At 38.2% G+C, this 62,125-nt stretch overlaps 1 protein-coding gene across 1 annotated transcript; it reads right to left on the reverse strand.

Moving 5' to 3' along the window:
* Positions 1-7,816: 7,816 nt before the first annotated feature.
* trpa1b (transient receptor potential cation channel, subfamily A, member 1b) lies at positions 7,817-56,076 on the reverse strand. The gene is made up of 28 exons (XM_067434626.1): positions 56,020-56,076; positions 51,922-52,040; positions 51,562-51,724; positions 46,588-46,763; positions 43,132-43,239; positions 42,924-43,032; positions 41,959-42,104; positions 40,285-40,421; positions 29,883-29,931; positions 29,573-29,672; positions 29,376-29,476; positions 29,036-29,205; positions 28,684-28,848; positions 27,256-27,370; positions 26,553-26,719; positions 24,747-24,870; positions 24,599-24,658; positions 24,400-24,498; positions 24,116-24,186; positions 20,395-20,548; positions 15,765-15,854; positions 15,297-15,466; positions 13,087-13,216; positions 12,797-12,979; positions 12,625-12,693; positions 11,637-11,732; positions 11,422-11,540; positions 7,817-8,375 (listed from the first exon to the last, which is right to left on the reverse strand). The coding sequence occupies exons 2-28, from the start codon at positions 52,015-52,017 to the stop codon at positions 8,180-8,182; spliced, it is 3,363 nt and encodes a 1,120-aa protein (XP_067290727.1). The 5' UTR covers positions 52,018-52,040; positions 56,020-56,076; the 3' UTR covers positions 7,817-8,179.
* Positions 56,077-62,125: the final 6,049 nt, after the last annotated feature.

Raw genomic sequence — 62,125 nt, forward strand, 5'->3', positions numbered from 1 at the left:
ATTTTATATTGAATTCTTGTTTTATTTATTTAAACTAAACGTTATTTCATACATTTTGATTACAGACGTATATATATATATATATATATATATATATATATATATATATATATATATATATATATATATATATATATATATATATATATATATATATATATATATATAATTATGATTATTAGTTATTTACATTATTTAATATTTAGTACATATTAATAAAATAAATTGACTATATATATTTAAAGTAAATGAAAATAATACACTAATTTTGATAATACTGATCAAGTGAACCCATCAAATAAAATCATTGTTGTTGTTATTATCTATCTATCTATCTATCTATCTATCTATCTATCTATCTATCTATCTATCTATCTATCTATCTATCTATCTATCTATCTATCTATCTATCTATCTATCTATCTATCTATCTATCTATCTATCTATCTATCTATCTATCTATCTATCTATCTATCTATCTATCTATCTATCTATCTATCTCTCTCTGTCTGTCTGTCTGTCTGTCTATCTATCTACAGATTTATTAAAGAATAATAAATATTTGAATCCAATAAAAACCTGCCCCAATGTAACCCAAAGCAGCCTAGCGATTCCTCAAATAAATATTTCAGTGAAAATATTGTGCAAAACTTTAGTTTCTTATTTCTTCAGTTCAGTGGTCACCCACTGTCCACTTTAATGCTTTTTCCCACATGCTCTTAAGCAAATAGAAATGTCTGAAAGGCTTATCAAACGTTCTTAATCCACTGGCCATTTCACAGAGATATTGGGTTTCTGCTTGGTTAGAACGCTCTCACACACGCTCGATGCACATTGGCCACAGCTGTCAGCACTTTGCATTACATCTGCAGGACGGGGGGCAATCACTGGGACCCTGTGGGTAAAGGAAAAACACACATGTTGACATTCTTCACATGATCACACTGTGCTCTCATTTGTCTCTCCTATCATACAGAAACATGTAACCATGAGGTGCGTGGCAGAGGATCCAAATACACATGCCTGGCAAATTATAAATGATTTTTATTTAATTTTTCTTGGCAGATGTCTGTTCAGCTGTTAAGGAAACATTGTATGACTGCCTCTTCAGTGTAACTGTTTTTATGGCCTGTCCATTCATATAGAACTGGCGGTTAAATAACACATCAAAGGAGGACATATTTTGTAATATGGCTGTTTATAAATTAATCTATTTTAATTATAGAAGGTATGATTAAGAACATGTAGGATATACATGAATATGATGACTTTTAGTTTGGCCATTTTGAACACAATATGCCCTTATATAAGTGATAACATCTTTAGCCACAATAGATTATACATTATCTGTATTAATTACACAATACATGCAAAAATGTGTCCGTATATCTCTGCATCTTTTATATGACCATACATGAAGAGCGAAGTCTCCTGAACCATAAAACTAAATTTCCCACAGCTGAAAATTTCTCAGCATCTCACAATATCTCTCAGTAAACTCGATATATGAGTTTTCATTCCAGCCTAATGAGTGTGAAATTAAGATTTTATATTACAGTGGTCACCCTCAGCCAACAATTATCCAAAAGCATAGCTGACTTGCATGCTCCATTTTTGCAAAGGGTTGTTGCCAAGTGTAGACAGCTTCGGAATAACCTACAATAAACAGTTTGTGCTTCTTGCTCTGTGGAATTTTAAATATTCATTCTTTCTGTAAGGACCTGTACACAAAACGCCTTTTGTGCAATTTCAATTGTTTTTCAAATGGTAGACTTGCTGTTAGACGGACGTCTTTAACCACTGTGCCGTGTCTCAGTGCTTTTTTAGCCTCTTGCGCATCAGCACTGTGTTTTTAAGATGCTCAAGTAAAAAAAAAAAAGTGTGGCCCATCTTTCTTACATTTGAAATTTTATTTGAATTTCCACATGTGAATTTCCACTTGAACATTGTTCAACAAACCGTTCCAGCCTATTACTGGAAAGTGATTTTGGAAAGGCCCGATATTGTCTGGCTATCACCAGACCAAGCTCAATTTAAGATTGAACATTGGTCTGGGGAGTCTGCTCTGTATTTTCTACTGCACAAGAGGCGGGATCGACGAGCATTATTCAAATGACTCTTTACGCAATTGGATAGTCCTTCAACCAATCAGACCACAAGAGGCGTGTTCACAGACAACGACCCGTCGTTGAAAAGTGTAACAGAAACAGTAGAAATTAATGTGCAGGTTTCCAGACTGAGTTGCAGGGTGAAGTGAAATTGCCGGCATATCTGCCTGGTAGACTTCGATAGACAAAATCGAAGAATGAGCAACATAATTTTGAACAAAATACGGCAGAACTATATAGGTCTGTTTGGAGTTCGTTTGGACTTTATCGTTAGTGGGCATTCCCATTAAGGGCCATTCACACTGAGCACAATTAAGAGATCCGATAATGCTCTTAAATCGCAATCAGTGTGTCATTTTTTTTCCCCCTAGCACCCTGCGATGAAACGGGCTGTCCAATTAGATCACACCTAGAGCGATTGCTGTTGCACAAAAGGGTTAAAGGGTTAGTTTACCCAAAAATGAAATTCTGTCATTAATTACTTACCCTAATTTCGTCCGACACCCGTAAGACCTTTGTTTATCTTTGGAACACAAATGAAGATATTTTTGTTGAAATCCGATGGCTCAGACAGGCCTTCATTGACTCCAATGTCATTTCCTCTCTCAAGACCCATAAACAGCACTAAAGACGTCGTTACAAAGTCCATCTCACTACAGTGGTTCTACAATAATTTTACGAAGCGACAGGAATAGTTGTTGTGCGCAAAAAAACTAAATAACGACTTACAGTTTGGGCTGTTTCCACTAAATTCCAGAAATTAGTGGAAAAAAGAAGTTTGTCTGTGTCATGTTGTATGCAGGATTTATTCAAATGGGTCTGAAGGGATGACCCCCCTTTTTTCCGCTTCCCCCCTGATAAAAATCAAAAAGCGCCACATTTTTTTTTTGGGGGGGGGGGGGGGGGGGTTATAACAGCTTAACCAACATATACTTACATGTTTATAACTTTTAGCAGTGTTTTATGTAACTTTAAAGGGTTTCCTGTAAAATGACACCAACATTTTGAACCTAGACCACTGTATGTGTGTATGGGAGGCTTTTCAATTTGGGTAGGCCAAATCCAGGCGGAAATGGCACCAGAGTAATCTAGTGTAAATACATTACTTTGTGTAAAACAAATGCCAAAGTGATGCATATCTCCAGAAAGTAGAGACTCTAAGCTTTCAAATGATACCACATACGACATCATAGCTCCTCCACAGACATTTAACATGGAAAGTATATAACATCAAGTATATGACGTCCCTGTACAGGGTCCTCGGAGTTTAAGTAGATATCCTACAATATACTACAGTTGAGTATGTTTCAAAAACACGGGCAATATAATCATGACAAATTATCACAGTTAGAAAAAGGCAAGCTTTGTTTCTGAATCGACAATCCAGGCTCAAATCCTACAATTCACAGCGTGAGCATGAAGCTCAACTTACATGTGAATGAATTGGAAATGCTTGCTGTGCTCCGTGCCATTGGATAGAATTGACACACCATTTTTCAAATAGCAATTCGCATGAGAGCAAAAAAGTTCCCCATGCATGTACATTTCGCTCATGTCAAAGATGTGTTGACTAACGGAAACCTGCTTGGTTTAAAAGTGATATTTGTGAGTGCAGTGCTTCATACATTGCTACACTATTGATGGACAACCCAATTTTGTACACCCAATTTCGGTGTGGTCACACAAACATTTTCAATAGTGTAGAGATGTATGAAACGCAGATCACACAGCAGTCACTTTCACGTGACTAACCCATTGTGAAATTTGCATGAATGCCTTTTTCAGCGTCACTCAAAATTCACAGTTGCATGAATTCAAACTTGGGAAATTTAGCCCTTGGAAATTTTCAGAACAATGGTAAATGTGGTCGCATTTTTGGCCTAATCCTGATTTCGTAGCAATTAAAAAAAATCTGTGAAGGTTTCACTATGAGAAACGTTCAGCCCAATGGTGGAAAAAAAGCACATGATTTTTTTTTTTTTAAACGATAAGAATGTCTATAAATCTAGATGCATATTGCATAAGGTAGCAAAGTTCTATTTTCTTCCAGGATGAGCAGGATTTCTCACGTATCATAGCACAGGAATGTTCTTTATCCAAGCACACATTCTCATGATTTTTTTCGGTCTAGACTCTAGCATGTCTAAACTGTTTTACATGAAAACATTAGTTCATCCGATGTTATCCTGTTGCTCTGCTTGCTTTGATTTCAACTAAATAATAACTGTCTCTTTGAGGGAAACTGCAGGATCAAGATGCATAGTAGTCTAAACAAACAAATGTCAGTATGTAAATCAGCAACAAAGGCACCTTTCATTGCATTTTAACACTAAGCTCTACTTTAAACAACTGTGTAAGCACATCTTTCCCAAGCTTCCACATAGGGACTAATTACATGGGAACAATGCGGCCCACGTTGTTTTGGGTCAAAGCTAACATGAGAAATGTGCAGTTGTCTGTCGGTAAGCGTGTTAAGGGTCGTATTGTGGGCAGTGGGTATTTTCCTTCTTTCTCTCCCTCTGTTGTGTGTGAATGAGTAAGCGGGACAGGTGCAGGACTATGACATCAGCTATGCGCTCTCCTCCCCTGGTTCCCATGGTCACCACGCTCTCACAGCTGCAGTGTAAAACAAATGGCATGTAACAGCATCAAAACGGCCATTAGGAAAATCAATACGCCCCCATTTTAGTGAAGCCTCCCCCTGCATTGAATCAAGCACATTTAATTGAATGATAGAAGTGGCTGAAAAGTGAACTATCCATTTGCTCTCATGGCCAGCCAGACTTTGATGGGGTGAGTCTCGTGAAACCTGTCCAAGAAAATGCAGATACTATAATATTCCCTTTATCTGTTTTTATTATACATTTAAAATGCAATGCGCAACAATCTTTGCTTTATTAAGGTAATGCTAAAATAGTTTACTTAAAGGGTTAGCTCACCCAAAAAGGAAATTTATATAATTAATGACTCAGCCTAATGTCGTTCAATACCCATAAGACCTCCGTTCATCTTCAGAACACAGTTTAAGATATTTTATATTTATTCAGAGAGCGTATGCAAGTGTATGCACACTATACTGTCCATATCCAGAAAGGGAATAAAAACATCATCAAAGTAGTCCATATGTGACATCAGTTAGTTAATTAGAATCTCTTGAAGCATCGGAGATACATTTTGGTCCAAAAATAGCAAAAACTACGACTTTATTCAGCATTGTCTTCTCTTCCAGGTTTGTTCTCAATCCTCAAATAAACCACTATCATTCCAATATACTCCAGGGTTTCTACTGATACAAAGCCATATGCTAATCGCTGAAGCCACACAATGGCATGGTGTTAGGGGGAGAAGTTGATGGGCTGAAGGGAACTGAAGGCCACCAGCAGAGGCAGTGCTGAATAATGCAGTGGAGTTGGGAGCGGGAGATAGGGGAGTTAAATTCATCTAAAAAAAGGGCGCAGAATGGCAGGACTAGTGATGACAATGAAAGTTCAGAAGGTACAGGGAAGGGCAGGGCACGGTGGGAAGCAATACCTATATTTCCCAGTCTATCAAGCACTTGTCAGTGTCCGGCTCCACCAATGTCCCATCTGTCATGGATGTTGCAAGCTCACACACCTGGTCACTCACTTCGGGGCACAGTCTCTGGCGGAAGTGACTGCAGCCACAGGCTCAGGGTCTGTGATGGGTGTAAACTCCCTGTCTGCGGTGGGCTCTGGCTGCGTGGAGGGCTCTGACTCTGCAGTGGCTGTACCAGATGTTATCAGCTCGGGGTAGTCTTTCCATGCTACCTCCTTCATATCAGGTATGTCACAAGGGTAGTGTAAATTTAGCACATTTATTTCAACATCTCATCATGAAAGTCCATTCATTTCAGCAGTTCGAAGTGAATATTCTAATAATGGAAGTCCAGCACAGGTTAGGGCAAGAACCTGTTCGGCTTGAGCCATAATAATTTTTGGTCCGGTATTCTGTAGTGGTTTAAGTCCAGGGTTAGGGTTAGTATTAAACATAAGCCAACTACTCAAAACAGTGTGCCATGCACAAACAGACAAAGAATGAGAAAAGGCAAGGAACTTAATTACACACAGGCTGAGTCAGAAATTTCCCCCTATTCTCTTAAATAGCAATTACGAGTGTACAACTGTTGTACGCTCAAAGGCTAGATAATACCCACAATGCACTGCGAGAGTCACGTGCCGAATGAATTCCAGCAGACAGTCACTACCAGAAGATTGTGAATCATCCATCCATTTTCCAATGTCCGATGTGGCTACAGCGTAACAGCATACAGGTATAATTTCCTTTTTAATTGATTATTAAATTGTTTAATTATGGTTTATACATAGTTTCAATGACAGAGTGCAATATACATATTTCAATCTTACTACCGTAGGTGCCAGTTTGGCAAGTTTCAAATGATTATTAATTGGCAAGCACAAACTATGCAAACGCAGCAGCCCTTCAGGCGCACTCAGTGTCCGAATCCTCTCCCTCGCTCCCTCAAGTGAACTATATCAGTGGACTAATGTAGGGAAGAGTGAATGAGGGTATAGGGGCAATTTTGGACACAGCCATGGTGATTATGAACAGCTGTGACTAATAAATGAATATCCAGGGTAACTGATTATGGTGGGAAAATGTCTTGATGTTTCTGCACATCAAGAGCGATGAATCTGCTGATCAAATCTGCGATATGGAACGGCACGAATGCTCCGTCACTGAAATCTTTTTATATCTGTCTAGCTGAGATCTGGGTGGTGGGTGTGAGAAATACTGCTAACCCTTTGGATGAGGAAGTGTTGTATCTGGGCTCTGTAGACTCCTAACGCTGTGAAGCACTGACCAGATGACAGATGAGAATATTATTGCTTTTCTCTCATTTGTCTCCAAAGCCTAAACACAGCTGATTGGGCTTCATGTCAGAGAAATGAAGACTCGAAAGACTCAGGTTGGCTTGAACACAGTATATTGTATCATTTAATTTATTATCTTTAAAATGTTCTATTGTGGGTTTTTTTCATGCTTCAAGGAAATGCACTCAACAGCAGTAACGATATATTACTTCAAGTAACCAAATCTAAAGCAAATCCATTCCATCTGGATATTACGATCCTTGTCATCAAATTTACTACAACTCACAATGTGATTTTTACAGTGTTCTGGCCATGCAGGTGCACGTCTTAATCTACTTCCAACATGAGTGACTTTTGCTTAAGTCTGTGAAATCTCCATTGACAATCTGATCAACAAGATGGCTTGATGTAATGCAGCTTTCATGGGAATATCATCATGATATAGTGGTAGATACACAAAAAAAGAGCTAAAACAGATCCAAAAAATGAGGGCTACACACTTGTGCTCTCCTTTAACAGAACTACCTTGAAATCAATGTTATGACAGCATCCAGGCACAAGGCCAGACAGAATTTGCATGCAAATTCTTCTATAAATGTTGACCAATCAGTGTGATACATTTTTACACTCTAAAAAAGAAGTAAAAAGTAAAAAAAAAAAAAGTAAAAAACAACCAAATGTTGGGTCAAATATGGACTAACCCACCAGTTGGGTTGTTTTAACCCAGCGATTGGGTTGTCTTAAACAAATATTTAACCCAACCGCAGGATTCAAACAACCCAATTGCTGGGTTAGTCCATATTTGACCCAACATTGGGTTAAAACAACCCAGCATTTTTTAGAGTGTATGTGATGCATCAGAGTTTTGAAGTCTTTAAGGTTGCATTAGGAGCTTGTCAGTGCATTAATTTCAAATGCTTTTCTCAAACCACATCATCTTCAGTACTGTAGTTATAAGAGCTTCATTATGCATTGAAGCATTGGATATCATTTAAACACTTCTGTTCTGAGTTCAGTATAAACTTTAAGTGGGTTTAATAGACTGACTCATAATATATGCATGAGTGTAACCTTCCAAATACATTAAAATCCAATGATTACACATTTACATTTAATCAGATGGGAGGGCAACTAAAACTAATACCAAAACAGTCGATATATGTAATGATGGCTGAGTATTTGGCTAATGTTTACATTATGGCATCATTGTCTCCAATATTATTTCTTTGCCCTTATAGCTTGCATCAGTGGGACCCACTTTGACTTCTGAGATGAGGAGGCAGAGGGCTGTTTCAGAGCTCTAGGGTTCTGTGGGCCGTCATATTCATCAACCTCAGAAGTGATTTCCATCTTCTGGATGATCAGCTTGAGAAGATTATGCTGTTTCTCCATCATAGAGGACATTTCTTTCAATCTGAAGGGAAAAGCAGATCAAATATAATTCATACCACTCCATATTGTACGTCTGATAAACTCAATTTAAAGTATACAGTAGTTTACTCAAAAATAAAGATTCTGTCATTCCGTTCTTCTTCAGAACACAAATTAAGATATTTTTAATGCCATCTAAGAGATTTCTGTGCCTCTATTGAAAGTCAGTTCACTCAAAACGTTGACACTTTCATAAAGAGAATCTAGCGGTTTAATCCAAACCGTCTAAAGAGACACAATCAGTTTTATATGATGAATAGATTTAATTTGGGTTTATATCCACATAACACAGACGTAAAACATAAACAGATGCTGTACTTGGTTGACACACAAGAAAAAACTTCATTGGTTCTTGCTGAAGCTCAAATGTGCTGGCATAGCAGACAAAAATGAACCTCATTGTTTCTGCCGCGTCATGCAAATATGCTTCAGCTTCTGTTTACTAAAAGAAAAAGAAAAAAAAGCATATATGAAATCTAATCATCTTATAAAGTGATCAAGTGAAGGGAAGTCACCTTTATTTATATAATGCTTTATAATAATAATAATAATAATAATAATAATAATAATAATAATAATAATAATAATAATAATAATAATAATAATAATAATTCGTTATATTTATATAGCACTTTTCTAGGCACTCAAAGCACTTAACATAGAAGGGGGAATCTCCTCAACCACCACCAATGTGCAGCATCCACCTGGATGATGCGACAGCAGCCATATTGCGCCAGAACACTCACCAGACACCAGCTGATTGGTGGAAAGGAGACCGAGTGATGAAGCCAATCATTATATGGGGATTATCAGGAGGCCATGAATGACAGGGGCCAGTGGGCAAATTTGGCCAGGATGCCGGGGTTACACCCCTTCTCTTTATCGAAGGACATCCTGGGATTTTTAACGACCACAGAGAGTCAGGACCTCGGTTTAACGTCTCATCCGAAAGACGCCTTTATACAATACATACTGTATCAAAGCACCTTTATAGGGATAAACAGGAAAATAATGATACAATAATGCAAACAAGAGTTGACTTCTGCTGTAAACCATGGTGTAAGGTAATTGAATACATGTACTGAATTGAAGTATCTTAAGGCAACTTTTTATTGAGTATCCTAGATATTAGCAACTTTTACTCTCTACTTGACTAAATATTTTATACACTCTCAGAAAAAAAGGTACAGTGCTGTCACTGGGGCGGTACCCTAAGGTACAAAAGTGAAAAGGTACATCTTTGTACCTTTCTCACCCCTAAATGGTACATATTAGTACCTTAAAAGGTACATATCAGTACTTTAGGAGTGCGTATTAGTACCTTAAAGGTACATAGTCATACCTTAAAAGTACATATTAGTACCTTTTCAGGTTTGTACCTTAGGGTACCGCCCCTGTGATAGAAATGTACCTTTTTTTCTGACAGTGTAAGTATATGTCTAACCCCTTTAGGTCCTACTTGCCCTGTGCAGACTTGAACCCAAGTTGCTGGCATCAGAGGTGGGCGCGCTAACAAGGACTGTAAAGGCCGCAGCCGCTAGTGCACCTCTAGAAATCAGGGGAGTGAGGTTTACCTGCACAGCTCTAACTAGCTGGCCTCCATTACACTCACCCCCTAATACTCACTCCTATCTGTCATGGCACCAATGTAACCCCTTAGGTCCTACTCACCCCCCTCTGTGCTGACCTCAGATCCAGGTCGCCAGCATGGGAGGTGTGTGCGTTAACAAGGAGACATTCAAGAGAAAATCTTGACCAGGACTACAACCCTGTATGCATTGAAGCAACTACCATGTGATTGGTTGATTAGATAATTGCATTAATGAGAAATTGAACAGAACAAAGAACAAAGAACGGCACTGAAGTCATTCTTAAAAAGGGAAGATGTGTTCGGAGTTTTGCCGACCGGATACATCGAAAGTTTAATCTGTCAACGAGCTCTGCTTCACCTTCGTTGCTCTGGTTGGTTGTAGAGCTATCCTATCGCGTGCAGAGGGAGTTTGAAAGACAACCGTTTATCCCGCCCCTCGGATTGAGCTGTCTATGGTGAGTTTCCAGACCAAACATCTTGATGTGGGTCTGGCTTGTCAGGCTAGAAAACAAGTGATGTCATCGTCCAACACTCCTGTTATCATCCAATAGTATCAGTGCAGACTAGTATCAGTAATATTATGTGTCCCCTAAGCAAGCCAGAGGCAACAGTGGCAAGGGACCCAACACCAACTGTTATATAAATGGAGAAAGAAAAAAAAACCTTGGGAGAAACCAGGCTCATGTCTTTTCAGAAGACTTAGATAATACCGCTCCCTTTAGATTTAGTTTACAATCTCTATAAGATATTTCTGAAGTGTCAGTTTCATGTGTGTTCCGGAGATGAACAAATAAGTCGCATGGGTTTGGCAAATGTTAAAAGCTATATATTTAAATATTACTTTGAAAATTATATAAAATCACATTATCTGAAACTGAATTAAAAGTGGGATAGGTGGGGTATGAGAATCAGAGCTAACTCCAATCAAACTCCAAATGATGTCAGGTTGATGGTGTAATAGCTGATGAACACTAGGGGCTGCTCTCCTACAAGTCTAAAAGGGATGTGATACTCAGATTTCAAAACTGAAGTATATAAGCTTTATTCTTACTTATGCATCCACCTGATTAAATATTAGAGGTGCATTATTTTCTAGCACATTACTAAAACGTGTATATCGTATTCTCCAAATATTGAGTAGAAGTTTCATCTTAACCATAAATAATAATAATAAAAGAAAACTTATATAATACCCTAAACAAATACAGAATTTTTATTTTTATTTTTATTAATTAATACATCTTAAAATACTAATATGCATACTTCAATGGTAGTTAAGTTACTTCCTAAAGTACAGTTTTTTTTTTCTGAAAGATTGTTTTATAGGCTCAATATTATAAAGTCCCACTTCCATTGTGATGTTCAATAAATAGAAAACTAGAAGTTCAAGCGTTCCTGAGTAAACCAAAAAGAGGGGTGTTGGAAAAAAAAAGATCACCTGTTCTTCTGTTTGTGCAGCTCTCTCTCTAGATGCCCTCCCTGCCGTGAGCAGAGGTTCAGACGGGTGCGAACTGTGTTTTGGATCTCACCATAAATGAAGACTTGCATCAGCATTTTCTGTATAACAAGTCATTGTCATTGTGATATGTTAATATTCACTCAAATGTTATTTATTGAAAGCATTAGCTCACAGTAATGTTTTAATAGACAAACCTTGCATCTATTGGGATAAATGGTGATAGATGATTTGTCCACTCGCTTCAGGAACCAGTAAGGTAGTTTCTCCTCAAGGACAGTGTGAAGATCTATCTGTAATGATTAATGTTATGTATCATGCTATTTATACTTCAATTAATAAGTGTTTCCTGTGTTGACATATTCCCTATTGAAACATGTTTTATTAAGTTTTTTTAAACAGCTCATAGTTTGTATCAAAGTTATGAATGCTGATTTTACTTGAATTATTTCTCATTCTAGTAAAGATTTGATTGGACAAAAATTTAACACACCTCTGAGTACAAGATGAGTCATGTTTATATTACAATATTTTAATGTGAATAATAAAATAATACAATTAATAATACTAATAATGTTATCTTTTTTTTTATTTGAATATACTTTAAATGTGATTTATTCCTGTAATGGCAAAGCTGAATTATCATATATATCATATACATAATTATCATATTATAAGTAAAATTATATAAGATATTTTTTCTTGTTTTATGGAAAATACAATCAAAATGAAGTGAGTTACTTAAAACAAGCAAAATTATCTGCCAATGGGGTGAGAAAAATAATCTTGTTTCTGATTGAAAACTTGTTTCCGTCCCAATCAGAAATAAGATTTTTTTTTCTCACCCCATTGGCAGATAATTCTAACACAAATAAGATTATTTTTCTCACCCTTTTGGAAAAAATTACAGGGGGAAAAAAAACTTATGTAATTTTACTTATCTAGTAAATGCATCTTGAAGAATATTTAGATATTTGGACTTCTAAATAAGAAGAGCATTTTTTTGCAGTGTAAACAGTTTATCTGAGATACACTTAAAATCTTATAGACATAAAAATAAACACCATGCAAATCTCCAATAGTGAGTTAATGATGCGTCTTTAAATCTTACTAGGTTTTGTGAAACAATTTAGAAAAATATTGTTGAAAATATACATCAATTTATATTCAACCCAGTCTCCTCACCTGCATGGCTATCCGTTTCATCTCTGCATTTCTCTGTACCTCTGCGATGTCTCCAACTGCCAAACCAATCTGCAACATGATTTAGACAAATAAGACTAATACATCCTGACAAATTGCAGCTGTCATTAACAACAATAGCTGGCTTCCAGCAAGCAAGTGTTGAGTGTCCTACCATTAGGTTCATGAGAAGAATAGGCATAAGAAGCACAAAAAGCACAAACACAAAATAGGTGACCCCGGGGAACGCCATGTGGCCTTCTTCATAAGTGTTCAGAAATGTGCCCTGGTAGTTCAGCTCTCCCACTGTCATCACAAATGTCTGGGCTAGCGCGAGGCTGATGGAGTTGAACTCAGCCTGTTGTAAGCAGCAAACAGTAAACATCATTAGCAAACTGCAACAATTTGCCAAGACTTGACGGGTCTGTCATGCCGAGCTGATATGATCTCTCTTTTTGGACGTACCCGGTGGAGCATCAAAGCGTAGAAGGCCAATCCGAATGCCAGCAAAAGGAAAATAAAAAGAACCATGATGCACACCAGGGTCCTAACGATTCCACCAAACATCACCACGTAAATTCCGATTCGCTCAAACCTGTCGTGAAAACGGCATAAGAGTTTAAATGTTCAATACATACTTCTGTCAATCATAGTAAATGCTAAAAATACATTTGTCTTCACAACACTAATGTTTAGTATGAAAATGGATATTCCTTTTTAGATTTGCTGGAGTACATATAACACTGTAATTAAATAATTAACATTTCTAAAGATTAACTTCAAAGGGAACAATTATGTAATTTTCGCCACTGGTCGCTTTTCAAAACAAATTCGTAGCTTGATGGAGCCTTGATTTCGGGGAATCATGGGGGTTGATGTCATCACCTCTGGATATTGGAAAAGAATCAGACAGGCTGGGGGCAGAAATCATATTTATGGATGAGCTAATGCATTAAAGATTTATTAACGTTTCTGTTGTATGAAGCAGGGTGGGGCTGAAAGCAGTTGGAGCGGAACAAGGCCGCTGGAGCGATTGCTAATGATAGACAAGTGTGACACACGACTTGAGAGCAGTGGAGATTTTTTTAAGCAGCAGACGACCGCTTCCGTGTTATGTTATAATGCTACTCTGTGCATTCGCTCTGTGGCTACTATGAGACACTTCTTGCACACTGCAGCGAGCTAGATCCATATTAGGCATGGCAAAACATGGTAATTAAAGGGATACTTCACCGCTTTTTCATATTAAACTATGTTATTACCTTAACTAAAATGAGTTGATACTTAACTCTCTCGTATGAGTGCATGCACTTAATCTCTCTGACAGGCGCTGACGATCTGATAGCATTTAGCTACACCCACTAAGCCCAGTTCATTCACTATGGTACCAAACAGAGATCTAGCTAGAAGCGACCAAACACCTCCACATTTTCCCTATTTAAATACAGTGCCACGAGTAGTTGAACAATCAAGTATGATGACATAAAATAAAATGTGGCGCTATTCTATGGCGGAATAACACTAGTGAGCTTCGACTCGGCGCAGTAAAAAGTCCTGGCTTAAAAATCCTCCCTCGCATCTCCCCCTCCCTCCTATTGACAGAAATGAGAGACTGAGGGAGAGATGCGAGGGAGGATTTTTGTGAGCTGAGTTCTTACAATATCCCAGATGTTTCCAACTATTTGTTAATTGTGAGAAAATTGCTTTTTTAGGAACCAGGATGCCTGTCAATGGTGTCATATCTGCTTTACAGTCGGTTTCCGATTTTATTTAGCAGAAACGCTTTGCTCTTACTGTAGTGTGCAACAAGTGTCACAGCAGCTGCTGAGCGAACGCATAGAGTAACGTCATAACATAATTTTAAACACACTTAAATGTATCTAATATGATAAACATGGCTCCAGCAACTGTGTCCCGTCATAATAAAAGTCCCGCTGCTCGCGAGCTGTGTGTTGCGAAACAATCGCTCCAGCGGCCTTGCTCAGCTCCTCAACACTCAGTCCTGCTCTGCTTCATACTTCAGTAACGTTAATAATCACAGTCATAAACATGATTTCTGCCCGAGTCCTATCCTGTTTTTTTCCACTGGCTGTGAGGTGAAGACCACATGTCCCAAGATTTTGCGCTCAAACTTTGCGTCGTCAAACCACACCTTTCTTTTGAATAGGCACCCTCTAGCAGATGGAAAAGTTACATAGTGTAACTTCAAAATAGACAATGGTTATTAAAAAAAACTGTAATAATAGTTCACATTTACTGCATTTTTTTAATAAAAAAAATTCAGCATTAATGAGCACACTTTTTCAAAAAGATAAAAATGAAAAGACTCCAACTTTTGAATGGTAGTGTATTCTCTGAGTGTAAAAAAATAGGGAGAATGAACACTGAATGTACAATTAAATATTAAATATTGACCGATACTGATAAATTATAAAAAATCTTGAATATTGACGGATAACTTTTTTTCAATATATATTTAGCATTTCTTTGAGTATATACAGTACATTCAATTCATAGTGATTAATCAGCATATCATGCACTGCAATTCATTTGATCAGAAATGAACTGATTGGAACCCACAGTTAAGATCTTTGATATATAAATTTGTGCAAGCATAAAATGTGATTATTCATATTAAACTGCAATAGAGGAACACTGCCAGCCATTAAATCTACCTCTGGAAGTAGAGCAGGAAGCCGATCCATGAAGTCAAAATGGCGAAAGCGCCAGCCTGCCATTGCCACGTGTTGTCTACACTGAAGCACATGGGAATGACAAAGACTAAAGAGCTAATAGCTGCACTCCAGTCAGCAGGGTTAGAGAAGTCCGTAAAGTAATTTATTCGCTACAACGTGAAAGACATAAGGGGTTAAACAAAATCACCTTTAGGTTCCAAACATAGTGCAATTTGAATACTCTCACCAGTGGCAAAGACCTTAGAACAATGCATGCAAATTATGAGCTGTGTTTTATAGGTAAATCACTTGGCTGCAAGGTGGGAATCCCCATAGCAAAGGCATGTGTATTTAATGTGTATCGTGACATTTATGATTAGTGGCGGTTTGATTGCCCTCTGCTGAGAGTCTCTGTATGAGAGGAATTTATAGTGGATGCATCATGGGAAGTGATAACATGACTATTACCTGCTGAGCCAACTGCACCAGCTCTTTGCAAATGGAATACACGTTCATGACAAGAACCATGATTATGCAGACTGAGATTAAACATTTTTGCTGGATGGAGGGAAGAGAGAGAGAGAGAGAGAGAGAGAGAGAGAGAGAGAGAGAGAGAGAGAGAGAGAGAGAGAGAGAGAGAGAGAGAGAGAGAGAACATCATTACAACATTATCGCCAAATTAAATCACATTTACATAATCGGTGTATCACTTTTCATTCATAACCCAACTAGCATATTATGCTAAATAAGATTAAAAAAATCAGATATGGTGTGTGCATGTTCCTCAAACTCAAAAATGTATAATATTAATGCCAACTTGAGTTTTATGCTCAATTTCTCAAAAGATAAATAGTAATGTGTGTACACGATTAGACATACTTCATTTCATGGAGATAATAACCTTGGAACTGATGAATAAGTGTTAAGTTGATAGATGCCATTTAGTTCATAATGACACTCACTAAATGAAGTAGTAAAACATGTACAAGGTTATAAGGAAGTGAATGCAAATGTGAGAATGGAGATGCATGTGCTTGTAAATGATGGCTTAGAAAATTGGCTAATTGGCTAAATAAGGCATGGGATGATAATATTGGTGAGCCATTTCAAAGGACAAGTTCACCCCCTGTCACTAAAGTCCACCCTTAACGCTGCCCATTAAATACTTGAATCCCACTATTCTATACAGTTAGGTTGCCTGGCTATCACCAGACCAAGCTCAATTTAAGATTGAACATTGGTCTGGGGAGTCTGCTCTGTATTTACTACTGCACAAGAGGCGTGATCAACGAGCATTATACAAATGACTCTGTACGCAATTGGATAGTCCTTCAACCAATCAGACCACAAGAGGCGTGAGAAACAGACACCAACCTACTGTTCTCTATCCATCATCGTGTTAAACCCGCCAATAGTGTGCCAGGTGGATAAGCCAGTCTGTGATTGATTACCGCAAAAGTGTAACAGAAGCAGTAGAAATTAATGTACAGGACTGAGTTAACGGGCGAAATTAAATGGCCAGCAGATCAGGCTGGGTTTACCCAGTCTACCCACTTTATTTCCACTTTTTTCCTGTTTAAAATAAGCGCTTCTCTAAGCTTATATGCGATGGGGAAAAGGGAGAAGAATGAGTTCAGGAAAAAGGCGGAATTGAACTTGGTGCAGTCGCAACAAAAGTTAACGCCACCATATTACTCTCTACACCACTAGCCCAATCAGACAATAGTGGGCAGTTAGTATAAATAGACTCTGACAACAAGACCATTCGTTTTTATTCACTCCTTCAAAAGTACTATACAGGTCCTTCTAAAAAAAATAGCATATGTGATAAAAGTTCATTATTTTCCATAATGTAATGATACAAATTTAACTTTCATATATTTTAGATTCATTGCACACCAACTGAAATATTTCAAGTCTTTTATTGTTTTAATACTGATGATTTTGGCATACAGCTCATAAAAACCCAAAATTCAAAAAATTGGCATATCATGAAAAGGTTCTCTAAACGAGCTATTAAGCTAATCATCTGAATCAACTAATTAACTCTAAACACCTGCAAAGGATTCCTGAGGCTTTTAAAAAGTCCCTGGTTCATTACTCAAAACCGCAATCATGGGTAAGACTGCCGACCTGACTGCTGTCCAGAAGGCCATCATTGACACCCTCAAGCGAGAGGGTAAGACACAGAAAGAAATTTCTGAACGAATAGGCTGTTCCCAGAGTGCTGTATCAAGGCACCTCTGTGGGAAGTCTGTGGGAAGGAAAAAGTGTGGCAAAAAACGCTGCACAACGAGAAGAGGTGACCAGACCCTGAGGAAGATTGTGGAGAAGGACCGATTCCAGACCTTGGGGGACCTGCGGAAGCAGTGGACTGAGTCTGGAGTAGAAACATCCAGAGCCACCGTGCACAGGTGTGTGCAGGAAATGGGCTACAGGTGCCGCATTTTCCAGGTCAAGACACTTTTGGCTACAGAGAAGCAGCACTGGACTGTTGCTCAGTGGTCCAAAGTACTTTTTTCGGATGAAAGCAAATTTTGCATGTCATTCGGAAATCAAGGTGCCAGAGTCTGGAGGAAGACTGGGGAGAAGGAAATGCCAAAATGCCTGAAGTTCAGTGTCAAGTACCCACAGTCAGAGATGGTCTGGGGTGCCATGTCAGCTGCTGGTGTTGGTCCACTGTGTTTTATCAAGGGCAGGGTCAATGCAGCTAGCTATCAGGAGATTTTGGAGCACTTCATGCTTCCATCTGCTGAAAAGCTTTATGGAGATGAAGATTTCGTTTTTCAGCACGACCTGGCACCTGCTCACAGTGCCAAAACCACTGGTAAATGGTTTACTGACCATGGTATTACTGTGCTCAATTGGCCTGCCAACTCTCCTGACCTGAACCCCATAGAGAATCTGTGGGATATTGTGAAGAGAAAGTTGAGAGACGCAAGACCCAACACTCTGGATGAGCTTAAGGCCGCTATCGAAGCATCCTGGGCCTCCATAACACCTCAGCAGTGCCACAGGCTGATCGCCTCCATGCCACGCCACATTGAAGCAGTCATTTCTGCAAAAGGATTCCCCACCAAGTATTAAGTCCATAACTGAACATAATTATTTGAATGTTGACTTTTTTTTTTGTATTAAAAACACTTTTCTTTTATTGGTTGGATGAAATATGCACATTTTTTGGGTTTTCATGAGCTGTATGCCAAAATCATCAGTATTAAAACAATAAAAGACCTGAAATATTTCAGTTGGTGTGCAATGAATCTAAACTATATGAACATTTTATTTTTATCATTACATTATGGAAAATAATTAACTTTTATAACATATGCAAATTTTTTGAGAAGGACCTGTATTAGTGGATTAACATTTATAGGGACAAGTGAATAAGGGTTTTGGGGCAATTTTGGAATCAGGCAAAACCTGTCAAAATGCTGCTTGTCAAAAATATAGAAAGGCATCAAGGCACGTCCGAACCTAATGTTGGCTTCACTTCCTGTCTCCTGAGATACCTTTTTGAGAAACCCCTGAGATCAAGTTATGAAGGCAAAGATGTATGCTTTGCTGCCTTTGATATCCAACAATCCTGTGTTCCATTCTGTGACAGTTGAGCTAGGAAATAAAGATGGCGTCCGAAAGTTGCGCTTACTGGTCAGTTTGTGTGTAAATGTACGATTTTGACCAACATTTTCCACTTCTGATTTTTTATTTTTTATTTTTTTTTTTGCGAGAAATGTTTGTTTAGTTCTCAGCAAATCTCTCTCTCTATTTTGCTGTTGATTATTTAACTGTTATGCTGCCTTAAAAGTCTGCCCATTTTGTGAGGTGCCTTCATGCACAGTCACTGCCTTACAAGTCATTGGGTGCGTTTACATGTACGCTCTTAAACCGATTATACCTAATAAAAAACTGATTATTTAAATAAGCTGATTTTTTGAGTTATCAGTTTACTGGTGTGCATGTAAACGCACCCATTGTCTGATAAGGCAGCAAGGGGACAAGTCAGCTTCCTAGGTTTTCGGACTCAGCAATTCACTAGCAATTGACAAATGACAACCTGGTTCAGATGTGGTTGATTAAGGTTGGAGCTAAACTCTAGATAGTAACTCATCAGGACAAAAGTCGCCTACCCCTGATCTAGACCTTAGCGTTACAACTTATTTTACATTGTGACTTTAAAACCAGATTTTCATGTAGCAAACTTTAAAGAAATATTAACTCTTTCCCCGCCAGTGATTTTTTTTCATCCACCGCCAGAATTTTAGATAACTTTCACAAAACTTTTGTTGTATGTATATCTGAACATGCATTATGTCAGAAAGAACAGAGCCTCTGCTTTCAAACAAACAAACAAAAATGTTTCTAAGTTCATGCATTGTTTTAATCAAAACTTGAACGTGGGTAAGTTTAATAAAAAAGCAACATTTTGAAAATAGTTTTTTCGTCAAAGAGCACATCATGCATTAGCAACGCTTTTTATCACTTGTTTCTGCTTCTGTTTTACTGTGTTTTAATCTGGAGATTTTGTAGACTTTCAGAAGATGCGTAATAGTGCCCCTACCATATAAAAGTGAAAACATGGAAAGCCAGAAAATTGTTGATTGCTGATTGAAATAAAACAAATTTGACCTCATATTCTGTTAAAGAACAGTATTTGTACAATCATTTTTCTTACAATAAAATAAATGGTTGTACTTTATTGCCTTTGATTTGTATACTTATTTATATAAATGGAAAGTGCCCTCTAAATGGTCTCATAACAGACAGACCCTCCCATGTGTGTTCACACTGTTGATGTGTAGCACCACATTTAGAAGATGGCTGTGAAAAGACAAAATACTATATTACCAATTCTGTAAAGGATTTATAATAATTTTACTCTCTCTTAGCATTTATAACATTTGTGACTTTGAAAAGTAATTCACAATCAATATGATTCCCATTTAAATTCAACTACCATTATTCTCTTTCACATTCACCTTCTCTGGTTGTCTAAGACAAGTATCTCTAACTGTTATTTGTCTCACAAATTACAAAACTCTTTGAGCTCATCTATTCCCTGAAAGAAACGAGAGAGCTCTGAATAGAGGCTGTCTACCTCACTAAAAGATACGGGCACCATGTTGACAGATGTGCCATTGGTGGAAATGTCCTGGCTCGGTCTCAGATTGAGGATGAGATATGTGAGGGGCAACAAGCCAAGCAGGTAGACTGCCAGGTTGAGCAAATGAACCTTGCTTCCATAGGCCTTCCTGTCCGAATAAAACACAATATTAGAATATTCAATATTGTGCTTATGTAAACAAGTCTATGTGTTTGAAGTGATGTTAAGACTCCAATGCTATTGTTAACCATACACACAAAAGAGAAAAAGAAGAAGAAAAAAAACAGTCACTATGTTGTATAGGATATAAAAACAAGCGAGTACTTTCTGTTCATTGTTCGGATTCATCAATGAGTTTTTACCCCTTTTCCACCAACATTAACCGGGTGTTAGTTCAGAGCTAGTGCTATTGCCGTTTCGGAGACTGACAAGACTTCTAAGAACCGATTTGTTTTTCCACAGGTTAGAGACCCAACACAGATCCAGGTGTCGATTAAGACACACAAGCCCTAGGAAAACACTAGCAGTTTTGGAGAAGGGTCCAGCTCTGGCTTGGGTGTTCCCGTCATGAAGCAAGAACGCTTATTGGGGGTTCCTGGTAGCTTCTCATCAACCAATTGTGATGAGTTTCTCAAGGCACATTGGGTATGATGTAATTTCACCTTCCATATGCGTGATTTTTTCCCTAAGCAGAATCGCCCTGCAACCGATTCTAAACATTTCATTGACCATGTTAATCACAATAACGATTGCCTACACCCAACCCTGATCCCTAAACCTACCCATCACAAGAAACATTTTGCATTTTTATATTTTCAAAAATACATAATTTAGTAAGTTTATAAATCCATTTACATTGTGGACACACAGACACATAATGTTTCGTTATAGACATACACGGCGAATCACATGTAGGGATGATGGTTCGTTTAGGCGTAGAGATTCACGTGGAATCACAAGGCGTAGACATACTCGCGGAGAGCTCAAAATGCGTACAGATAACATGCCACTTGGCTTTAGAAGGTGCCGTGTATGTTTACGTAAATTCATGATGTCATGTTGCAAGATGCTAGATCTTATTTTGAAGCTTCTGTTTGAGAAAAACTAACTAGTGAATGTTGAACATATTAATCCGGATGTTGACAGCTAGCAGTTCAGCAGAAGAGGTGAAGAAGAAAACGGAAACCAGTCTGCAAAAACGGTAACCCCCACCAGCACGATAACGCCAATTTGTGGCCGCATTTAGATGATATTATAATTTTGCCTAAGCACAGAAAAGATTCTCACCATGTGTGTGAGCTGGCAACAGTGCACAGCACTAAAAGTATTTTAGTGGAGTTTGTTGGCATGGGTTGGAGCCCTGCACACACTCCCATTGCTGAGGTACATGTCATGAGCGGGGTCCCTGCTGAATAATTATTTTTGATAAGATGGATGATGAAATGTTGCAAGATCTCCAATTTCCATTGATTCTGTCTAGTTCCAAGTCAATTTTCTCATCGCTGGTTAACTCAAGAACCAAGTCGTCTTTGTCACCACTAGTTCTAGTCTCCTTTGTCGCCATTGGCACTGCTAGTTCAGCCCAGTCCCAAGTTGTCTTCCCTGCCACTGGTTCAGCCCAGTTTCAAGTCGTCTTTATCTCTGCTAGTTCAGCCCTGTCCCAAGTTGTTTTTGTGACTGCTGGTTCTGCCAAGCGCCAAGTCTTCTTCATTGCAGCTGGTTCAGCCTCCCTCTACCTCTTCCTCCACTGCCAAAGCCTTCCAGTTCCTCTGCCTCGGCCCAGCTGTCTCCCTTCAGTTCCTCTCTTCTCCTTGCTCTGCTTCAGGCTTCTTAGACCTGTACTCCGCTTCAGCCCCGCTCCTTCAGCTCCACCATAGTCTGTCATTCCTCAGGCTTTGCTTTGGACTTGTGAATCTCCTGCTGCATCTCGATCCTCCACACCACCATCATCCTCAGTCTCACTGACTCCTCCCAGGTCTGCCAAGCCCACACCTTCACCTCAGTCAAGACAGCCTGTAGCTCCACCTTTTCCCTCCAGGTCTTCAGGGGCACCCTGGCTATTCATCATTTTCATTCTTCCTGGCTCTCCTCCTATCACGACGTTACCTCCGTCAGTCTGGCTCCATCTTGGCTACTCCCTCCATCAGTGCTGCTGTGGACTTTCCAAAGCAAAGCTTCCGCGAAGAAAAACAGTTTCAAACTGCTTTAAGCCTTTATCTATTGCTGCTAAATGTTGAAAATGAATGCTGAAAGGGTTAGTTCACCCAAAAATGAAACCGAGCCTAAGATTTACTCACCCTCAAGTCATTATAGGTGTATATGACATTCTTCTTTCAGACAAATACAATCGGAGTTATATTTAAAAAGTCCAGGCTAGCGTTAATCCCAGTAGTAGTTGTAGCTGTTTTTGAAGTCCATAAAAAAATGCAGCTGTCCATCAAATAACGTGTTCCACGCGGCTCCGAGGCCTTCTGATTCGAATCGATGCGTTTGTGTAAGAAAAATATCCATATTTAAAACTTTATAAAGGAAACCTGCCTTGAAGTCTTCCATTGTAGCCATGGCTGCTTAAGTATTTAACAGCCACAAGATGGCGCCAGCGTTATGGGTCCTGCACACTGTGCGATTTTTCAAAATCCTTTGCGAATGTCCCTTGTCAGACTGTACGAACATGATCCCTGTGTCACACTGTAAGATCTCAGTGGTCATTAATGTCAGACTGCACGATAGTTTAGGCACGCTAAAAACGGACGCGCGCAAGAAATCTCACCCGGAGCTTTATATCATCAATGAATGACGCGTTCAGTGACAGTGAGCTGCATTACACACGGGACTGAAATGCTGGCTACAAATAAATTTCTAGCTCTCGTTTTGGTCATAGTTTGTCTTGAAAAACCGAGATATTTGACTGTTGTCGCAGGAGAAGTCACTCTGCAGGATTCTGTGCCAAATCTTCTGACACTGCCAGAATTTCATCTGAGGTAAAATTTGATCGCAGAGCTCATTAATCGGCGGCCGGTGAACATGTCAAACTAACGACCAAAGACGTCAGATTTTAGCCTAGGATCTGAGGAATCTTTTAGGATTTCCTAAATTTGTCTCAGACGGCCAAATCGTGGCCAAAATCGCACAGTGTGCATCCGGCTTTAGGCATAGAAGTAGTACGGTCAAGATAACTCGTAGTACCCGGATGAGCGGTTGTTATCTGGAAATAACATACCGCTGGAATGCGCAATTGACCAATCAGAATCAAGTATTTCTTAGAGCCATGTAATAAAAATAAATAAAATCTCCTTCTTAGAGAGAAATGTATTTTGACTTGACTATTCTTGTTCCTACCACAAAAAAGTGCTCTTATTTAAAATGCATGCACATTACTGCAAAGTGAACAGTTACTGTACTGTGCTTGGTAGTGGTCAAAAACAATTTACACATTGACTTCTGAATTGATCTCTTCTTGTAAAGTCAGAGATGTAAATTCAGACAGCAATTACATTTTTGAAATGAATTGACCAGCAATTGTTTACCTGTGTTGCCGTGGAGAAAAACAATGACATTCTGGATTCAAACAACAGTAAAAACACTAGCATTTGTAAATGTTGCAATTACCTTACACACCCATGAGAAACAATTACCATCTGACTAGGGCTATAGTGAATTAAAACATAGAACTGTAGGGACTTTCTGAGAGGTTTACAATATATCTTTAACATACCACTTCATCTCGAGGTATTTTCGGCTCACGGGATGAGTGAGGAGCTCCAGACGGTTGTACCGCACCATTGCCTAGTGAGGTACAAGGGTTATGATTTATTCTCAAACCAAGATGCAAAATAAATCAGAAGTTTGTATTTAATAATGTGTACTGCACAATACAAGTCAAATGTCACTAGATAAAATGCTCATATTTTCTCCTTTAATACTCTATTTTACATTGTTAGAAATAATGAGTACCTTGATGGAATGTAACCTATTTTAACATGATTTAAAGAGACTTACATTCATAGCTGCCAATGGTTGGAAATGTATTGTTTTGTCTGTTTTAGCATACTTCATCAATTGTATAGGAGCCTGAAGCCACTGAAAATCGTACTTAATCTGCCAATATAATAAAACATTTTTTTATAGCATTAATAAAAATATATTTATAGCATTATTAGTTCCCGTGAAACTTTTTGCACATTTGTGGTAATCTTACATGATAATCTGGACTGTTGGCGTCATGATCAGACTCTTTAATACACCGGTCCAGAAGGTGCTGTTCAGAAGAAAGAGGGGTTTCATGTCAAAGAATTCATCAACAATACCTCAAAGATTTTCTTGAGTTGGGAAATTAATAGACAGACCATGAAAGACTCTGGGAGGAACTCTATGATGTCCATCACGGCACAGCGGGATTTTGCTTTAAATGTCTTTAATGCCTCAGCAAACCTGCAGTGAATTAATATGTCTTTGTCAACCGTTGGCACACTAAGAGGAGAAAAATATAATAGGTTTTAAAAAATACATTTTTGTAAATATAAACCCTCAACTTATTCTTTAATAGTGTTCCATTAAAAATCCTACAGAGAAATCGTTTTTAAGCTATTTTTGGGTTGTATTAAAAGGGAACAGGAAACTTAAGGGGGGGGGGGGGGGGGGGGATTCTGTTTCATGCATACTGAGCTTTTTACACTGTTAAAGACTTGGATTCCCATCCTAAACATAGACAAAGTTTCAAAAACTAATGTTGGATGTTTGATGGAGTATTTCTGTGTCAAAAATACTCCTTCCGGTTTCTCACAAGTTTCGCAGAGTTTTTTTCGAGCATGGCTCGGCTTGACGTTAATAGAGCGGAAGGTCCTTGTATGGGCCGTACGGGCTCTTCTCCTGGTAGGGTGCGCGAGCGCGCGTGAATAGAGCAAGAGAGGAAATGCACGCCCATAAACACTCCGAGCCACGCTCCATTTTATTCCTATGAGTGACATCAAGCGACTTTAAAGCTTCAGCACAGCATTCCGGGAAGGCAGCGCTGCATTTGAACCGATTTGAACGCAGAAATGACGGGAAGCTTGACAACATCGCTTCAGTCGCGTCGCAAAGTGGATCTCCACCGTTCACAGCTGTCAGGACTTCAACAAATCATACCAAAGAAGTGTGTTTTTGACAGACCGGTCCCAGCGATAAAGGTTCGGTCCTGCTTTGGAAGCAGCCGGTGAGTAAAACTGCTTCAAATGTCTATGCTGTTGGCTATCGTCGCGTGAGTAAACATCAGTAAACAACACGATCGCGTGCTTCGGTTACTCGGTTACTCCATTGTTGTTCTATGTATAACGTTACACTAGTCTGACATGCAAAACCGTTTTGCTTGCTACTGCTAAGGTTTAGTCGCATACAATAGTCCATAAACCAAATCATGTCCTCATAAACTGTGAGTAAAGACACACAAATGTTGACAGGCCACTAAATACAGTACATACCACAGAGACGGACGTCCTGCTGTTGCTGTTTTTCCTGTTCAATTTATTTCAGCCTCCGAATGATTCTGGATCATATATCTATTAGCTGAGATCGATAGCCATGAGTTTCTCCACGCTTGAGGATGTCACCCATTTGCGCGCTCGTCATTCTTTAGCTCCGCCCACACGATACGCCTCCAGGCGCTCGTTTTTTTCCGGAAAGACTTGATCCAGCCCATATTTCTTTTATAAATATAATAAAACTAAAGACTTTTCGGAGATATGATGGATGAAATACTACTCTATAGGTACTCAAGATTGACATGAGATTGACTGAAACTGAGTGTTTCACCCCCCCTTCAAGTGTTTATTGCTGTCTCATTTTAGGAAAAAGTGACATAATGGCTTTTTTTCTTTCTTGTTTTATATATAATGGCTATTATCAAGTAAATACATTGACAAATTGATTAAAATACTGATTTGGTATTAAAGAATTTTAATTATCTTAAAGCTGAAAACAAAATGAACACTTCAACAACGTTATTAATTCAATATTAATTCATATATTATTATTAATCAATATTAATTTATATTAAAATGAATACTGTCCTCCAAGGCTTTTTTGTTTTGTTTTTACTACAAGCATTAACTTTGGGGTGTCCCAGTAATGCAAGGCTTTTAGCACGGCCATCTTGAATGTGGTGGTCTCCTTACCTCTCACTTTCGATGGTGGCATTCACTACATCTTTTTTTTCATTTCGTACTGCTTCATGCAAAAAAGAGTTGTCAGCATTGTTGAGGGTGATTTCAGCTCCTCTGTCCAATAACAGCAAAACAGCACCTACATGTCCCGCTTGTGCAGCAACGTGAAGGGCTGTGTTCTATTAAAGCATACATGTATAATTAAAAGACAGTTTCATTCAAACTTATCATAAACGACAATTACTTTCATTAATAAATACTGTATAGTAAAAGTACACAAATACAATTTTGGAAAAAGCATCTAATGCTCAACAAGTGTATTTATAATAAGCATTTATTTGACAACATACAGTAAAAGCAGTAATATTATTAAATATTATTACAATTAAACATTTCTGTATTCTAAAATGTAATTTATTCTTGTGATGGCAACACTGAATTTTCAGCATTATTACGCCAGTCTTCAGTGTCTCATGATCCTCCAGAAATCATTCTACTATGATGATTTGGGATTCAAGAAAAATGTATATTCTTTGATAAATAGAAACATTATCAGATTGTAAACGCCTAATTAATGAACCTTGCTGAATAAAGGTATTAATGTCTTTCTTCACAATCTTGCTACCAAATGTACTTTCAAAGTTTAGTTTCCCATAGCTTGATAATAGTATTTTTCAAACTGACTGTGCTCCACGGGTATTGTTATGCCACTCACCCCATCTTCATTTATTAAATCTAGTAGTTTGACATTGGCTGCGAGGAGGATTTTCATTGTCTGTGTGTATCCTTCAGCCGCAGCATGATGTAAACAGGACCAGCCTTTGTAATCACTAGAGATTACAAATGAGATCACAAAATTACAAATTAAAAAAAAGATTACTTATGAAAGAACATCCAGCTGAAATAAACTCACAACAAAAGTGCATTTTGTGTAGTTGGCACTAACCTAGCTAAAAAGTAGGAATTAATTTTTTTATTTTAAAATATGTTTACTCATTCGTGACCTGATAACAGGGTTGCTAACAATATATAAACTATAAAAAATTATAGTTACTTGAAATAAAATATAAAATAAAAAAATAGGGCCCTATCATCCCCTCCATTAACTGTCACATTATCGTGGTAGAGGGGTTTGAGTACCTGAATGATCCTAGGAGCTATGTTATCCGGGGCTATACGCCCCTGGTAGGGTCTCCCAAGGCAAACAGGTCCTTGGTGATGGGCCAGGCGAAGAGCAGTTCAAACCCCATTATGAAGAAAAGAAAAAAAATCAGGACCGAGAAGTCGCCCAGATTGTCGCAGCCCCATCCTGGAGCCAGGCCTGGGGTTGGGCTTTGCATGCGAGCAACTGGTGGTCAGGCCTTCCCCCATGGGGCCCAGCTGGGCTCAGCCTGAATTAGCGACACTGGGCCACCCTCCCATGGGCTTACGATCGTAAGGGGCCTGTGCATAGTGGGTCAGGCGGTAGTCGAGGGCGAGTGCCCAGGTGACCCGATCTTTGGACATGAAAAGTGGCTTCAGGGACATGGAACGTCACCTTGCTGGCAGGATAGAAGCCTTTTGCGAGAGCTTTTGCAGGAGGTTGAGAGGTACCGATTAGTGATAGCCATTAACCAACTGAAACATGGTCTCAAGTCAATGGCAATTATTTTGATGTTTTATTGTTATTTAAAGAGTGCATTGGTAATATGTGCCTATAAGCAGGGGCACAATGTGCATACACTTTGCTCATTAGACACAGAGGGATGCAGAGTAGCACACAAACATTTTTAAATATTAAAAATAAAAGGATCTCTATCTGGAGAAATGTTCTGTTTTTTTGCTCACAAATTCTGCCATGTAAATAGTGAATCCGCCATGGTGTAAGCACAACTGGCTTTGAAGTGATGGGGAGATGAGAGTCTGATTGGCTTATTGTATGTTATGCACAAAACACACTCATGACTCATTAAGAGAATAGGGACAACCCTTTTAGATCATGCTCTAGCAAACTAGCAAAAGTGGATTTGGACACACCCTGTGCACGCCGTGCATTTTAGACCATGCGCTTAGATCGTTAAAATAATGCCCTTAAACATAAACATGTAAGTTGACATACTAAAATAAACTAACATAAGAAAATTGCTGAAACTTTAATTCAAACCTTTGAGACAGCGCTCCTCTTCGAAGCAGCAGGTCCACTACTTGTGTGTGTCCCGCCCTTGAAGCAAGATGGAGGGGTGTCAGACCCTTTTCATCCCAATCATTCAGCATTTTGGAGTCTGTGAGGGTCTCCAGCAGCCTGTGGCATGTGTTTAAACGCCCATATCTGACAGATATCAGAGAAAAAAATATATTAACAGGTCTGGGATTATGTGAAATGTGAAAGTTTGAAGTCATTCTGCATTCATTTGTATAAATTCCCATAAATGGTCAGGAATGATGTTATTGTAGGTCAAAATAAGAACAAAGATCTGGCTTTGCTATAGTTCTGACTACATTACAAACGCTCTCACTCTGCAGCGAAGTGAAGTGCTGATTTCTTCTCCCGTGACTTTTGACCCAAGAAGATATTGAGACCGAGCATATTTTTGACCGAATCGTGAATGCCAAGTTTGCAGGCGTAGTGCAGAGGAGTGCAGCCTTCAACATCCTCATCAGACAACATCTCCTTCACAGCATTACTCTGGAGGAGGCAATGGGTTCTTATAACTATATACAGAACATACGCATGTTCAAAACAATGCATTATGTAATAATCCATAGCACAGGGTCAGTTGGACTCAGGCTTTCTTTCGAAATGAAAGTGTAATGCATTTGACAAACTGAACTTGACGTTTAGAAAGATTTTCACACCTGTAAGACTGTCTCAGGAAGATTTTTCAGCCCTTTTGGTTGAAGAATGACAAAGTGGAGGAAGCTGCGACCTGCTTTGTCTTTGATTTTGAAATCGGCACCTTTTTCAAAAGGACAAAATGTTAAAAAATGCAGAAACATGCGTGCAAATCGTATTGAAGAAAAAAAATTGTTTTAAATTCATGAAAATGTTTTACCAATTGACAGTAAAAATGCAACGGTGTGCCAAGCACCGCAGTTGGAGGCCAGCAGCAGTGGAGAAAACCCCTTACAGTCAATGCAGTCAATTTCTGCTCCCTTTCCAAGACAAATGAGATCCGAATAACAGTAAATTACCGGCTTTATCAAAGGACATATGATAAGATAAAGAAATATTGGGTGGTTGACATTTGTCTTATCAAAAGATCCAAGCAATGTGGTTTGCTTGTTCACAAAGTGCACATACAGGTGTGAGTTAGGATGTTTTAACCACTCACAATCTCACAAAGCAGCCATTCAAACATTTACCTTTGAAATAAGATATTCAACCAACTCGACATGATCAAACAATGTGGCTCTATTAGGAAAAGAAAGTCATTGTTAATCATTGAAGCATGGGAATTAAACAAACAATTACAGATACAAATTCCAAAAGGACAAGTACCCCAATGGTATCACCATTATAAATACATTTGTTCAGTCATAGCAAAAAAGTGCTTTAAAATTCATAATAAACAAGTTGTACCAATATACTACACCCGCGCACGCACGCACGCGCACACACACACACACACACACACACACACACACACACACACACACACACACACACACACACACTTAAGATATTGGGTAACACTTTACTTGAAGGGGTGTGCATAAGACTGACATGACACCTTCATAATCATGTCATGACACGTGTCATGAATATGAAGGAGTTTTTATGCACGTTTATAACAACTGTCATTAAGTGTCATTCGCTTAATTATGTCATTTTTAATGCAATGATGACATTTCGGAGATGTCTTTGTTATGACAACTTGACATAAACCAATACATCATAACCTGTCAGTGTCTTTGTCATGACAACTTGACATTACCAAGACAACATAACCTGTCATAAACAGACATGAAATGACATAGCAGATTAATTATCAAATTTAAGAAACTACTTAGCTTTTTGGGTTTACATTACATTAGTTGCTAGGCAACGTGGGGGAGAGAACGCTGGCGTTGTCTGTTCGCCGCTTCTCCACCCACAAATCATGTTAACTTTACTATTAAATTTAGATTTTATTTTCTTATTTTTGTGAGTAGTCTAACAGAGCTACAATTGGGACTGTTGCTGGCAGCCACTCAGAGGACGTTATTTGCCGTTTTTTCACCGCTTCTCTTCTGTTTTTGTTTGAATTTGTGGTTGGTTTTGGTGTGAAGGACATTTGATGTTGCTCGCTGCGGCTGCTCTCTCTTCTGGGTGTCGCCTGCTCACTGGTGGTCTCCCTCGGGCTTGAACTGCATGGTGGCTGAAGTTTGCACCAGGCTAGCGTCATCAGCATCCGGCATGATGTTGAGATGTAATTTTTACTTGTTATTCATGTATTGCTATTTTTTCCCTTTGTTGCACTTTGAGATTCTTCGGAATGAAAAGTGCGTTATAAATAAAATCTATTATTATTATTATTATTATTAAACTGTCATGTGGTTGGTTTTGACGTTGGCTGTCATTAGGCTATCATGTCATGATTTTTTTATAAATTTAATTTGTCAATTACATGTCATTAAGTGTCAATACTCTGTCAAATTATTTTATAACATTGTCATGAATATATTTCCTGACCTAAACTACAGTGGTACAAGTTGAATTTGTCATTAACATGTCATTAAGTGTCAATAATGTGTCAAATTATTTCATAACATTGTCATGAATATATTTCCTGACCTAAACTACAGTGGTACAAGTTGAATTTGTCATTAACATGTCATTAAGTGTCAATACTCTGTCAAATTATTTTATAACAGTGTCATGAATATTTAGCTTGACCTGAAATAAGGCATCATGGAGGAAATCGTACAGAGTCATTAAAAACTATTAATATAACTCAAAATGATAGAGTGGCATAGACATACACCTATATGATGATGTCTATGGTGGCACCACTGGTTATGTGTACGCTGTAACAGATGTTGGCAGAGCCTCAGTCAGGTTAGTTTGTTTAGGTGTTTAATGTCAATTCAGTTTGCAGTAAGTAAAAACAATTCACAACAACGTTATTTTGGGTTTAATATACTTTATTTAAACTTTCGCTCACTCTTTAACGAATAGTTTGAGTTTATTCTTACCATTTCTTTGTTTGTCTGTTTGTTATGTCGGAGTCCCGTGTGCTGGTGCACCGTCAAAAGGGGCTCGGGCGGAAACGTTGGCCCTAGATATAATGTTCCGCCTAGGCTGTAGCGGCAACCATTCCTTGTTCAGCCCGGGGTGGGGCTCTAAAGACTATTCCTCTTATTTTTATACATCGGAAGATAATTTATAAAGTGAAGTAATTTGACAAAGTGTTATTTTTCTGTGTTTGTTTATGTGTGCATATGATGTTGATATATATATGTTTATTTTCAGTGATGCCAGTAACGCGTTACATAGTAACGCGTTACTCTAATCTGACTACTTTTTTCCAGTAACGAGTAATCTAACGCGTTACTATTTCCAAACCAGTAATCAGATTAAAGTTACTTATCCAAGTCACTGTGAGTTACTATTTTAGTCATTTTCCTTTGTAAAAACCGACAGCTTATCAAAGTTCTCAGCCCGAGGGCTGGAGCCGTGTTTTTTATTTATTTATTTTATTTTTTACATTGTTGCAGCCATTAAAATAGTTCAGTTTTGTTTTTAATGTCAAAGTAGTTATTTTTCGTTTCGTTTTTTATTATCCTAATTTTGTTTGTTAAATTAAAGTTTATATAGGCAAGACAATTCAAGAGTTGGTTTGAGAGACTAGGCTATTAAACATGCGGTTAACTCACTGGGTCGTCACATAAAAAAATTAAAACTTTAATTTAACAAACAAAAATTGCTCCAAACATTTTTCTAAATGAACTTAAAAAATAAACGAAACGAAATATAACTACTTTGACATTAAAAACAAAGTAGGCTAGTTATTATACCACCACAAAGGCATTTCTGACGAGCTGAGGCAGCTGATAGATTAGCCTACTGCTCACAACATGCTCGCAACGGTGCTCAAAAAACCCGAAACGGGCTACACAATCTAAACAAACAAAAAAAAAAGTACAGGCAGGTTGTCTTATAGCCTACCTTACACTTCAGCAAAATTAATATAAATCCGATCTTCAATTCCCGCGGTATTTGCTCATTTAACGGAGTTCACATCAAAGCAAAAGATTCCAGCATTTTATTCAGCAGCTCATTTTAAATTCAATGATCGCAATATGAGAGAGAGAGCGACCTAAGCACTGGTAAGATCATTAGTCTCATTATTTTATATTAAAGATGATTGTGTTTTGTGTGACTTATTTTAAAGTTTCATTTACGGCCATATGCGTTGGCTTGCTTTACTCATCTGCAGCGATGTTGCATTTGCACCGTCATATCTATCTGACTACAACATAACACGCTCTCACACATTTATTTTTTAATTATTTGCCAGGAGTAAAATTTACACATGTGGTTTAAACAACCAGATATATTTACATTTGTCCGGTTTAGTTTGAAATGCTTTCATGCACCTTCTGAATTGGTTTGTTTGAGTGATCGGAATTAAATACGTCTGGAAAGACTCTCGGAAGGCATTTAGGCCCACTCCTGGTCATTTCGCAATCAGATAGATACCTGGTCAGAGAAAACGAATGAAGGAACCAGTTGTAAAAAGGCCATAACTCTAGCAGCTGTGCTGAAGATACGGACTCTTTAACCCTGCGCGAGCCATATCTTGACAGTGGCGCAAGCTATCATGGTCTCATGTTGTTTCCACCAGCACATCTCATTGTTCATTTTAATTATTAAAATAAATATAAAACGAAGGAGAAGCCTAAAAAAGGGGGCGTAAAAAAGTCAGGACCGTCAGTCTCGGGCATAAATACAATAAAGTGTGTTGCCAAAAACGGTTGTCATTTCTATTTTGAGGCGGCAGCGGTGTTGTCGGCAACTGCTGAATGTAACTAATAAAGTAACTTGTAATCTAACTTAGTTACTTTTAAAATCAAGTAATCTGTAAAGTAACTAAGTTACTTTTTAAAGGAGTAATCAGTAATCAGTAATCAGATTACTTTTTCAAAGTAACTGTGGCAACACTGTTTATTTTGTGTAATGGCCATTATTTGTGTACGTGTTTTCCCCTTTTTGCGTTAATTGGTGCTGGTCACCTATAAATTCATGCTTTGTGTTTTTAAGAGTCAGTTCTGTGAGAGGGCAGGTCTTAAAAATTAAATGATTGATTTTATTTCTCGAACTCCTTTTCATATTTTTAAGACATTTGAAATTGTCTATTATCTAACCTTCTGTTGAAGCTGGTGGTTTTATTTTTAAACTTAAAAAATAAAATAAAACATTATGAACTGAAAAATATTAATGATGCTGTTATTAAAAAATTATTTGACAGCGTATTAACACCTAATTACATTTTAATGACAAATTAAACTTGTGCCACTGAAAAAAATTTATGACATTATAATGGCCTCAGTCAACATCATTACCAACCACATGGCAGTTTAAGGTTAACCCTATAAGATAAGTAGTTTCTTAAATTTGATAATCTGTTATGTCATGTTTATGACAGGTTATGTTGTCTTGGTAATGTCAAGTTGTCATGACAAAGACACTGACAGGTTATGATGTATTGGTTTATGTCAAGTTGTCATAACAAAGACAACTCCAAAATGTCATCATTGCATTAAAAATGACATAATTAAGCGAATGACACTTAATGACAGTTGTCATAAACATGCACAAAAACTCCTTCATATTCATGACACGTGTCATGTCATGATTATGAAGGTGTCATGTCAGTCTTATGCACACCCCTTCAAGTAAAGTGTTACCAGATAGTCTTAAAAATTAAATGATTGATTTTATTTCTCGAACTCCTTTTCATATTTTTAAGACATTTGAAATTGTCTATTATCTAACCTTCTGTTGAAGCTGGTGGTTTTATTTTTAAACTTAAAAAATAAAATAAAACATTATGAACTGAAAAATATTAATGATGCTGTTATTAAAAAATTATTTGACAGCGTATTAACACCTAATTACATTTTAATGACAAATTAAACTTGTGCCACTGAAAAAAATTTATGACATTATAATGGCCTCAGTCAACATCATTACCAACCACATGGCAGTTTAAGGTTAACCCTATAAGATAAGTAGTTTCTTAAATTTGATAATCTGTTATGTCATGTTTATGACAGGTTATGTTGTCTTGGTAATGTCAAGTTGTCATGACAAAGACACTGACAGGTTATGATGTATTGGTTTATGTCAAGTTGTCATAACAAAGACAACTCCAAAATGTCATCATTGCATTAAAAATGACATAATTAAGCGAATGACACTTAATGACAGTTGTCATAAACATGCACAAAAACTCCTTCATATTCATGACACGTGTCATGTCATGATTATGAAGGTGTCATGTCAGTCTTATGCACACCCCTTCAAGTAAAGTGTTACCAGATATTGTTTTCAAATACATTTGTCAATAATGCCAATTTAATAATAATATATGTTATATATGTTAACGTTAAATAATTATTAAAAGTTTAATAATTTAAATATTTTAACCATAAAGTTGAATGAAAAAAACTCTACTCAACATCACGTCGTTCCACCAAGTCTGTTCACGTAAAACCCTTGACACTTTAAGACATTGATAAAGAAATTAGATAAATTGTGTTGGTTATGTATGTAACCCTTGTTCCCTGAATGAGGGAACGGAGACATACGTCGAAACTGACCAACAAATTGGGCATTGTTTTCAGAGACCAAACTACTTTTGAGTGTTTTAAAATAAGCCAATGAATATTGGCATGTGATTCACGCATCCTCCCCGCAGGACGGGTATGAATAAGGAAGCGGAATCACTGGATCTTTGCTTTACCGCTGAGGAGCCGTTCAGCGGATGCACAGTACCTGTGGTGACGGGAAGTACACTTTCAGTTGGTCATGTTTGACATATGTGGGAACTGACAGACGAATTGGGAATCCTACCAACATGCCACAGATGCTGGCCCTTCCAGCACCCTACTTGTGCTCCCTGGACTGCCCTATGTTGGAGCGGGAAGTCAGGGCTCTAAACAGAAAAGGTCAGATACTGCTGTTCTGCGAGACACACTCAGTGTGACTATTAATTAACACTAGGAAAACATCAGTGATGCGCGGTATAAACAATCCGCACCCGATCAACGTTTTCATCTAACCAGCCCGCAAAAACTCACTACATTGTTTAAAAGTAGTAAATGCTTGTAACCACAGGCACCCGCTCATTTTGGATCAACCCGCGCATCACTGGAAAGAGTGCCTGTCTCGGGAGATGAAATGCTGCTGAGCCACATCCATCTAAGGAAGGAGATGTGGCAGTTACACGAAAGGACTAACCAAGTAGAGGAGTATAACATACGTCAGTTTCTGAGGTGGTTCCAATCTAGTTCTTGGGGGGAAAAAACACCGGCAATGGGTCGAGTATGGAGAGGCAAACAGGTTGCTCCTCTGTGAGGTACACAGTCTGGTTGACCGAATCCAGCTCCATACTGACATAAGATATCCTCTGACTGAGCACCATGTCCATGTGTTCTCACAACTGATCCCGAGACTGAGCTTATATGAGCAGTCATTGAGATAGTTGATGAATGCGAACACTGTGTTCTCTGAGTGGAATAATGGCTACCTCTGCAGCTTTCGTGAAAACACAAGGCGAGAATGGGAGGACTTTAGTCCATCAAGTTGATCACTGCAAACCAATCTTGAGGACGGATGTATTCAAAAAATTTGACCGGGAGCTTGTGCAGGGCCTGATTCAGGGCCTGATTCTCACGCAAGTCCAAGATTGGTTGTAACCCACCGCCTTTCTTGTGAACAATGAAGTAGGGGCTGTAGAACCCCGTCCTCATATTGGCTGGAGAAACCGGATTGGTCGTTTCCTTCGCCAGTAGGACATAGATTTCTGCCCACAAGACATGAGCATCTCTGCTTCACACTGAGCTGAAGTGGATGCCATTGTACTTGGTAGGGCATCGGGTAAACTGAATCATATAGCTGAGTCTGATGGTACAAATGAGTCAGCAAGATGGAGCTTGACTAGACCAGCCACCAGAAACCGATCAAGCAGGACCAACGGGACCAGGCAACACACTCCTACCCCCTTGTGAATGGATAGGAGGAAGGGAGATGCAAGGCATTGAAGCGTTGCACGCTGCCAAGCTCACCCTCATGGGGCCTAGCTGCTCTTTTATTGAGAATGTGGGTACCGCTGGAAGAACAGAAACCATAAATATTTCCCCCCCAGACAACATGTCAGGGCCGCTTGCACTTGTCAGTGGACTTCGTGGGACCCTTGGCAGGTTGGGAGCCTTCCTTACGTCTGGCCACCTGCTGGGCCTCTCTTGGGCTTAGCAGGGGCAGAGACAGACACAGGGGGATGCCCTTGGCGAGGAGAAGTATGCAACGCTGTGGGCAATGACTGGGTGGAGACAGCAACTGGTCATCGGGGCAGGATGTCTTTAAACTGCCTCCATCTGCTATTGGGCCACTGAGAACTGCTGGCTGAAGTTCTCGATGCCATCCCTGAAGAGTCCAGTCTGACAGACAGGGGTGTTGAGGAACCAAACTTTGTCAGGCTCACGCATGTCTGCCAAATTTAGCCATAGGCATTCCTGAGCCACTAGTTTGGACATCGCCCGACCCAGGGAGTGTACGGTGAATTTCATCGCACGGAGAGCGAAGTCCGTCGTCGTACACAGTTCTTGCATAACCCCTTGGTCGGAACTACCCTCATGAATTAAGAGTACAGGACAGAGGTGACCTGCCAGTAGCACTGCCACCCCACCTCCGAGGGTAGTAAGAGAAGGGAAAATGTATTTAACGATTCATAATATAATTATAATTAATTCCCTTTTTATAAAGACAAGCAAATCTCATCTGTAAGCTGCCTGCAGGCATGTGAGACAGTGAGCATGGCCGTCAGACTTGATGGCACATGGCACGCTGAATGCTCAAACACTTATGAAAAAGGCAAGACGAACAAAGTTCCAACGTGGCCAGAACGTGAACCACCCATGAACACAGTCTCAACATGCTTTGGGGGAGCCCAAAACGTACTCGGCAGGGAACGTACTCGGCAGGGAAAGCCCCACTGTAATTCTCAGGTCAACAAGGCTTATTAGCCTAAGTAGCCCTTTTCTGGTAGCCTGACAAGCCAGACCCACATCAAGATGTTTGGTCTGGAAACTCACCATTGAAGGGGCTCAATCTGAGGGGCGGGATAAACGGTTGTCTTTCAAACTCCCTCTGCAAGGTGTGCACGCAATTGGATAGCGCTACAACCAACCAGAGCAAGTTGAAAGATTAAACTTATCTGGTTGGCAAAACTCAGAACACATCTTCCCTTTTTAAGAATGACTTCAGTGCCGTTCTTTGTTCTTTTCTCAGAGAAAAGCTTAACACCAAGTCTTCCAGAGTCGCGGTCAGAGCCGATTCGAAAAACCGCAGTTTGCCAGTTTCTGTGTTTACTAGAAGCATGCAAGCGCAACTCAGGCGTCATTATGTTAAGCCCCGCCAACCGACTCTATACACGATGTGATTGGCCCGACCAGAGTTTGGCGTTTACAGCTCAGAAGTGTATTGAGAGTTGAGAGCGGGCAGATTAGATTTGCTGCCGCTAGGGTGCGTCTAGATTTCTAGGCTACTTTACTGGTGCGCCTGAAAAGAAACTTGATCGGGGAATAGGCCAAAGGGCTCAACAATGCTTGAGGTTTCATTGTCTCGACCACTCATCTAGAGTGCAGAGTGATACGCTAGGTTGCCGTGACAACCCGTGCTGTCAGCCAGCCGTTCACACAGCGCACCGAACGTGATTACACCTCCCTGAGAGAGCATAGATCACCCACAAATGCAATCTCACATGTTTATATATGAAATACATTTTAATGAGGCCATCAAATGAGGACAGGAAACAACCACATCCAGAAACACACTGGTTTGAATGACATCTTGAAAAATACGCAGGGTCAAACCGTTTAAGCTCTTTTAGAGGAAACGCTCTGACAATGCTGAATCATACAAAGGAATGGCCGCGGCTCACAGCAGTTTGAAAGTGCAAGCCTGCTGTGAGTACTCAATCTCATTGAAGATGCCCAGCTCTGAGCTGTGAAAACAGCTGTTTGTTCGTCAAACGTGACACGACCACCGCTGACCTTACTATCACCCACACCAGATTCAGAGACATCAACTCCAAAGGCAAACTCGTAGTAACACTACTTGTAAAAAACAACACTGGAAACCACTGAAATTGTTCGGTTCCGAAGCAGAAATCAAAGATGCGGTGCTCCCGCTTCTTTATTTATACCCGCCCTGCGGGGAGGAGCGTGGAACATGTGAACCGCATGTCAATGTTCATTGGCTAATATTATAACACTCAAAGTAGATTGGTCTCTGATAACATTCCCCAATTTGTGAACTGAAATGGAATTATATGAATCAAGCAGTTCAATCCAAGTTTACGAGACACAATAGCTTTATATGATGAACAAATTTAATTCACATATAAACACTGATCAGTTAAAGGGTTAGTTCACCCAAAAATGAAAATTATCAATATCATTAATTACTCACCCTCATGTCGTTGGACACCCGTAACACCTTTGTTCATCTTTGGAACAAAAATTAAGATATTTTTGTTGAAAGCTGATGGCTGAGAAAGGCTTCAGAAAGGCCTCCATTGGCATTCAGTACATTCCCACTGACCCACTCACAAGACCCATAAAGGCACTAAAGACTTCATTACAAAGTCCATCTCACTACAGTGGCTGTACAATTATTTTACAATGCGACGAAAATAGTTATTGTGCACACAAAAATCAAAATAATGACTTTATCCACCAAGTTATTGATGTGAACTCGACGCATGCACGAGAATATGACGCAGCTCCATCGTTCGAATACATGACCCGGAAGAGGAGGAGCGCCGCTATCGCGTGAGTTCCAGGTGAGTTCACGTCAGAGACCTACACAGAAGACAATAACTTGGCGGATAAAGTCATTATTTTGATTTTTTTGCGCACAATAACTATTTTCGTCGCATTGTAAAATTATTGTACAGCCACTGTAGTGAGATGGACTTTGTAACGTCTTTAGTGTCTTTAGTGCCTTTTATGGGTCTTGTGAGTGGGTCAGTGGAAATGTACTGAATGCCAATGGAGGCCTTTCTGAAGCCTTTCTCAGCCATCGGCTTTCAACAAAAATATCTTCATTTGTGTTCCAAAGATGAACGAAGGTGTTACGGGTGTCCAACGACATGAGGGTGAGTAATTAATGAAATATTTTTCATTTTTGGGTGAACTAACCCTTTAAGATACATTCAGAGATCAGAGAACACTCATATTAGGTCAGTGGAATCTCAAGTATGCTTGATTCATATGAATTTATCTATCTCTTTATGAAAGTTTGGGGTGAATAGATTTTCAAGGGAGGAACAGAAATCACTCAATCATGCAGTTTTATTAAAAAAATATCTTCATTTGTGTTTTGGCTATTAATGAAAGTCTTATGGATTTGGAACCACATGAGAGTGAGCAATTGATGACAGCATTTTAATTTTTGGGTGAACTGTCCCTTTAACCTTAACTTATTTCAGCTAAGATAAACCAGAAGGCTAGTTCACTTCAAAATGACTACTGGAGAGCAGTATGACATCACACTGACCTATGTAAGGGGGTCTGATTGGCTCCATCCCTGACGTTGATGATGTCTTCCACTCTGTTGTAAGAGGAAAGCATGATTTTAACGGCATCCAGAGCACCCTGAGTGCAGGCAAAGTGGAGGGCCGTGGATTTGTCACACTGCAAAACAATCAAGCCACACATACACAGACATTGAGATGGAAGTCAGCTATTAGCCTGACATAAGTAGGCGAGGCAGGGCCAGGTAATGCAAGAGGGGGACAATCTCTCAGCTGCTGCCCTAATAACACAAACCATTAATGAGAGAGAACCCTGAATTGCTGTGGCAATGGATAGAACGGCCAAGCTCGGTTATAGACGTAAGTGGCTGCAATTTGTATCAATTTAACTATCTGAAGCAATTACTGAATGCATCAACCCTGCTCCTACAGACTGAAGACGACGACTGGAGGAGTGTGTGCGTGTGTGTGTGTGTGTGTGTGTGTGTGTGTGTGTGTGTGTGTGTGTGTGTGTGTGTGTGTGTGTGTGTGTGTGTGTGTGTGTGTGTGTGTGTGGGTGTGTGTGTGTGTGTGTGTGTGTGTGTGGGTGTGTGTGTGTGTGTGTGTGTGTGTGTGTGTGTGTGTGTGTGTGTGTGTGTGCGAAATCGAGAGTCAGGAAATCAGACTGCTTTTGTATTCATTGCAAACCACATTCTTCTATGGCTGCATTTCATGAAAGGACTTTTTTTCAGAATCGTGACATTATAGCCTGACATAAGGCATATTTAACAATTTTGTTATTTTTGTCCCCAAACTTTTTACTGAGAATGGTGTGGTTTAATGTATCGCAAAGCTTTTACAGAAATAAGTATTGATGATAATGGGCTCGTGATCATATTATATCAAATTGCAGAGTATTTCATTCCAGCTGTAAAAGAAGTATGATAAAATATGTTTATGACTTAATTCAAATGGCTAGATAATCAAGTCAGCAGAACGGTGAAGTGATGGTTTCAACCTGCCATGATTTTGGTTTATAGGCCTATTGAAGACCATTTTTACTCCACATAAGAGTAAAACATGCTCTGGTAAATCATAATTATATGTCAAATTTGATCAAATGTAATAACTATTTTTTGTCACAATTTTGACTGTTTATGTTTATTTATGTTATGTTATTATTTTGAATATTTTCATAATTATGTTTTTAATGTCATCATTTTAAGTCTTTTTGTTAAATAATTATATTATATGAGGTTTGTGATGCTGCAGACTAATGCTCTCTGCACACTGTCTGGACATGGAATTTACACCAGGTTTCCTGGTGCTAAAGCTTTGTGCATCACTCAACTATTAGCAGGCATTTTTTTCAGTATGGCCATAGTGGGTATGAATGTTCCCATAGATTCAACATTCTGGTGCAGCGTTAAGGTTCATCTCACTTGTGACCCTGAGATAGAAATGAGATGCTGGGTTGCTTTGCCATAATTTCTGCATGCCTGAGAGCGACTTCAGCCAATAGAAGCTGATGATGTTTGGTCCTTTTTTTTGGGCTCTGTTATCTGTCACAGGACTACGTTTCGCCAATGAGATTGAAGTGATTTTACACATGCGTACCTATAGCGTCAACGTTCTGACAAAGCATCTCGTTCCCTCCTCAGAGAACCATGGTTACAGTCCTTAGTGAGACATTTTATACCTCTTGAAACAGAACTTACCTGTTGCTGATCCACTCTGGCTCCTTTAATGATGCAAAGTTTGATCACCTCAATGTTTCCCCCACGTACAGCTAGATGGAGCGGGGAGCTTTTGGTCTTATCCAAAAAATTAATGTGCACTGAACTGGAATAGCCCAGCTCTTCTCCTTCATGAGGATGAGAAAGAGAGGAGATGAAAAGTTCAGCTTCATTTTTTCCTACTTGACAGTTCATACAGATAAAAGTAGATGCAGAGGCATTTTCAAAAATGTGTATTCTGTCATAATTTGCTGACCCTCTTGTCATTGCACAAGTCCAGTAGAACACAAAAGGTTAATTTCTGAAGAATATCAGAAATTGCCATTTTTACAATATAATGACATAAATGGCGTCTGGAGCTCCAAAATGAGAAAGCACCATAATGTTATTATAAAAGTGTTTCAGACAACTCATGCTTTATATTTTTAAGACTTCTGGAGTCATACAATAGCAAAAACTTGGAATATAGTGCATATGGCATATCATTTTTATACATTTTTATACTTTTTTAAAGTAAAACAGATTTGAAATGATATGCGTGTGTAAAGGATGACTGAATGTTTATTTTTGCAGTAACTATCCCTTTGATATTACAAAGCATGACTGCTTTATTTGGCAACCATGTGACATGCTTGCAAATAAATCCCATAGTGCTGGAGGATGCCAGTCACGTTTGACCTGTTGACCCTTCTATCTGTTTTAAATGTTTTGCATTTCAGCATCTAAAAAATTGGACTGTAATGTAAATTAAAACTGTGTCATTTGTCTCTAAGTCAAAGGGAGCTGACGGAAAAAAACCCCCACAAATATTTATGTCTTGAACACATCCTTCCGGACCACCCATCCACTGTGCAGAATCTCAGTGCCTGTCTAAGCAGCATGGTGAATGGGTTGGGAGTGGATTCGTTATGGTGAATTGGTGGAACAGGATTATTAAACTTGCTTACCAATTTTCAAAACCAGCTCCATGGCCTCTTTGGCACCTGCAAAAGCAACTGTATGGATGCCATAGTGACCCAGTTTGTTCTGATGACACATCTTGGCGCCGCGTTTGAACTGTAAGGAAAGAATATAATCACTTTTATTACACAATATGTGAGATTCTGGATTATGTCTGTCACACATCTTTTTTTTTTTGTTGCCCTTTGTACTCACAAGAGAATGGAGAGCTTGGCAATTATTACTGCAGCAGGCCAGCATCACAGGGGTGTTTCCCAGATCCCCCTCCAGATTGACATCTGTTCTGTCACAGGACAGAAGGACCTGTGCCAGACATGAGCAAAATATTCATTGTTATCTGCAAGCCACACTATTAGTATATTTCCTCCAGCATTTCAGCGCAACAAGAAGCACATTCTGCACGGAAGATGGCTTTAAGGTTCCCACTGAGCACTCCCTATGCTATCGAATGAATATTTCACAAGCCAGAAAATCTGTATGACTGTGATTCAACTGTAGGCACGAAGAAGCAGGTAATTACAGCGTGATGAGATTACAAGTGTAGAAATGTTCAATAAACAAGACGTTAATACTTAGTAACTTACATTTTAGACACAATATTGTAAGGCAACGTTTCTAATTTAAACATTTCTTTTTCATTATATTTCAGCTTTATTCAATTACTAGAAACAATTACCAACAAAGCCACGACAGAATTGACTAGTTTTTTAGTCCTGAATCAATTAATTAGTGATGAATGAATCGGTTAAATTAATAATTTAGTGATTCGCTCATAAAGTCACTGGCTGAAATCAGAAAAGCATAGAATGCTAAAGCAATTTGGTAACACTTTACAATACGGGTGGACTAATATGCATTAATTCATGCTTAATTAATGCACAGATAATCATGAGTTACTGTATTACTAATGGTGGACTAAACCATTTATTAATGATTACTGCATCAGCAACTAATGAAGATTCTATATGATTAATAGATTATTGTTATAAGTTAAATGTCATAATGTATTAATTCCTTAATGTTGGGGCACACGACTATTAACAAATTGATTAAGTAATATTTAATAGTGGTTATGGGATTAAATTAATTTTGAATTAATTAATAGTCATGGGCATTATCTCATATGTGTTGAGATAATTCACACCTTAATTTACATTATTAGTTAATATAATATGTTATTAAGGAATTAATACATTATGACACATTTAAATAATAACAATTTAAACTTTATCTATTAATCATATAGAATCTTCATTAGTTGCAGTAATCACATTAACTCATGATTATCTGTGCATTAATTAAGCATGAATCAATGCATATTGCTGCACCCGTATTGTGAAGTGTTACCACAATTTTATACAGCAGACATAATAAGAATACAATGCTACAAATTCAGGCAGTTAATTGAATGAAAAGTATGTGAAAAACAGTAGGCCAAAAGATTAGTATGTCTGAATGCATAGCATTCAAAAAGGCCATATCGTCCCAAAAAAAAAGTACCCAGCAGGATTCTGAAGTGAATGGGAGATGAATTTCATTCATACTACCATATTCATACTATAGAACATATTTTTGATGGTCCTGAAGTAAATTTCAAAATGAGTATTAGCTATTGGTCAGTGGGCAATTTCAGACAAAGCTAGTGTTTTTTTTATTCTTTTTATTTAATAAATCAGTTTCGTGAATGATTTGAGTGACAGAAATAAAAAGTTCTGTCATGAAATTTGGAAATATGGCAGAGGCTGATAGGTCCTTCATTCAGTTTGTTAGCTATCACATTGTTATCTGATAGCGCAGCTAAATGGTTGCTGTGGCATCAGCTACCAATGAGCTTTCTGCTCAGCAATCAAATGTGACCAGTCACGGGAAGTAGGGACACAAGTCGGTTCTGGGGCATTTTGAGTTATTCTGAAAGTGTAGTCTCTAAGCTTTCCAACGATGTGGAACATATGGAAATCTGATAATATTTGGAGAAGTTGTGGCCATCTGAATGTAGGCATTTAGAAAAGTTTGAACGACAGAAAACAACCTCTAAAGTTTTGCAGTTCTCACCTGTTCTCACCTGCTGGGAGTGACAATAGGGCTCATTTACATCTCATTTAGATAAGCCATACCCCCTGTAAAGCTGCATGGTTGCTAGTAACGACAGACGCAACGGGAAAAATCGGACCGCATCCTTTTAATAATAAAGGGTAGAAAATGCTAACATTACCATCTAAAAGCCCATAATAGTAATGTTTTTTTTTTGGCAAGTGATACGATGCTAACGATTACAATTAAAATTAAGAACAATAGGTAGGTATGGGAAGGTCTAAACATGAGATAACGTGTACGTGTTCTTAGAATGAACACAAAACGACAAACTTTGGTGTTTATGGAAACACACCCCATAAGAAACAGAAAAGTATTCTTGCAAATCTCGTTGCCTCCAATGAAATAAGTCGTTCGGGCACACTTTCTGTTTGCCAGGGTCTTCTTAGTGGATGTACTGTGTGTCTGTTCGAAGGGGATAAAGATAGAGAAATGGGTAAAGTCCGAAACCGTGGCTATAGTGTAGCGGTAAGGCGCATGTCATTAAGTTTTGATGCAAAACGCTCAGAGGTTCGAATCCGCCTTTTGCCACACACTCTAACCGAGAAACACTTATTAATAAACACATGTTAGATGCTTTATTTCCACTTTTCTAATATTTTCTCAAATCTTTTTGAAAATAAATGCCTTTCTGATCTGATATGTGATGGGAAAAGGGAGTAGAGAGAGTGTGGCAAAACTTGATGACATGCACCTTACCCTACATTATAGCCACAGTTACAGATTTGACCCATTTCTCTGTCTTTATCCCCGTCAAATGTTACTATCGATATAGCCTCTAATCTCTTACGGTCCAACTCATCTGATGCCAGTCTGATACATTCTTCCTCTTCTTCATCTTCGCTCAGTTGTAGATTAGGGATATTAAAAATCGAAAAGTAGAGCTGCCGACTTGTGTCCCTGGTTTCCGTGACGGGTCACAAATACTGGTAGTGCTTGCTTTTAGCAGTATGTAGTGCGCTTTCAGTAACCCTCCACCTTCCCCAGCTCCACCTGTATAGATCTGCTATATTATGTTATATGTGCAGCAGCAGCATATCTGTGAATATATTGACAGTAGTAAGTACAGCAATAATCACAGATCTATTCCACCACAATCAAATGCAGAACAGTTTTCAACCAAAATATTAAGTAGCAAAATTTGTATTTTTAATAATTGAGCAACAAAAATAAAAAATCATAAAAATTAAGCACCAAATCAGCATATTAGTATGATTTCTAAAGGATATTGTGATACTGAAGACTGAAGCAATGTCTGCTGAAAATGCATCTATCCCATTACAGGTATAAATTATATTTGAAAATATATTAAAATAGAAAACAGTAGGTTAAACTGTAACAAGGACACAAAACAGTACTTTAGAAATTCAGAATATTACTGTTCTTGCTGTGCTTTTGATTCAAATAAATTCGAAGCATAAGAGACTTATATAATTTCGACAATGCATATTTAATGCAGTCTAATGCACATTATACAAAAAAACTTAAGAGAATGCATATCTATACTGCTCTTTGCCCTGAGAGCACACAAACAGATTACCAGCAGCATGTGTGACTGACCTCTACTAAATGATTGTATCTTTTAGTGACAGCCAGATGCAGAGGGCCCATCAGGCTGCTGTTGAGGATGTTGGGGTCAGCCCCCAGCTCCAGCAGTAATTCGCAGCTCTGCTGTTGATCCTGCTCCACAGCCCAGTGCAGAGGAGTTCTGCCTTGCTCATCTTGTACATTTAGCTCTACAAAGCAAAAAACACAATATATGCCATGGATGTGATGTTCAGGAAGGTAGGACGTTCAGAAAGGGTTCAGAGATACGTAGTCATTATTCATGGAAAGGCATAAATGATGATTTCAAAGCAAATAATGAATTCACCAAATAATAGGAAAATGTTGATTTACAGATAAATGTTTTGATCAATTTAATGGACCCTTGCCGAAAAGTATTATTATTTTTAGTTTATATATTAATTACCCTAAACAGTAAATGGTACCCCTAAATACCCTAAATGTTAGTCTATCATGGTTTCCACAAAAGAAAAAAAGAGAAATATTAAGCAGCAAAACATATTAGTATGATTTCGGAAGGATCATGTGACACTGAAGACTGGAGTAATGATGCTGAAAATTCAGCTTTAACATCATGGAAAATTGGTTAACCTGTCAAGACAAGGTTAAGACTTCATTGATTCAGTTCAGAGTTCAGAAATGTCAGGGATGGATCTTATGATGACAAAAACTAATCTAAAGACTAACATCATTAAGGTTCAGTTAAGGGTTACTATTTGTTTCAGCTTTGCGTAGGAAACTGTGGTTGAAATGACCAATGAACTCTTTAGAATTGGCTGCAGGGGGAGTTCGGGACTGGTTTGAAAAGAAAAAAGGTTTGAGAAAAGAAAAAAAAAGTATTATTTAGCTGGTTAGCCAATATAGCCAGCTAACAAGTGTCTAAAACCCCTCTAAAACCCCACCAGAACTCTTAGGCTAGAGACCAGCTATCCACCTTGGGCTGGTTAAAGTTGTTTATTTCAATAGGATATTGCAATGTAATAGGTGTAATTAAGAAGAGAAATGTGCACTCTGAATATCATTTGGTAGTGAGTGAACCAGTGGCTCTGTTTTGTGAATGATTTATTAAAGTACTGTTATTAAAATAAGCACCCCAGTGACGTAAGTGTGTTATCCCTGAGGAGATTATGTGATAGTTTTATAATCATTAGAAAATAATGTGCACACTGACCTGATGTGATCTAAATAGCCAAAGACTGGTACGAAACAAGGCCTAAGGACAAGGCCTTCAAAATAGATCTATACTTTTACAATGCAATTAGTGCAAAGCATAGACTCAAGTGTAACTTCTCAAAATATGTTGTTTGTTATGATGGTTAAACAAAATTACATTTTATGCAGATTAATAAAGATGACATATTTGCGCCTCAAAAGTCGGATCCAATTTTTTAATTCCTAGAACTGGATCCTAAACTTTAAAGTTTTTTACATCCTTTTTTTGGTGTAGATTGATCTAAAAGTATTCTTATGACCTACAAAATGTTAGTTATATTTATGGGTTGTCAGATTTAATTTATTATGAAAATGTCACAGATTTAGCTGTTTGCTGGGATTATGTTTGTCTGACCAATATTGCTTGTCTGGCTATCACCAGACCAAGCTCAGTTTAAGATTGAACATTGGTCTGGGGAGCCTGCTCTGTATTTTCTACTGCACAAGAGGCGGGATCAATGAGCATTATACAAATGTCTCTGTATGTATTTGGATAGTCCTTCAACCAGTCAGACCAGTCAAAAGGCGTGATCAACAGGCAATGACCCATCGTTTCTCTATCCGTCATTGTGTTAAACCTGCCACGCGCCCAATCTGGCAACACTGTGAGCGCGGGTACGAGGCGAACATGTGCGCACGGTGGGATCCATTAGTAACGGATTACCATTGAAACTTTGCATAGGCAATGCCCTCCATGTTCATTCACGACAGTCTCAGTTAGCGCTGTCTGCTTGCCTGCTGCTTCACAGGGTTAGGTCGCGGTGCGTTCAAAAACTGATATTTATTTACAAAAACAAATTATTTAGAGTCATTTAACTCAAGCCTGATTCAAGTCTCAAGTCATGAATTACAAGTCAAAGTCAAGACGAGTCTTTTATTAATATTTGTCAAGCAAGTCTCAAGTCTGACTTGAGTCAAGTCATGTGACTCGAGTCCCCCACCTCTGATAACCAATATATAGAACTGATATTTATTTATCGTGTTATTTCTTTTTTTTTTTTTTTTACAATTACAGCAACTGAACTGAGATTTTAAACACTGTAATTTTTGCAATTTCACTGCCTTACATACAGGACAAAAGACATTTACTTTACATTAATAAATAGTATGAAAGAGTGCTTTAAAAACATACAGTGCAAAGTCTTTTTAACATTAATGCTGTTTCACCTTTATATTTACAACATGGCTTTAATATAATAAAAAAAAACAGGTGACAAGTACTGGACACCTATACGTGTTGTGGCTAATGAGCCTTCGTCAGGGTGTGAGCCACAACCACAATCTGAGTTCATTAAGTTTATTAATTATAATATTAAAGGGTTACTTCAGCGATTAGCATATGGCTTTGTATCAGTAGAAACCCTGTAGTATATTCAAATTATTGTGCTTTCCCCCCTCATATCTCCCCGAGACAAGAGATTTATGCATTTTATTTCTAGAAAAATTCCTCCTATGATGCAAATTGACGATTTTTGCATCATAGGAGGAATGTTTGCCCAAAGGCTAAAGACTACAGCCAGCAGAGGGAGCCATTTCCGCATGTTTTGAACCGCGCGTGGGGGATGGGAGATAACACTCAGCTTGCAGGGAGAGCTCAGCTGGCAGCTACAGGCACTCATTTAAACGGAGCTATGGTGTGCAATGTAAGTCTTTTAACTTCTCAAATTAATTTCTATGAAAGTTAAGCTTGTAAAGGCATGAACTGAAACGCGCCAGACTGAACTCGCGTTGTGAATGTATGCCGCGAGTGTAGTCGCGATTACCTCAGCTCTTAGCACTCGTGCAGTTAGTGCCCAGTGCTGTGATACTCGCGCTGTGACTCACTCCTTATATTGAACACATTTTAATTGTAGTGTCTTCTCTAACTCAGTCACTGTAATCAAGTTGGTGGCGTTGGGGAATGGCACAGGGCAGCGAAGCATTCTGGGAATTGTAGTCTTTCATCCCCATGGGACAAAAATACATATTCTGTCTTTTCTCAGTCTAGAAAGCGCCAAATTCAAAAATAATTTCACATTTCTACTACATTGATGACCCAGTTCAAATACAGATTCATCTTCCCAGCGCTGAAGTACCCCTTTAATCATCATCTGGTCATGCTGTACAGGACTAGGGGGAGGATTATTAAAAAATACAAGGAGACTGTATCTTACCCAATATATTGGCTTAATTTCAGTTACATTTCCATTTTAGATTATGTAAATTTTTAGATTTGTATTGTATTAAAGGGTTAGTTCACCCAAAAATTATATTTATGTCATTAATGACTCACCCTAATGTTGTTCCACACCTGTAAGACCTCCGTTCATCTACAGAACATAGTTTAACATATTTTATATTTAGTCTGACAGCGTAGGCACACTATACTGTCCCTGTCCAGAAAGGAAATAAAAAACATCATCAAAGTCCATATGTGACATCGGATGGTTAATTAGAATCTCTTAAAGCATCGAAAATACATTTTGGTCCAAAAATAACAAAAACTCAGACTTTATTCAGCATTGTCTTCTCTTCCGCATTTGTTTTCAAACCTCAAATAAAGATTCAAACGGTCATGAATCAGCGTATTGATTTATGATTTGGATCACCGATGTCACGTGATTTCAGCGGTTTGACACGAGATCCAAATCATGAATCAATCCGCTGATTCATGACCATTTCAATCTTTATTTGAGGTTTGAAAACAAACGCGGAAGAGAAGACAATGCTGAATAAAGTTTTTGATTTTGTTATTGTTGGACCAAAATGTATTTTCGATGCTTTAAGAGATTTTAATTAACCAACTGATGTCACATATGGATTACTGTGATCATGTTTTTATTCCCTTTCTGGACATGGACAGTATAGTGTGCATACACTTGGATACACTGTCGGACTAAATATAAAACATCTTAAACTGTGTTCCGAAGATGAACGGAGGTCTTACAGGTGCCGTACGACATTAGGGTGAGTCATTAATGACATCAATTTCATTTTTGGGTTTACTAACCCTTTAACAACTCAGCTGTATGTGGACACCTTTTTGGGTAGAAATGCATATTGCATTTTTTTTTTGCAAATAAAACTCCCATAGTCCATATAACTAGTTGTAGTTAATTTTAATATATAAATTCCGTTAAATCATCAAACATTTGCATGACTTGCCAGTGACTTGCTTGACCCAAGCTATGACTTGACTTGACTTGTCTTGACTTGACTTGACATAAAGCATTGACTTGACTTGATTGTCACAACAAATGACTTGGACTTGCTTGTGACTTGCACATGTGTGACTTACTCCCACCTCTGTTGGTTATATAACAGCACATAAACATGCAAATAATCGGTATTGGTATCGGTTATAAAAAAATCTATATCGGTCTATCACTACAAAAAAAAAAAAAACATTTGCAAGATCCAATGAGTTCAGGACGATGGTACAGAAAGTGCTAAAATGCTAACTTGTATCCGGGTTTGGGCCTACAAAAATACATCATTCTTGCAGCACAATTAATTCATGCATTTTTTAACATGTTTAATTTTTCCAGCGAAACAACAGACTTCTCTCTGGGGATGTATAAACTCTGTTAAACTACAATCGACTGCAAGCTCACATTCAGATCTGCCTCCATCCAATCAACAACTGATGGACTGAACTAAGTCACCATCCTATTTTTTTTTTATTTTTTTTATTTTTTGCATGATAATATGAAGTAAAAACCTGCCCCTACTTCCATTACATTGCAATTTAAAACCATGTCAAGGAGTAAGTCTTACCCTCAGGACCCACAGTAGAAACAATGAGCCGAATTATGTCCAGGTTTCCTCCGGCGGAGGCATACTGCAGTGGGCTAGCTCCATTCTCATCCCTTGAGCTTAGGTTTTCTGGACTTTTCTGTATCAGGTGATTGATGGCAGAAGCCTTCCCTCTGAAAGCCAACTAGCAGAGGAACAGATTATAAAAGCATCATGCCAAAGAAAGGTGAAACGCATTGAAAAATATTTTGTTCTGGTCGCTCTTGTAGGCTACATAATAGAGAAGTAAACATATACACATGGCATCATCTTTTGAAAATATTTGTGCTCCCATCCGCCCTTAGCTTTCCGAAACTCATCTATAGTAGAAACAACACGCACCTCAAACACATCCTCAGAATCCAGGTCTGTTTCCCCTTCATTTATCACACATTTGTAGAAGCTGTTTTGCCTCACAAACTCCTTTCCAAACTGCATTTGGGGAGCTTAGTGAGGATATTCTGTAAAGACAATAATCAATTGGTGATATTAATAATAACCACATAATGGCAATGATTGTGTTTTATTTTGTGCGCTGATCCTCAAGGTTAAACTGAGAGCAGGTGATTGGACTTGCACACAATAACCTCACCAGTGATATTTATTATTGTTTTTGTTCTGTTTTATCATTGAACTTGAATATCCACACTGGCCAGCTTTAAACTGGCATGACTATTAAATGGATTCAAAGACAAACATTCATTGGTGATGAACTGTGAATTCTGACACCTTTTTATCAGAACTAGCATTTACTTCTTGGGCAATTTGAGCTACAGTAGCTTGTCTGTTCGATTGAACCACACTGGTCAGCCTTCGCTCTCCACGTGCATCTTTGAGCCTAGGCCGTGATCCCATGATCCTGTCATCAGTTCACCCCTGTTCCTTTTCTTGGACTACTTTTGATTTTGATAGACTGACCACTGTAGACTGGGAACATCCTACAAGAGCTGCAGTTTTGAAGATGCTGTGACCCAGTTATCAAGCCATCACAATTTGGCCCTTGTCAAACTCACTCAAATGCCTCTCACTGTACACATCAACTTTGAGGAGAAAATATTCACTTGCTGCCAAATACATCCCACCCACAAACAGGTGCCGTGATAAAGAGATAATCGGTGTTATTCACCTCACCTGTTATGTTATGCCTGATTGGAATAATTATATTTTCAAACAAACAAAAAAAAAAAAAAATGCTGACCCCAAACCTTTGAATTTTGTATATAGATTTTGCATATACAGTTTATTTTGGTTATCATTGTAGCATTTATCTAACACAAAACATAAACAGACATTTACTTGAAACAGATACATTAACTTCAAAACATTAAAATCAAAAACACTTATTTTGGTTTATAGTCCATGTTTGTTAGCTTTGAGGTCATCCATATACTAGTACAGGAGTTTTCAAACTTTATGATGCCAAGGACCCCCAAATATAATGAACCTTTCATGGGGGACCCCCTTCCTAAAATCCATCTATATATGTGACCCTGGACCACAAAACCAGTCATAAGAGTCTTTTTTTATTTATTTATAAAGATTTATACATATATCTCCATGGAACTTGATCTTAATATTCTAATGATTTTTGGCATAAAAGAAAAATGTATAATTTTGACCCATACAATATATTTTTGGCTTTTGCCACAAATATACCCGTGCGATTAGTGACTGGTTTTGCGGTCCAGGGTCACATATTTGTATGTATGAAAAAAACATTTAAACTGTTAGATAAATAGTAAGTTTGACATTATAAATACATATTATTTCCAAACTTAAATTGGCTGTACTTAATGTTGGATGAATAAACCTGAAGAAGAACATTTTCAACTTACGTACTGCGTTAAGAGCACTGCCTTACAACCCCAGTGAGCGAGATAAAGGGGACTACAGTGAGAAAAACGCACTAGAAAGATATAAAGCAAACATATACAAATCTTAAATTGTACTGTAATTTTATCCATTTTTTGCTTTGTCTTTTTATTCCCTGAAATTTTCTGGGGACCCCTTAGAACCTTCTGGGGGACCCCTGGGGGTCCCCGGACCCCAGTTTGAAAAACCCTGCACTAGTATACTACTAAACGTTGTTCAGATTTCAAAATTCAGATTTATGTATGTAAAATGTGCAGTGTTTTTCTTTGCCGAAAACTGACAGAAACTATTGATGACTCATCCAGCACTGGTTGTCCTTCATCTGAAAACCACTTACTTCTGTATAGTAAAGTCATGGCTCATGGCTGTAATGTATAGGCTTTTGGCTATTTTAATTGATCATCAGTTTCATGGAAATAAGGTATTCAGACCCACTTTATATTACGTGGCCTTAACTACTATGTACTAACATTGTAATTAATAATTTGATACAAAGCACTTATTGTGTACATACATGTTTTTACATTGTACTTACATTTTTAAAAATACCTGCATGTTATTACGTCTGTAATTAATTTATGTAGTTGTAATTACACAGTTGGCACTTCCCTTACACCTAACCCTACTCTTAAACTTACCCATACCACCCCACCTGTCCCTAACTCTACCCGTATCCCACCTCAATATCAGCAAAGGTGTTTTGCAATACAATTTGAACACAGTAAGTACATTGTACTTATTTTTTGATGTAAGTACATATAGTACTTAAGGCCACCTAATATAAAGAGAGGCCAGGTATTCAAATAAAATGTATTTACTAAAATGATTTTCCGACACTATATGAGAGTAATCACAAAATTGAGTGAGTTAACAATCACAATTAACATGAAGAATGAGCTGTTGTCATGCTTCACCTCAGATAACTACAATGCTGACTATCACTTAGATGGGTGTACGGAAGCAGGAACATCAAATGCACATAACAACCGCCTGTCTGATTGGAACTACAGAAAAAGCTTTACTCCATTTTAGCTGTTTACTGATGTCCACACACTGAGCCTTCTAGACTGAGGAGTCAAATTACTGAAGATCCTAACTTAACTGCTGACAACATCCACATGCTTTTAAATTCCAATCGAGGCAGTGCAGTGTGCATCTTTTTTGTGATATGGACTAATTCAGTAACTGCAATGGAACATATAATTTTCAAGAAAATCACATTATATCCCCTGCCAGATAAATGCGCTAATTTATGGATTTCCGTCTCTGTGTAATTTGCAGCGGACACAGTGAATACAGGAAGTATTTTTATTGTCAAGATGAAGCACTAAAGACGGTTGCCAAGCAGTGAGCAAACACTGCTAAATGAGACAGACCCAGGCTGCTGTAAAAGCAACAGTCTGCTGTTGGAATACGGCCCATTGCACAGGTGTGCTGAGATGCAAATTGTTTTTGTTGTCATCAAATCATTTTTATAGTCTTAGAATTTGCAATATATAATAGAGGAGAAAAATATACATTGCAGTTCTACAGAATTTACCCATATAATGTGATTGAATCTGAATTTATTAACCCCTTGAGAGATCCATCTCGTTTTCGAGGGGGGTCCTAACAATTATGAATAAGCATGAAGTACAAATATAAATAAATACAAGCATAATCAGCGTAAACAACAGTGACAGAATCAATGATAACGTGCAGTCTACCTTAAAATTGGATGATAAGGATTGTTTAAACAACCTACATTATGTAATCGATCTAAAATCTGCAGGTAAATTATTCCAGTATATTGGACCTTTAAACACAAATGCTCTTTATGCTTATAAATGCACAAATAGTTTTTTTTTTTCCTTTTTTTTTTTTTTTTTTTTTTTTGCACGAAAAAAAAAATCTGTACAACTTTAATCTTACTTGGTAATTTTAGGAAAAGGTACAAAGTATTGTTTTAGGTAACTGGGATAGTTAAAATAAATACATTAAAAATATAAACTTAAGCCAATAAATGTGTCTTCTTACATACAGAGATGACCATTAAAGTGCATTGTACATTGTACAGTTATGAGTGAAATAATTCATCAACCCAAAACAAATCTGCTAATTCTATTGTATGCTCTATTAAGCAAAGCAAGATCTGATTTAGCTGCTGTTTGATAAACCACATCACAATAATCGAAAAACGGAAGTATTAGTTGAGAAACAAGTTTCTTACGTACACTATATAAAGTAGTAGAAAGTATTCCAATGTTGACCTTTTTTATCATTAAAGTTTATTATTAGTTTATCAAAGTTTATCATTAAAAAAATGTCAAAGAAACAAAGCAACAGTAGAACATGACACATTTTTATTATTGTGAAACTTTTGTGAAATTAGAGTTGATAGTCAATTTAAACATTATTATTAAAAATATATTGCACCAAATCATGAATTGGTATTATACTCAAATTTAATATAAGGGCATACTTTCTTTTTTTTTTTTTTTTTTTTTTTGTAATTGTTACTAAATACTTACTAATCATAAATCAAAAATAATATAACAATAGACATAAAGAGAAGATACTTTTTCCTACCTAGATGATGTGTCTCCTGAGCAGTTGTGTGCTGTGGTCTTGCTCTCTCTCAGTATGAAGTGAGTTATATACTGTGTTGGTTGAAGGAGATCCAGTTACAGTGGCTCTTACTCATCTGGTAATGTCATCTGACGCTATCATTAAACCCCATGCTAATTTGACAAGAGGCTTCAGTACTTCAAATGCTGGTAAATGTAAGTGAATGTTCAGACAATGGTCTGTGGTTTCACATGTAATATTACTTCCCAGAACTGAAAAAAAGGATTTAGGAAAACAAGAACAAATGTGGCTTGTGGCTTCCATCAGAGTACTAAATCTTTAAAAATGTATTTTTGGTTTGTCCTTGGTTAAACATTTGCATTATTTAAAAGGAAATGCTTGAAAAGTTATACGAATAATGTTTAAATGATGATGACTTAGTTTTAAAAAAAAAAATCCATTGGTTTTAGCATTTTCATGTTACACTTATTAGGTAGAACTAACTAACTATCTATAACACACCTATTTAAAAAGATTAAAACATTCACTGATGCTCCAGAAGGAAACACAATGGATTAGGAGTCGGGGGTGAAAACATTTGAACAGGATAATGAAGCATTTCCGTGGTTTGTTTAAATATCACATGTTTCCATTTAGCACTGCCCTTCAGAGCCAACAGAAGATACTTATATGTTTACCAGAAGACTAATTAAATAATTTTCCTTGATCTAAATTCTAAAAGTTGCTTCAAGTTTCTTTTTCGTGGCTAAGAAGGATGGAGGCTTTGCATTGATTACTGGGCACTCAACAAGATAATGGTAAAGTTTTGTTATCCATTTCCCCTCATTCCATTCACCCTCGAACATCTCTGTAATGTCAGTGTCTTCGCCAAGTTGGACCTCCACAATCTATGCGATCTGATCTGGATACGTAAAGGGGACTAGTCGAAAACTGCTTTTGTGACTCCTGCAGCACAACATGAATCCCTTGTGATGCCGTATGGATTAGTAAATGCCCCCAGCTTATTCCAGGACTATATGCACAAAGTGCTCTGGGAGTACCTCCACCAGTCTGTTCTCGTCTATATCAATGATATCCTGGTTTTATCCCAGAGCATGACCTATGCATGGCAGAGGTCCTGAAATGCCTGAGAGATTTCTACCTCTTCCTCAAGGCTGAGAAATGCTCCTTCCATCAATCCTCAGTCCAGTTCCTCGGGTACAACATCAGCAGCAGTGGTATCCAGATGGACAAGGGGAAGGGTTAAGCCATAAAGACCTTGGCTCTTTCCCACTACCATCAAGGTACTTCAGCATTTTCTTGGCTTCTCCAACTTCTACAGACAATTCATTCAGAACTGCAGTGTAACCACCTGTCCACTCACCAGTCGGTTAAAAGGCAAGCCCAACTCTCTGTCCTGGTCACCTGTGGCCACCGAAGCTTTCCAACGACTCCAGGAGGCATTCACCAGCTCCTCGTCGATCCATGCCCAGACAAGTACTTCATTGTGGAAGTGGACACCTAAACTTCACACTTCAATTTCTATTTATATCGTCCAGACCCTAAGAATGTGAAAGCTGATGCTCTCTTTCACATCCATACTCCAGAAGAGGTCAGTGAAAAAACGTTAGCCATCATTCCCAAGTAGCTCATTGTTCCTTAAGTCCCAGACCAGTAACACTCTCTCACTGTTAAGAGATCCCTTCTGGTGGCCCAACATGGCCAGGGATGTGAGAAGGTTTGTTAAGGGTTATATCGATTGTGCCATCTCAAAAAGTCCTCGCCACTTACCATCAGACAAACTCCTGCTTCTGCCTGTTCCCAGCCGCTCATGGTCACATCTAAGAGTGAATTTAATCACTATCCAACCAAAGCAAGAGGGTAAAACATGCATTCAAGTAACTGTTGATCGATTCTCCAAATCCTGTCATCTACTCACTCACACAGCTGAGCTCATGTTTAACCGTGTACCAGTTCATATTCAAGGTATGGAAGGTGTTTTTCACTCTCCTATGTGTGACTGTAAGCCTTTCATCTGGATACCATCCCCAGTCACACGGGCAGATAAAAAGGAATGTTCAGGAAATGTTCTGTGAGCCTTCTGCCATGGCCACCAGAATTCTTGGAACCAGCTCTGGGCCAAGAATGCACAGAACTCTCTATGTCAGCCTACCACGGATTCACTTCCTTCCAGTGCATACTCGGTTACCAGGCACCTCTGTTCCCCTGGTCCAGGGATTCATCGGATGTTGCCTATGTTGATCACTTGTTCCAAAAAAACAGAGAGGGTCTGGGATATAGTTCACCATCAGCTTCAGAGGGCAGTGTGCAGATGTAAGATGATGCTGGTACATATCAGTACTTTAAGAATGTGAATCAGTACCTTAAAGGTACTTAGTAGTACCTTTTTGTTTTTTTTAACTTAGGGTACCACTCAAGTGACAGAAATGTACCTTTTGAGGTAAATAATATGCAAGCACCTAAAGGATTATTAGGAACACCTGTTCAATTTCTCATTAATGCAATTATCTAATCAACCAATCAAATGGCAGTTGCTTCAATGCATTTAGGGGTGTGGTCCTGGTCAAGGCAATCTCCTGAACTCCAAACTGAATGTCAGAATGGGAAAAAAAGGTGATTTAAACAATTTTGAGCGTGGCATGGTTGTTGGTGCAAGACAGGCTGGTCTGAGTATTTCACAATCTGCTCAGTTACTGGGATTTTCATGCACAACCATTTCTAGGGTTTACAAAGAATGCTTTGAAAAGGGAAAAACATCCAGTATGTAGCAGTCCTGTGGGCGAAAATGCCTTGTTGATGCTAGAGGTCAGAGGAGAATGGGCCGACTGATTCAATCTGATAGAAGAGCAACTTTGACTGAAATAACCACTCGTTACAACCAAGGTATGAGGCAAAGCATTTGTGAAGCCCCAACATGCACAACCTTCAGGCGATGGGCTACAACAGCAGAAGTCCCCACCGGGTACCACTCATTTCCACTACAAATAGGAAAAAGAGGCTAGATTTTGCACAAACTCACCAAAACTGGACAATTGAAGACTGGAAAAATGTTGCCTTGTCTGATGAGTCTTGATTTCTGTTGAGAAATTCAGATGGTAGAGTCAGAATTTGGCGTACACAGAATGAGAACATGGATCCATCATGCCTTGTTACCACTGTGCAGGCTGGTGGTGGTGGTGTTATGGTGTGGGGGATGTTTTCTTGGCAGACTTTAGGTGTACTTTAGGTGTACACTGTACTAAAATGGCCCCCACAGTCACCAGAAGTCAACAATTTGGGATGTGGTTGAACGGGAGCTTCATGCCCTGGATGTGCATCCCACAAATCTCCATCAACTACAAGATGCTATCCTATCAATATGGGCCAACATTTCTAAAGAATGCTTTCAGCACCTTGTTGAATCAATGCCACGTAGAATTAAGGCAGTTCTGAAGGCAAAAGGGGGTCAAACACAGTATTAGAATGGTGTTCCTAATAATCCTTTAGGTGAGTATATATATATATATATATATATATATATATATATATATATATATATATATATATATATATATAATATATATATATATATATATATATATATATATATATATATATATATATATATATATATATATATATATATATATATATATATATATATATATACGTATTTATTCATATTCCTTAATGGATTTATGGATGAAAAATACATAAATCTGGAATTGAGTATTTAAAACATTTGTTTTATTAGTAAAAATAAATACATTAAATCATACTTATTTTTGTTTAATTTATTTATAAATGACAAAAAGGAATCACATTTTGTTAGTTTAAAACACAGTTTGTTTAAAGCACAGTTGAATCCAAATGGGTTGACATTAGCTATTAAAATTCATACATCTTAAAAATAGACCTTTTTATGTAATTAACTGTACAAAGAATAAAAATTGTGTTTAATAACTTGACCTTGTCACAAATCATTACGAATGGCAAAACGATGCTTTGAAAATGAATTACATTCCCATGACGGCTGAATCTTTGACCATATCAGATGGTTGCAATAAGGATTCTGGAATCTCGATATTAATCATATTTTTGAGACTTGGCCTCTTGTCTGTCTGACCTTTGTCCTTTGAACTTCCTAACATGTCCATGCATGATCTGATAACGCTCACACTCCAATCTGTCTCTAAGGTAAATCCCCTTGATATTTTATCACAAAGCAGTCCTTTGCTACAAGATCAAATCAAGCTGGACTCAGCTGGACTCCCCAGGCTGCTGATCGCATGGATTATACACTATTCATTTGGGAAAAGAAAGGCTGGATTTAAAAGTGGGCATACTGTTTATCAAAAAGGATTATTTGATAAAATACATCATTAACTAGGGATTATGTGTATCAAGGGGGCTATCAAGAATTATTGTATTCTCAGCGTAGACATGGTGTGCTTGTTTACTACTCGCCTCCTACAATTTCAACAGCTGAACTCATACATTTCCAAATTCATGAATGCTTTGCATAATACACCACAAGTGTTGAGTCGCAAGTGTCAATTCTGGGTAGGAAACTAGATAATCATCATGAGGATCTTGCTCTCGGCAGTTTGTAAAACTCATCTGCAACTTTCATTACATTGATAGTCCATCAGGTGGGCAGGAATATTTATGAGGTTTGGGCAAGTGAGTTTTGAGCAGCTGTTCCTACTTTATGATTATTTATAAACATAAGAGAGAAAGCTAAACACATCTTTCTACTATGTCAGATAAGGACAAACAGACTGTCCTCGATCCATCCGTTCCACTTCAATTCCATTCAAATGTTTGTATCTCCTTTATCATTTAAAATGATGGATTGCAATTGTTGTAATAAACAGCACGTGACTACATGCAAATTTTTTTTTCATTTGTCATTTGCTTTTTTCCATTTGTCGCTTAAAATGTCATCACATGAGAATTTGGTACATCCTGTGGTATTTATTAAACTGCTGACTCATTTTGTCTTGCTAATGCTAATTTCATAGCTAGTATATAGGGGTGTGCATATGTTTTCAGTCTGATTCACATTAGAGCACCTGGAGATTCAGTTTGGTGCTCACACTGAGTTACATCATGTATAAGTATATACATACAGTAGCTATCTATGGGTACATTAGATGTCAGTCAAACACCGTAAGCAATGAAAGCTGTGACAGAGTCTAGACCATTTGCCATTAGTCTGAAGGTCTGGCTATGCAAGACTAGGTTTTATGTACAAGCTCCTCGCATTCAAATTTCACTTCTAATTTTTTTACTAGAAAAAAATAATATTTATATTTCATGATAAGGCAGCATAAGCACTGCAGTGCAGAGTGAAATTATCCATTGCATGTCAACCATGTCAGTACACAAATAAGTGGTCTGAATTGATTTACTCAGTGCATTATTATTTTGGTCAGGTATGCGCACCTGCACACCACTTATGTGCACCTGGATATACAGTGCGTATGGAAAGTATTCAGACCCCCTTACATTTTTCACTCGTTACATTGCAGCCATTTGCTAAAATAATTTAAGTTCATTCTTTTTCTCATTAATTTATTCACATATTGACAGAAAAACACGTGTTGACATTTTTTGCAGATTTATTAAAAAAGAAAAACTGAAATATCACATGGTCCTATTCAGACCCATTGCTCAGTATTTAGTTGAAGCACCCTTTTGATCTAATTTAGCCAAGAGTTTTTTTTTTTTTTTTTTTTTTTTTGGAAAGATGCAACAAGTTCTTCACACCTGGATTTGGGGATCCTCTGCAATTCCTCCTTGCAGATCCTCTCCACTTCTTGGTTGGATGGTAAACGTTGGTGGACAGACATTTTAAGGTCTCTCCAGAGATACTCAATTGGGTTTAAGTCAGGGCTCTGGCTGGGCCATTCAAGAACAGTCACAGAGTTGTTGTGAAGCCACTCCTTTGTTATTTTAGCTGTGTGCTAAGGGTTATTGTCTTGTTGGAAGGTGAACCTTCAGCCCAGGCCGAGGTCTTGAGTGCTGGAGAAGATTTTCGTCCAGGATATCCCTGTACTTGGCCACATTCATCTGTCCCTCGATTGCAACCAGTCGTCCTGTCCCCAGCTGAAAAACACCCCCA

The sequence above is a fragment of the Pseudorasbora parva genome, chromosome 24 (assembly GCF_024679245.1).
Source record: "Pseudorasbora parva isolate DD20220531a chromosome 24, ASM2467924v1, whole genome shotgun sequence".
Taxonomy (NCBI): Eukaryota; Metazoa; Chordata; class Actinopteri; order Cypriniformes; family Gobionidae; genus Pseudorasbora; species Pseudorasbora parva.

What these genes read in the sequence shown, in the direction of transcription:
- trpa1b (XM_067434626.1), bottom strand. Translation starts at nt 52,017, where the DNA reads ATGCAGTTTGGAAAGGAGTTTGTGAGGCAAAACAGCTTCTACAAATGT. An exon ending in CCAACAGTCCAGATTATCAT is followed by an intron (nt 24,499 to 24,598) that starts GTAAGATTACCA and finishes TTATATTGGCAG; the next exon opens with ATTAAGTACGATTTTCAGTG. An exon ending in AACCATTGGCAGCTATGAAT is followed by an intron (nt 24,187 to 24,399) that starts GTAAGTCTCTTT and finishes GTACCTCACTAG; the next exon opens with GCAATGGTGCGGTACAACCG.